At 39.0% G+C, this 72,089-nt stretch overlaps 2 protein-coding genes across 2 annotated transcripts; one reads left to right on the forward strand and one right to left on the reverse strand.

The window, feature by feature from the left end:
• The first annotated feature begins 215 nt into the window (after positions 1–215).
• Positions 216–19,486, forward strand: arhgef19 (Rho guanine nucleotide exchange factor (GEF) 19). Its single transcript, XM_086141490.1, has 16 exons — positions 216–500; positions 11,526–12,219; positions 12,305–12,796; positions 13,741–13,873; positions 13,957–14,042; positions 14,163–14,419; positions 14,534–14,694; positions 14,784–14,936; positions 15,246–15,375; positions 15,457–15,531; positions 15,649–15,738; positions 15,892–16,055; positions 16,686–16,844; positions 16,941–17,020; positions 17,108–17,212; positions 17,763–19,486. The coding sequence occupies exons 2-16, from the start codon at positions 11,547–11,549 to the stop codon at positions 17,915–17,917; spliced, it is 2,913 nt and encodes a 970-aa protein (XP_085997616.1). The 5' UTR covers positions 216–500; positions 11,526–11,546; the 3' UTR covers positions 17,918–19,486.
• An 89-nt stretch (positions 19,487–19,575) lies between these two features.
• Positions 19,576–27,770, reverse strand: LOC147214126 (putative pleckstrin homology domain-containing family N member 1). Its single transcript, XM_086141491.1, has 11 exons — positions 27,661–27,770; positions 25,387–25,492; positions 24,089–24,235; positions 23,715–23,801; positions 22,924–23,011; positions 22,705–22,841; positions 22,488–22,634; positions 21,494–21,580; positions 21,244–21,319; positions 21,059–21,135; positions 19,576–20,092 (listed from the first exon to the last, which is right to left on the reverse strand). The coding sequence occupies exons 1-11, from the start codon at positions 27,753–27,755 to the stop codon at positions 19,961–19,963; spliced, it is 1,179 nt and encodes a 392-aa protein (XP_085997617.1). The 5' UTR covers positions 27,756–27,770; the 3' UTR covers positions 19,576–19,960.
• Positions 27,771–72,089: the final 44,319 nt, after the last annotated feature.

Below are 72,089 nucleotides of genomic sequence, written 5' to 3' on the forward strand. Positions count from 1 at the left end.
CTCTCAAACCAGGTGCTGAAATGCAATAATAAATAACTATTAGAGCGAGAGGAAGGGCACGAAAAGAGGAGGAGAATGAGAGAAAATGAGACAGCACTTCCCAACAGTAGCAGAAAGAGAGAGAGCAAAAGAGCAAAAAAGAGGGAGGGAGTGAGTGGGGGGAACGGAGTGAGAGGGACAGAGGAGCAGAAGAGCGTAGAGATAGAGGATCTGCATTGAGGGTAGCTCTTTAAGCAACAAGTGGTGCCTTTTTGTCAACCTGTTTTTTTTCCGAAGAGGTGTGGGACAAGAAGAAGAAAAAGTAGGAAAAATGAAATAAGGACGACAGGAAAACATCTGCACTACGTTGAAAACAAGGAAGAGACGAAGAGAGGACAGAAACTGCAAGGAACTCAAGGCAGCAATGGATAAAAGAGAAGCTCAGCCTGACCCTGGGATGGATTCACACACTGCTGCTGGCCAGCATTCAGCACGCACACTAGGCTACTAATGCCATTGAGGTACATTACCTAAAATCATCAACAATAACTTTTCTAAAACCAATGAAACAGTGATATTTTTTCACTGTTCTGCCAACTTTTTCATGTGTTGCCCACACTACGGAAAGAACCTAAGCTGTGTGTGGGGTGCAAGTATTGCTGTGCAGCATCTCAAGGGTATTTTATTAATAGGACAGCATTCATGCTCTCCCATTAACAGTGGAAGTTATTTCTTAGACAACATGGAAAGGCAGGCTTTACTAGATTAAGAATTAATCATTTCATATTGAATTCAATGTTGCTATTGTTTTTCTGCAATACTCACCCTGAGCTGCTGATAGGCAAATAGCCAGCAAGGTAATCATCAGCTCCACTACAGATGTGTTCTGTGCACAAAGTTGCTGCTTGCATTATTAATGTATCTAGCCGCTCCTATGAGTTTCCTATGAGCTCCAGTGAGTTTGAAGCGTGATGGTTACAGTGCAGCAATGAGTTGTTGCAGAATGGGGCAGGTAAGTGCATGTCTGGAGTATGTTGGATAAACGGTTGTTAGAAACTGTACATGGCTGAAACTTGGCACTGCAGCTCACATAGACATTTTACCCAAAAATTCAAACGCATCTGCCTTAACAATTTAGGCAAAAACAGAGCTTTTCTTTGGCATAATGGTTGTGCAATATATGGGAAAACTACTTCTTATTTATACATATCAAAACTTCTTTAAAATCAGTGGCAGAAAATGTGGAGGAATGAACTAACACTGTGGATAACAACAAAACCCTGCTTATGCAGTGTCGTCAAAGTCACTTTCATCCTATTTACTGATTGAGACAGCAATGGATTCTTTCTACTATTCTGATGAATGATTTGTCATGACAGTTGACTACTTCTGCCTTATTTGTGTTGAAGCTGTCTGGAAGTGCATGTCTCAGCTAATGTTCCACCTTTCCTATAGATAGATGTGCATTCGAATTTAGAAAATTTAGTTTGGCATCAGCAAATGTCTAATTTCATCAAGCAGTGACTTAAATTTTCACCTCTAAGTACTGTCAGCATCTGCACACATGCATAATCTACTACATTTTAGAACTAGCGCCTCTGTGTGTGTGTGTGTGTGTGTGTTTGTTTGTGTGTGTGTGTGTGTGTGTGTGTGTGTGTGTGTGTGTGTGTGTGTGTGTGTGTGTGTGTGTGTGTGTGTGTGTGCCTGGCTACCTGCCTGATGGCCTGTGTGCCCATAGTCCAAACTCAACCTTCTTTCTCTTATCACTTGCTCCACCCTCAAGCATGCAAAGTATTTTCGTCACATAGAGTAGAATAAAATATTCCTTTAATCATCACACACACACACACGCACGCACACATGCACGCACGCACACACACACACACACACACACACACACACACACACACACACACACACACTCTCTCTCTCTGTTTTGTACTGACATGTTTGCTTAAAACTAGGTTAAAATCATTGAGTATCACTCTATGATCTCGATGACTGCCAAGACATTGGCAGTAAACAATGCTAAGTGGGGCAATGGAATTGGGGGAACAAGTCATTCAGGGAATTTCGAAAGTTGTTCTGTTGAATTGGTGGTTCTCACCTGTGAGCCTCTGAAGTTGAACATGAACTTGCCTTCACCCTAAAACGGACCATCTACTAATTTAATCCACATCAGTTGATAATACATTATTGGCAATAGGTTTTTGATACATGTTGAAAGACAATGTCCGGATGTACTGAATGTTCACATCAGAAAGAAGTCAGTTGCTTTTTGTGCAGCGATGCTCATGATCAAGTGTATTTGGATTCATATGCAAAGGTTATACAGATGTGAAAAACTGAGGCAATGTGTGTCATGGACTGCCCTGGCTGTTTGGCTGCACACCTGTCACCAGAACTGCAGCCCCTATTTTTTTCCCATGTGGTTTGGCAATTATGATGATTATGATGTTGTATGTATTTCAAAGTTGCAGCTATATGAGTTAATGTTCCTGGTGAGGAAGCGTTGCCTGCTAAATCAAATCTGAAAAGTTTTTTTGAAGCTCTTCTTTCAGGAATGAAAAAGACAGGTAATGCTTTCAAGCATGTTGCAGGCTTTCAAGCAGGCTCTTGTGCTTTTTTCATTTTATCATGTTATTTTTAATGGACCCATTCATCTTCAGTCTGCATGCTTATGACATGTTACTCCATCCTCAAGTGGGGCTGTTCCTTAATGGTCAGTGAGGTGTTTTCCACTTAAAACAGATCATGTTTCAAAACAACAAGAAGCCCAATGGATGACTTGTCCATACCTGTCCAGATAATAAAAGGGTTGAGTGGAGATTGTAGGGCTCAGCAGGGGAAAACTGAAGCTTGGGAATGAAAAAACAGCAAGGTAAAGCGTGAATAGGTGAAAGATGAAAAAAGCTAAAAGGAATAGATCAGCAATTTGATACAATGTAGTTCAGCTTTTTACAGCAGACATGGCAAAAGATCAGATTATTATCAAAAATCTCTGGTCGGAAATTAAAGTATAAGAGAGCCAGCCTCTTCCAGCATTATGAATGTGAGCTGTTAAACAAACATAAAGACAATAGATTAAAGAGTATACACACCAGGATGAATTGTATGTTTATATTTCTCATTAAGTGCCAAGCTTCTTGTGCTTTGATATGTTGTTAACTTATGAGAACAATAGCAGTGGTTGCAGCATTCAGCTCAAATTCTCCTATTCAGAATTTGACAGTTAAAACTGGTAACTATGTTGTTATTCAGTCAGTTGTGCAAAGCCAGTTATGGCAAATATAGATCAAACATGAGTAGAAACATAGTAAAATGAAAAAATAGATAGTGAGTACCAATATAGTGTATTTTTTTCTTACTCTCAGGCACGGATTACTTGCATCATTGCAGTGGTATTTGTCTTCAGCAACAAGATATAATTTAGATTACTTCTAAATAAACATTTTACTCTGAACATCAGTGTACCTTATTGGTTATCAAGACAACAATGGAACTCTTGAAAGCACTTCTGAAAGTATGAATACAAATACCAACTAATGAGTACACTCAGTTCATGCAGGTTGTCATTTTTTGATTTTTTAGTTCAAGAAGCAATATGCATGTCGGGTTGATGAATATGAGGATTTGCTACTTTCCAGTGGTTCATGAAATCTTTGGCAGGTCCCTGGATACATCTCTTACACTGAAGTAAGCAATATAAAGACATGGATTATTCAAAAAATAGAATAACACAAAATAAAAACAGATTAAAATAACATGGCAGAATGAACTACATAAATCTCTGTAAGCACCATTCCTGTTGTGCATTTTCATGATGGAGTCCATAGAAACTAAGCGTTTGTCCAAAGAAATGACTGCTGCATTTTCAGTGAAGTGTCACGTTTAACTGACTTCTTCAATGTGACCCTCCAAAACATCCCCAAATCAGCTCTTTTGTTTAAAATCTCACTGGATACAGACAGCCATCGTCTATCACAAGCCTCATGATTATTGGATTTTCTAGATTCAATATAAGTTGGATCCCTGGCCTTTCATCAGCTCTTGGCTGTTGACACTGTACTATAATTATATCAGGTTATTTTCATACGTTTGAGAAAAGCTTTTTTGTGTCTTTACCATTATAGCTGTGTGCGGAAGCCTATGTGAGCTTTGTGTTTGCCTGAAGTTGTTGCAGTTGAAGAGTAATGTAGGGGGAGGGCAGGTTAAAGGTCCAAAAGTATTGTTGTTTGCTCGTGAGATGGCCACCATTTTTTCAGGCTATCATAAAATGAGAGATTCCGGTTTGTGTCTTTCAGGAATTCCCCAGGAACGTTCAGGGGAAACCTATCTATCTTGTCACCTTCAACCAAAAACAGAAAGCATCTTTCTTTCTCACACACTTTCACATTCAGGTGTGCACATTTTATGTGTGTGACTGAACATCAGCTTGTCAGTATGCATCCTCATAATGCTGTGGAAAGTTGTGGGTGAGTTGCCTACAGCTGTTGTTAAGAATCAGGAGAACCTACAGCATGTGTAAACATTTGGGTAACAACCCCTCTTGGGTGATCACCTGTCTCTGTGAGGAATGAATGGGCCTCCCTTGAAACTGCCTGACCTGAATTCCCTCGACCATTGTCAACCATATAGGAGTTTAATCTTAAAAAAATGCAGGTTAGTTAACTTGACATCTGGTGTATTTTGTGCATTTGAAATCCAGGGGCCGGTTGAGAGATTTGAATAAAGCCTATTAAAATACTCAGAAGGCACTGTTGGATACTACATTTAGAATTTGTAAGTTATATGTTGTTGCTCCAAACCCTGAAACACAATATTAAAGACCATAGTCCACAGGCTGCCGACCAATATTGCCTTTTAAGAAGTGGTACTTATTGGCAAGTAATAAAATTGTCAATAGATGAAAGACATAGTAAATGAAGATGCATCTCTTTGTTTTGCTTTGTTTTGTTTTTTGTTTGGTTTGTTTTGTTTTGTTTTTGGTTTTGACTTGACCAAAGCTCAGTTCTTCGCTTCAAATGGACTACATTTTATCTTAGGACAACATAGAATTGTGGCACTCAAAGTTGTGTCTCAGGATTTGATAATACCTAACAGTACTTTGAAAACTACATCTGTAGTATGTTGCCCCAGGGTATTCCAATAACAAAAGCTTCTTCAAGGCAGATCATGTGATACTGTAACTTTTACTAAGCCAAACAATTTGATTATTAAATATCTCAAGTACTTTATGTGTTATTTCAGTAGCTTTTGGTAGTGTTTAATGCTAAACAAGTTTATTTTTTGCCCTGCATTTAACGGATAGCGCTAAAATGGCAAATATGAAAGTTAGAAAATTTTCAGTGTGTTATGAAATATGCGGAATTCCCACATTTTCAGTATCCAATACGGGTATCTAAATATATTATGTTTTTTGTTTGTAATCCCGACCATGCAGTCAATCATGATATATACTGCATCAATCTTGAATTCTCTTGTTTTTTTCAATGTCAAAGCATCAAATGGTTATTTATATGCTCATGGTAAATGTTTTTAAATACCGATTTAGATTTTATCGATTTTTTTTCTTTTTTTCTTTTTTTTTTTCTTTCTGTTGTTGCTGTAACTCTGATGACCGGTGTTACAAATAATTGGAAGAAACTGTTTCTTCAAAACACGAATAGAAAAGATGTACCTGTGGTGATGTCATGTCTTGTCCCAGCAGACAGTGACAGGCTCTTTAGTCTACTGCTTTGCAATTAGTGGTCTGATGTGACCAAGTTACTTTGAGCTCACATACACACATGAGCTGTTAACGCCACACTGTTAGAACACTCTAGTCTGACAAACCAAATCTCACCAAACTTACTTTTTGTTCAGAGGGAAGGGGCCAAATCCTTTTCCTGAAGAGGAAACCCTTTGCTATAATTCAAATATTTCAACAAATTAAATCAATTATTTGCATCAATGAATTTGGTCAATAATATTGATATGTGGAATAATTCCTTTTACTCTACTGTTTAAAGTGGAAACATTTGGATTTCAAAAGCTGAAAACATCAGCAAACTCGAAGAATCATCCATACTTGATCACAAATAAAATGCATTTAACAAATGTCTCAAGACAATGGGCAGGTAATTATTATTCTAAATCATAGGAGGGATTGTGAGATGCATATTTAAATCTGAAGCACCTTCCCAGACTTATCCAGGCTTGCTTAGACTGATCTTGCAAATCATCCTGAGAGAATGGCATAAGCACACTATGGTGACAAGTGCAACAAAAGAGAAAACACAAAATGTGGAGTGACCCTTGGACATTCACTAAAAAGTACACAAAAACTCACACACAAATGGCCCTCCAAACAATGCAGTGGCCATCAGTGGAGGCCATTCGTGGAGGTCTGCGGCACAGATCAGGTTACCTCCTGCTGGGGGGGAGCTGGATTGCTCAAAGTGCACAGCGGGTGATGGCAAAGTGTTTGACAAAACCATCCCATTTTTGTGTTGCAGTCTTTGAGCTGTTTGTAAATGCACCGAGGGTAAAAGCTAGTGTTGTTTGCAAACTTCTAAATAGAGCTTTGTAGCACAACTACTCTTGTGTCAAATTGAAAAATCTGAATCAACAGCTAATTACAGACTGACTTGAACGTTGTAAATGTAGGATTTCCTGATGTCTGACTACTTCATTCGAAGTGAAGAAGCCTCTTGGATGAGAGGTGAAACCTCCTCAAGGGAAGGAAATCAAGTGCACTTGCTGCAAGAATGAGATTCTGACAAGAATTCCGTTACATAACATCTATTGCCTTTCATCCTACCTGCTTGTTTTTTTTACTACACAACATAAACATAATTGAAATGTAAAATTCTACTTGCATAGACCACGAACATTCAATATTTTTGTTTTAACTTGTACCTTAAAAAAAGACAAAAATAACATTATTTACATGTTTAAACAATATTTTGCTCTGTCATGAAGCAAGGCCCACACAGTTACACTAATATTTATGTAATGCATGTCAGTGAGAGTATTGCTAAAAGTAATTTTAGATAGAAGCTATTCCAATTCAAAATCATACTTACATAGCTGCAGCGATGAAAGGCATGACTTTGCCATTCATTAACTGCTGTAAGCAGACAAGGTGTCTTATAGCAGCCCATTGAAATTACAGGGGGGATATACTGACACAAATTCAAAACAGGTACAAATAACATCCTAGTATGACAAGGGAAATTACATGTCTTTATTTCATATGGAGTGATTCATTAGCATTACTATGAGGACTATTTAGTAGTTATAATCAATTGCTTTCATGCTTTGATGAACTGTTGTGAAGTTTTGGTGTGAGGCTATTTTGGATTTTATACAGAGAGAATATCAATTCATAATGTCATTGGTGGGTTGTCTGTACCTTTTTTAAATTAGCATTGTTTACTAGGCAGATAATAGGCTATGCTGCAGTGATATTTTAGGTGAGAGATGATTGATAGAGATACAGGTTTTTCTTACAGAGAGATTACATTATAATCAGCCACTAATAACATAAAGGCACCAATAACTTCATGAAATTAATAACTTCATGTAATTAAACAGCTGAAGTCTGAATGTGCTGTTAGAGCTTTGTGGCTAAAGTATATTAGTGGATCGGTATGAGCAGTTCCCACACCCTCTTAGGTGTTGTGTGTTCTGAGCGGCCAGGCCCTAGTACACAGATAAAGGCTGCCATTGTCTACAGCAGGGAACAGGTAACCATTTCTGCCTGCCCTCAAGCACACATCTGTGTGTGTGTGTGTGTGTGTGTGTGTGTGTGTGTGTGTGTGTGTGTGTGTGTGTGTGTGTGTGTGTGTGTGTGTGTTTGCATGTCTACATCCATGCAACGTCTATGAGGGGAAATCAGAAAAAGAAAAGATCAATAGGGCTTCTCAACCTCACTTCTAGAATAGAAAAACAGCTTGTCAAGCTGAATATTCATAACGTATAGCACACTAGCACACACATACTCCATAAACAATCAAAAATAAAATATTTTTCAAAAACACAAACTATGAGCAATGACATATTTGCATGTCAAGAATTAGTCCACAAAGTTGCTCATATAAATTAGAATCATCTTCAATCGTCTTCACTTAGAGATTTATAGTAATTTAGTCTAATGAGTGAAAAGGAGAAATTTTTGTCAAATTTGATCCAAACAAAGGCCCACTGTGTGCAATATGGTTTTGAACAAAAAGATAAGAGATAAAAGTTTAATAATTAACATCTAGACAATCTGACTTTTGCACTGCCCCAAATTTGCACCACAGACATTTATCCAATTTGTGTAATGAAAAATAGAGAGTTCATAAAAGAGTTTATAAAACTGTCTTATTCAGACTGGAATCCATTGATTTTAAACTGGCATGAGTAGAACACAAGCAACAGAGAGAACTGGTGATTTGGGTTGATTTATGTAAATATCATAAAGCTTATGTGGGTACATTGTGTGACCGTACATATATACACACATATATATATGTTTATATACATGTATGCATATTCACATATACATATATATATATATGTATATACAGGACTGTATCAAAAAATTTGAATATTTTGATAAAGTTCTTAGATCTTCTGTAATGCAATTAGAAAAACAAAATTAATTTTTCATGATATTCTAATTTTTTGAGATAGGATTTTTGAGTTTTCTTAAGATGCAAGCCATAATCAGCAATATTAAAATAATAAAAGGCTTGCAATATTTCAGTCGATTCGTAATGAATCCAGAATGTATGACGTTTTTGTAATTGCATTCCAGAAGATAAAGAACTTCATCACAATATTCTAATTTTCTGAGTGTTCCGGTTTCCCCCCAGGAGCACAAACATAGGCAAGTAGATTTGCAGGGTGGTTTAATGCTTTCTCATTCGGGAGCGTTTCCACACGCGCAAGGGGCAAGACAACATGGACTCCTTCTTCCAACATCTTCAAACAAGACTGGACGATGACTGAAACCTTGGGTCTGCCTTATATACTCCAGCTTGATTAGCTGAATTCCCTTCTGGTGCGGCGTGGCCTCCAGGTGCGGAGGATAACCACAGTGATTACTGTGCAGCTGGCCCAGGGTTCCGAGGAGCCGTGACACTGAGACAGTCCTGTGTATATACACTGCTCAAAAAAATAAAGGGAACACTTAAAAAACACATCCGAGATCTAAATGAATGAAATATTCTTATGAAATACTTTGCTCTTTACACAGTTGAATGTGCTGACAACAAAATCACACAAAAATGATCAATGGAAATCAATTGTATCAACCCATGGAGGTCTGGATAAGAATCACACTCAAAATTAAAGTGTAAAAACAAACTCCAGGCTGATCCAACCTTGATGTAATGTCCTTAAAACAAGTCAAAATGAATCTGTGTTGCTTCCTGAATGGAAGCAACACAGAATGATTTCACAGAAGTGTGATTGACTTGGAGTTACATTGTGTTGTTCAAGTGTTCCCTTTATTTTTTTGAGCAGTATATATATAAAATGTTCTTTTCTTACCTCAGTTAACATTTTTGGAATGGAATTTTTGTTCCATATGCCTATTTGAAAGTATTTTTCAATGAATATGGTCTTGGCTTTTTGTATTATTTTCCACTTTAACTCTGAATCACATAGATTTTTAAGAATCTCATTTCTTAAAACTTCTACTTTGAATGTGATAAAACTCTGTCCCAGTGATAAAACTCTGTCCCAGTGACCTGACAACATGACATGTTGGTATGTCAGCAGACATTTTCAGCTAATTAAGCTACTATCGCAGATAGCCCAAAAAGTAGTGATCAGTGGAGTGACCCTTGTAGTTGTTGTCAAAATATGCATGACCTCTGAGATTTCTTTCTGTCTGTAAAACATATATTGGTCTGCAGAACTTAAACAGTTGATTGGATGCTGAACAACATGTACTATCAATCTCAGCACGGTGTGTGTGTGTGAGTATGTTTACTTATGTGTATGTGTATCTATATATATACACACACACACGCACAGGCATCACGCTCGCTCACACACACATGCATCTGTAGATGTTAAGTACAGGGGGTGTGACTTTGTGATGTGAGGTCTTTAATTAGAGCAGGAAGACATAGCTCAGAAGATACACCGCACCAAACTTTGTGAGTGCATGTGCTAATAGTTCCAAGCATCCAAGCATTAATTCCTGTAGTTTCAACTTGTGTGAATGTGTGTCAGTATGTTTGTGTGTTTGTGTGTGTGTGTCTGTGTGTGTGTGTGTGTGTGTGTGTGTGTGTGTGTGTGTGTGTGTGTACGTATGTGTACGTGTGTGTGTGGGTGTGTCTGTGTACACTGCTACAGGGCATTGATTAGTGCTTGAAGCTTGGTTGCTGTCTTGGTCACACAAGTCCAGGCTCTCAACCAGCTGTGCACACAGTAACATGCTCATGTTCATTAGTTGCCCATTCGATGATCTATACCAGGGGTCAGCAACCTTTACCACTCAAAGAGCTATTTGGACCTGTTTCCCCACAGTAGAGAAAACACAGGGAACCTCACAACCCTTTTGAAATTTAAAATGAATTAACTCGGCATATACCGTAATTTTTTTTGTTTTTATGCTATATATAAACAAAGTATGTGTTGCATTTTTTTTAATCAATGAACAACCACAGAGAAGACAGAATTAAATTTCTGCATGCAACAAAACATTTTGAACTCTGAAAAAAGACGTTGGATTAAAGGTTACATTTAAGCAAAATACTCAATGTCTATTTGAGTTCTTCTTGTTTTTATGGAAATAAAAAGCCTCACCTAAATTATCCACTGGCAGTGAACCAAAAATGCTGTCCTCTGTCTGTGTGCTGTCATTGTAAAACTGATGCGTGCGGTCGCTTATTAAGAGCAACAAAAATATTTAAATTAATTTAGATGCTACAAGATAGTCGTAATCTTCAAATTTAAAATTACATTTTAAAAATGAACAAACAAAAATAAAATACATTTTCATTTAATACTTGTTAATTATTTTCAAAAGCCACAGGGAGCTGCATGCAGGTCTGGAGCCGCGGGTTGACGACATCCAGTCTATACTGTCAATAGCTACACATGTGATATGCATGCACTAAATCATACCACATTATAGCACAAAATTGTATCAGTGTATAGCATTACACTGTAGTAATATTCTAAGTGAAAGCTATGATAATTACTGCTTTTTTTCCTTTTTATTTTGTGAACTCACTGTATAGGTGTATATCACATTACATTACATTACAGTCATTTGGCAGATGCTTTTATCCAAAGCGACTTATAAAAAGTGCAATTGAGTCACCAAAGATCTGAAGTACCAATAGTTGGAAGTCAGAAGTGACCACTTAACCAAATAGCCATCTCAGAACCATATACATACTTATCATACGATATACAGTACATATATATCAGGTTTGTATTGTCATGGCAGTCCTTGCCAATTTATTCTTCTGATTAAAAAAATCACACAATTTTGTGTTGACTCCTTCTTTGTAGTTTATTCATAATACAAAAGCTATGTGTTTTCTCTTCCGCCCCAGATCCCAAGTGTTAGTCCAGTCATGCTCCCTGGGTATGGATTCTCACCTTTTCCTGATTTCCAACCCCACCGCCGTGCTTTTTGCTGCAGAGGAGATAGTTCCAGCATGTGGATCTCTGGTTCAGGCAAGCCTATGGCTCTAAGTGAGGCACAGCAAGAAAGACCTCTCCTCCACCCATGTCATCATAAACATGTTGCTGTGTGCCAGCAAGAGACACTTGCCTTTTTTGAACTACAACCACCAATGAGTCCCAAACTAAATGGCCGTGGATCAACAGACGCACAATGTACATCACATTCCTTGGCTATCAACAGTTTCAGAAACAAACTCAATGAACTGCATGATGTGCAAAAAGGCTCTCATGGGACAAATTCTGAAAATGAAAAGAGGGTGAATATAAACTGTCATACGTCTGAGGATCACAGCCTGCCTGAAATCCAGAATAGGATAAAGACTTGTTTTCAGGACCAGATAGAAAAGCCACGAACCGTCACAACAATTTGTCGTCCCCTCCATGCTGCTCTTAGTCTTCCCCTACCATTCCCTCTGTCCTCTTTATACACAAATTCAGATTCCTGGGAATCTCAGCTGCCTTGCTCCCCTTCCTCACCTGAATGTCCTGAGTTTCATAATCCAGACTCCTCACAACCACAGAGGAGAACATCACAGGGGTCACTGAAAGAGAAGTCCATACGTGAGTGTTCATTTTAGGAAAACAAGAAAACAATCCCAAATGTTTTTTATTTTTTAGTCTCATAATGTAATTTTCTAATTTCCAGGTCGTAAGATGCAGGTTTATTCTCCAGATAGTCTAAGCGACGAATCACTCAGCAGTCCAGTCTTGGATGCGGACTATATTTTTCCGGGACCTTTCGCATCATTCCTTGAGGAGGATCTCAGTGGACTGTCCACACTAGAATCCATCAAAAGGTCCTCATCCTCAGATGTTACCGTAGATCTCCCAAGCCTCAGTCATAGCGATATTCCGAATTTACCTGCTGAACCACTGCAGATAATAGAAGACTCTGTACCAAGAGTGGGAGAAGAGAAAAGTCACATAGCCATGTCAATTGCCATTGGGGGCAATTATTTGCCAAACACCCGCCATGTAGACCAAGAGCGTCGTCGTTTCTCAGCCTCAGAATTAATATCTAGACTTCAGTTTTCTCAAAGGAAGAACTCCTTTTCCTTGAAGCTTGGCAAATCACTGTCTGCTCGGGTAACTTCAAGGGACAGACAGAGTTCCAGCAGCATTGACCCCAATCCTGACTGTGAGTAATGCTCGAGACCCACCATCTAAGTGGAATTTGTTTTTGAGATGTTTAGTGTTCTTTGGATCACAGAAGAAATAGAAAACCTTGTTACATTGATGGGATGAACCAGGGAAATTTCCAGCCTTTCTCAAATTCCATTATGTCCTCTTCATTCCATTCAGTGGCCCTGATAAAATAGGATGCATTTCCATGGTAATTCATGTATTTATTATGTCAATATTTAGTTTTACTGTCATCTCACTGGGGGGTGGGGGGTGGGGGGGACGATATTCGGAACTATTTGACTAGTATTACAAGGGCAGAAAGATGTATCATTGGACTAAAAATTCTGCATCAGAAATGTATTTATTCATAATCATGCACCCATCCAAGCATTTTCGTTTTTATTTCTGTTACAGAATATTAAATCGATTATCAATTGGTTTATTCTGCAAGCAGAACCTCACATTTTAAACTATAACTTTTGTCTGGGCTTTGTTTTGTTGTTTAAATATCTTTAAGGTTTTCAAAGGTATTAAAAGACAGCTGATTGCAGCTATTATGACAAAATGACCAATTGAAATATTCCATAGATGTCATGAAAAAGAGCCTTACATTCAGCAATGAAGTCCATTGCCATTTATTGACTGTCGCATTGAAGTAAATTGCCATTTAAAAGACGCCATTGAAACAGTGTTTTGCACCTGTATATTAGTGTTCCTCTGGCATTGAATATGTGGAAAAGTAATCAAAATAAGCTTTGATATGTAATGAAAGTTACATATCAAAAATTACATCAAAAACAGTTTCAAAGAATTCCATATTTGGATAGTAAATTGCTTAAATGGTTCAACCTTGAAAAGCAATAGCTGTAGAAGCTCTGGCATCTGGGCATCTGCAAGGTTCCACTACCTTGAGTTTGTTTCATCAGCTTTTGATGTAGAAGCTCTCTGTGTTTCTAGACAAGTCCAATTCAAAGCGTCGCAGCTCAGGAGGCTCATGTGAGACCACCCCCCACGGTCTTGTGGAACCTTCGCCTCCATTATCAAACTTTGAAGATGGAGTGTCTTTGCATCGGAGGAGCACATCATTTGGGTAAACTGGGAATTTGTACATTTAATGCAAAGACCCATTAACATAAGGAAACATTCTAATGTAATCTCATATTTTTGTCACAGAATGCAAAAGAAATCCATCAAAGACGATTTGGGTACACCTGAAACTGTTGCTTGCTCAAATCGCTTATCAAGGTTTTTGCCTAGTTGTAAGTTTCATTCAGATATTTTTTATTCCAGCGACTGCCTTCTACTTTGCTTCAAAAAAATCTACCCACAGCGTCAAGATTTTTTCCTGTTACCTTCTCCTCTTTTTACATTTTCAACAGCAATTCTCTATCAGGAATACAGTGATGTTGCCATAAACAGGGAAATTCAGAGGCAACAGGGGAAGGAGCTGGGAACTGAAGCAGAGGGACTGAGGGATCAGGGGTCAGATGGGACCCCGTCACCATCTAATCTGTCCCCGTCCAGCTCTTTTCGCTCCTCACGCGGCTCTGCTTTTGCATTGTGGCAGGACATTCCTGATGTTCGCACAAGTGGACAGCTGGACAACTTCAGCAATGAGGAAAGGAAGTTGCAAGAGGTGAACAGACTATACCTGATTCTATAGTTGTCTTTGCATCATAAACCAAGATGATGGAAGGTGGGATGCACTCCTGCTGTCTGGAAGTGACAAACTGTGACCTCTTTGATTCAGGCAAAGTTTGAGTTGGTGACATCAGAGGCATCATACATTCGTAGTTTAACTATTGCAGTGGATCACTTCATGCTATCTCAAGAGCTTGCGGAGTGTCTTGGTGCTCAGGATAAGCAGTGGCTTTTTTCAAAGCTGCCTGAAGTCAAAGATGTCAGTGAGAGGTGAATTAATGTCCCACACATCTTGCTTTCAACCGATTAGTCACACTGTTATCCTTCCTGAGTGAACTCTCCTTTGTCCTTGTTTACAGGTTTCTTCAGGACCTAGAGAGCAGGCTGGAGGAGGACATTCTGCGTTTTGACGTGTGTGATATTGTTCTCAAACACTTCCCAGCGCTGCGAAGAGTTTATTTACCCTATGTAACCAACCAGGCCTACCAAGAGCAGACATACCAGCGTTTGCTGTGAGTAACTGCTGTTATTGTGTGCTTATTAAATGAGCTGTAAGAGGTTTGCCCACCTATATTCATCTATTAATCAGTGCACATCATTACTCTGTGTACATTCATATTCAGTGTAAAAGGTTAAAACCGTCTTGTGCTGTATCTCCAAAATTTCCTTCAGGGGAGTCCATGTGTTATTTAACATCTGCAGGACTTAACGTGCAGATGGTGCATGTGTTGTGAGCTAAAATTTTCACAGGCTTGACACTGCTGGAATTTTCTCTCAATTTCACTGAAAGGAATTACAATGTTAATGCCTTATCTTCTCAGACACGAGAACCCTCGTTTCCCTGGCATCTTGGCACGTCTGGAGGAAGACCCCGTTTGCCAAAGACTTCCTCTGACCTCTTTTTTAATCCTCCCTTTCCAGAGGATCACACGGCTCAAAATGCTGGTAGAGGTACGTACTTAAACATTGGGGGCTGTGTAGTGTAAAAATAGTTTGACTATCCTATGCTTAACTAAAAGCACATTTTTTCAGAATATTTTAAAGAGAACAACGCCTGGTTCCCGTGACGAGGACACAGCAACAAAAGCGTTCAATGAGCTAAAAAAGGTTGTTGTCATTTCTCCTTGTCACTTCAGCTGGATGAATAACCTTAATGTCACTAGAGCACAATAACAAAAAACAATGTTAGCAAAAAACAATAACCACTATAACATGTCTGCCCAGATCATCAAAGAATGTAACTCCAGCGTGCAGTCAATGAAGAGGATGGAGGAACTCATCCACCTCAATAAGAAAATTCATTTTGAGGGCAAGGTAACTATAGTGTGTTGACATTGTTCACATTATTTTAGTAAGGTTTGGATAGGATAAACTACTTGAGACGAGTGGAGTGACAGGTGCTGTTACTGCCACTCATGCTTTTTGATTTCATGGTTCTTTTTAACAATTTATTCCATTTCTATTTAGATTTTTCCTCTGATCTCCCAGTCTCGCTGGTTGGTAAAACATGGCGAGCTGCTGGAGGTGGACACTCAGACTATGAGTTTTTCAGGATCAAAGTTCAAGTTACCTACAAAGCCGGTGTACCTTCATCTGTTCAATGACTGCCTCTTACTGTCCAGGAAAAAAGAGTAAGAATTATTTAGAGGACACAAGGAGAAACACCTACTCATAACCAAACTCTCACATTGAACGGCGAGACGATTACCTCCGAGATAGGAATCTCACCATTTCCCTGTAAATCAAATCTGGGATTACATATAATTTGGCACCTGTGAGAGGAATCGTCATTAAAATCCCCTCCAAGGCTAATGTTTAATCCATGAAGAGGGGAACAAAGAGCAGAACCTCAATATCAATCAAGTATAATTAGAAATTATGCCAAAAAAAGAGAGAAAATGTAAATCTTGATAATAGATCTTTAAGGAAAATAGACACCAATATTGAATGTATTTATTTCCACTACGGTCCTTTTGTATTTCTTTTTGTTTTTACCTGAAATATATTCCATCATTTCAAATTTTGAAATGTGGCTAGTTCTAATCTGAAAGATAAAATGTAAGGTGGGAAATATCACTGTTTACGCTGGACCTGTAATTGCAGTATTTTATCAATATTGTTTGAATTGTGGCTATTGTCAGCTTTAGAATTTCGCTCCACAGTATATTTTCAAGAAAATACATAAAAGACCTCCCTCCTTCTTCTTAGGCTGTAAATACACAAAAGAGAATTATTTCGAACATGTTGTTACTTTTTTTCAGTACTTGGAAGTTTATGGTGTTCGTTCATGCTAAGATAGGAGAACTGAAAGTGAAGGATCTCAGTCAGAAGTTGCAAGGAATCTCGGGCTTCATCTTTCACCTGCAACTTTGTGAAGGACAGCAACTCAAACACCAGATCTTGCTCAAATCACAGACAGAGTAGGTATCAGCAAACCACTGAACAGCATTTAACATCTGTAATAAATTGAATGTGTGTAGTTCTCTTAATTGCTCCTGTTTAATGTGTCCTTTAAGGAGCGGGAAGCAGAGATGGATCACAGCAATGTTTCCATCAAATCCTCTTGAAGATATTGAGCAAGCCACTGAGAATGATGGTTGGTTCAAAGCAGTGGAGTCATGTTGAGTTGGCTTCAATCTTTTCATACCTTTTGATAATCCTTTTCTTTGTCTTTTCATTTCAGACATCTCCCAAGTCCAGTGCATCAAAAGTTATCAGGCCCAAGAACATGATGAGTTAACAATGGAAAAAGCAGACATTCTTCATGCTAAGACTATCACAAGTGATGGTATGAATTGATATATATATATATATATATATATATATATATATATATATATATATATATATATATACCCCAAAAAGCTATATACATGCATACAGTATATTATATATATACATATATACACAGTGTATGTATATATATATATACATACACACATATATATGTATATGCATATATATGTATACATATATACATATATATACAGTATATATACTGTATATATATATATATGCATACTCTATGTATGTATGTGTATATATATGAATATATATACTGTATGTATGTATAGTTTTTTTATATGTATATAGTTGTGTATGTAGTACACAACTGTATGTATATACAGTTGTGTATGTATACTATATACATACAACTGTATGTATATAGTATGTATATAGTTTATTTGGGTCTTTTTTTCAGATTAACTGAATTTAAATGTTATATTTATGTGATAGAGTAAACAGTGCTGTTTTTGCAGCAACATGTTGATTTGATATGTTAACTATCCACGGTTTGGAAAAAACAGCTGATGATGAAGCGTGTTATATTTTGGCAGGCTGGGTCGAAGGCATCAGACTCGCTGATGGGGAACGGGGCTGGTTCCCCAAATCCTATGTGGAGGAAATCACAAGTCGCAGTGCCCGCCTCCGCAACCTACGGGAAAATATCCGCATCAAATGTGTCACACAGAAATTGCAGGGGGTGAACTAATTATCTGAGCAGCAACTTGGGGTATGTTTGTGGTGTATATCAATAACTAAATTTAGTTCAAGGTTCTCTATGTTTTATGTTATGATGGATGTACTTTAGTGAAGTCTGCATGTGCTAAAACAAGCCAATGTTTCTGAGCATTTGGATGGGTACAGAACTTGGTGCAAGTATTTTCTTGTTGCATGTAAGAATGCTGTTTTAAAATGAAAATACACTCTTGTAGATTTAACTCCTGCTGTTAAAAAGGTCCTTCCTACTCACAACATACTGCAATTTTTTTTTAGCTGGTTAGCTTTGCAGGTGGCAATTACTTTATACAATTCTGTGAATTATTTTAATCTAACATGAAATTCCATTGTAGTGTATTGTCACATATAACAGCACCAATTGATACTCTAAACTCTGAAACTTCACTACATATTAAAAAAACTTAATTATGATCTACACTCCAATACTTGTTTTGTTCCCAAATCTCCTCTTAAAACATCCCAAACCAGTGGTAAGTTTTGTCACTTCACATGTAATATCCCAATGTATTTCTTTGTCATGACACCGTTAGTGTTCAAAAACATCCATACAATTAGCAGTAGTAGTGTTAGTAGTAATAGTAGTAATAAGTTTTAGTTGTTAAGGATGTCAGTTGCTGTAAATGTGATGAGTGAAGCAGGACAAGTGGTAGAATGTTTAAAGGCAAAACAAAAATTCCCAATTGATTGAAATTGGTGCTGTAAAATATTTGGACGCCCATCAGAAAGAGGACAGAAACTGTGTATGAAATAATACACATTTGAAAGTACTCCCCAACAAATGCACTGTTGAATAAAATTCTTTAAAAGACTGCACCGATGAAGAAATAATGCTTCAGGGCATTCATTAATTTACTTTATATTTTCAATCAGGCTTTGTCATGAGACAAGTGACTGCATTGTCAGTTTTGGTCTTTTCATGGCATTATTTAAGTTAAGAAAAATTAAAAGGCTACTGGCATATAGTACACGTTAAAAAATAAGTAGTGATTAATGATAATCTATGAGAAGGTAAATTCTCCATCTGTGCAATTGAGGAACATATTTGCAATTACTCAGTTTTATTTTATAATAAAAAAAACATACACTGAGCACTGAGTTATTATAAACATGTATATTTATATATGTGTGTGTGTGTGTGTGTGTGTGTATATATATATATATATATATGTGTACATTATACATATGTATAATATTGACCTACTATACATCATCCAAATTTTGCCAAGAAGTGAAAGTGTTAAATCCCCAAATGACTGACAAGATGGCTGAGCTCAGACATGAACTTGTTGTTTAAGACCCACCATGATCAACATTCAAGGTATCTCTGGCAGAGGCACATGAAATATTTCTAACACTTTTTTCCTTTGCGGTTTTAGTTGTAATTTAAGTGGTTGCTGTGGCCGCATGTGTATTTATACTCCTCTTGGTGTTTTTCTCTAAGGAGAAACTGATGTATATGTACTTAACTATAAAATGCTACATGTATAAAAAGTAGTGCATTTATAATTGTAATTTATATAAACAACTTATGGAAACATGACTTTCTGTACCTGTACATTTTGCAGTTTATTATTCATAACTAATTCAACAATTTAAACATTGAGATGGATTGGGTTTTTTACAGTATCTGAATGCATTACTGGTCATTGGTTAAACACTTTTAAACAGTTAAAGAAATCTAGATACTTACATGTTTTATAAATATACTCTTTGTATTTAGTTTATTGCAAGAAAATAGTAAAGCAAAAAAAAAAATCAATTTCAGTCTAAACATGTACAGTTTCTTCAGCTCTATGTTGTATGCACCTAACAGGGTTATTATATTCCTCTTGTTTGTTCCAACATGACATACAGTGAACTTTTCTTCAATATAACCAGCCTACTCAAATATACCAACTTTGGTCTAAAAAGAACCATTTTCTGCTGTAGGTCAATTTTTATGCTCAAAAATGCACAAACTATCTATTAATTTCAGCAATGGAATAACTGATATTTCAATTAACATTTGTTTGACTCATCCATGTTCATTGATGTGATATTGCTCTGTCCTTGTCATTGGCTCCTGGGGCTCCTTGTGGCTCCTCTGCTGCTTTGGTAGGATGGATGGTGCTGCCTGACTCACAGTAATGTTGCTTTTTCTGTCTGGCTGCAGATGAGGAGGCAACATGTGTAAGATTGAAATATTGTTTGTAAATACAAAATGAATGACTCAAAGAAGATCCCTTTCTTGAGCCTTAATGATTATAACGTGCTGTGCTTTCAGCAGCATCTGTATTTCACAAATGCAAATTCCTTGGTCAAGTGTCTCAGAAGGACAATGTAGTAACTCATTTTAATTTATGATGAAAGGATGAACAATGTATGTGGCTACTTGGTATATTTGGCACCTTTGTGAGGAAAAATCAGACAAGTATGCTTTTGATCTCAGACAAGTCTGTGCATGCTGATGTTCATACCAAACCAAAACCAATGTTTCTTGGGAAGAAGGGAAATCACATCCTGACAAGTTATGGAAATACTCATGAGGGTATGTATTTGATAACAATTTAATGCAGTTTCAGTGGTGGTTCCTCTCTCATTATTATTATTATTTTTATCCCCCAATATCTGATTAGCCTTTGATGATTCTATTGTTACACAGTGGAAAAGTGGTTAACCAAAATATTCCATCAGAAACCACATAGAAGTTCCTGTACTTTTTGGGATTATACAGGATTTAAGCAGTAAATTCAGGGAAAAAACGCTTGCCTTCCCTATTCAAGGGATCATGTTTCAGTAAAAAAAGTCAACTATCTAAGTTGGTCCTCAAAAAAGACTCACATTTGAACCAGGTCTTTGGCTGTTTTTTTTTTTTTTTGATTCTGCCCTCCAGCGTTCATTTTTTTTGGACCAAACTGGTGGCAAAACGGACTGAACTTGACTGACAGTGAATCATCATTATATAGATTTACTTTAGTTTTCTAACAAAGCATGAATCTGAGAAGTTTAAACCTGTGTGACTTAGCACATAATCAGCTGGTAATAATGGAATTTCAAAAAGAAAAAATTGCAAATTAGCATTAGCAAATTGCAACATTCATACTGTGTATGTTCCTCTTTCTTAACTATGCACCTGTTGTAAGTGAAAGATCCACTTCTGATAATCTTCAAGGCACATACAGGAGACTTGCAGTGGCTCCAACAGTTCACCTTAAACATAACAGTGAATGAGAGAAGTATTTCAATTTATACTATGTTATATTTACACTGTAATTGTATATATGTATTTGGAAGTTTTTCTTCCAAATGTTGATGTACCTATCATCTCAAACTCAAGTTGCCCAGGCATGGCAGATCTCTCCACGGCTCTGATGCTTTGTCTGGCCAGCCTGCCCTGTTACAGTCAACAGGGTAGAAGAAAGTTTAGAAAGGAATCCATAGAATATAATTTGTCATTTTAATTTGGAGAGAAACTTAATTCATTGGCTCATTAAACTGCACCAAATGCTGAAAAATTGTCCGAAGGGTTGCTATTATGGTTATTTAATTCTGTGTTATTTTGCTGTACCTCATATTTTAAATACAGCTGTTTTGTGTCAACTGACAGCAGCAAGATATCTTGTGGGAAAAGAACCATCAGCCTTTCTTGGAGCACCTGCAAGTGCAGAGGAAATCATTTCAGCAGCACAGATATTGTCTTTTATAGATATGTGGTAGTTTTTAATGCATCAATATGCCACAAAATGTTCTTCAAGGATAGACAAGGAGAATGGCTTCATTTTACAGTTTTATAATCCTTCTTCATTAGAAGTGATTGTACACTTTTAGCTCATTACTATGTACAAACAGTTATTTAGCCTTGTTTTAGGGGTTAGATGATTATCTCTGTGGTAAGCACACTGTAATTCAGAAAAATATACTTCCATTTTGCTTCTGGGTGCTACAGCATCTGGCTCCAAACTGTTAAATCTCATTTACAACTGGTCAAATTGTCTGATGTGTGATGTGTCACTCTTTTAAATCACTACTAGATTAAATGATAACTAATAAATTAAGTCATAATAATATTGTTGCAACGACACCTTGGAATAATGAGGTAATCACAGAGAAATCACACCTGGTGCTGTTTATGTGCAATCCATTCAGTTTGTATTTGCTCAACAAACGCAGCCGCATGTTGGTCTTTCTAAATGTGTCCAACATTCATTCTCAACAACAAGGATTATTATTTATTTTAACTATATAAAAATGCAAATTAATACTTTTTATTATGCAGGGGATAATTGTGCTCAATACTCAAGCAGTTTTCTTTTGATTTTCTATTAATCATGTGAGTTAGCTGTTGGAACAGGTGAGTACCACATTCGCAATGTTGAATTTGAAAGAATGTCTTACAAATTCTGAGGTGCATTTGACTCTTATGTTTAAGACAAATATGGCTTATATTTCTCACTTTTAGAGCCCTTGTTTATCAACCAACATTGTGAGTTGACTGCATCAGCACACTTGGAAGGCTATCGTGTTTCTGTTCATTGCTTATATTGTATACTACTATTTGTTACCTGTCGTTGTGTGTTGATAATGTGGACTACAGATAGGTATCCCGGCCATCCCATTTGTGGGATTGGGGCTCCCTCCCACTGCCATATTGGAGCTCTCATCAAATACTTTTTCAGCTCTTCTTGCTTCCAGGGCTCATCACAAGGTAGCTGCAGAAGAAAGATATATTATCTAATTCTCAAACAGATAGATTGTTCACATACTTTTTAGGAACATTACCAGATAGGACAGAGCACAGTGGGAAGCACTCAGGGATTGAGTCATTGACTTGTATTCCCTGTCTTCTATGCACTTCTGCCATTTCAGTATCTCTGCAGTGTTTGGACAGATGAAAATCTTAGAGTCCATCAGAGGGCCTGGACAACAACAGGAGACAGCGGCCATTATTCTCAGTCCTTCAGGCACTGAATTCAAACTGGTCATTTCATCTTGACTCACTACTGATCTCAAACATGTGAGGAGAGCATGATGTGTCAAGCTCAAGAGAGACAGCCTGGAAAGAAAGTCCAGAAAGGGGGAGCATTCCCTGCAAAATATAAAACAACAGGAGTAAAATGAGAGAGGAAGAGAGGGAAAGAATGATGACTCTTCATTTCACTCAAGTGAGATGGAAGTAAAACTTGAAATTTTCCCACATCTCTGAATATGTGGGCTTCAATCAGGCCAAAACTCAGGAAAAAAGACATGGCCCTGCAGTAAGGATAATTATCTTTTTTTTTCTCATGGTGTGAATCGGGTAGGCTTTAATATGACTCACTCACAAATACTGCATTTTATCTTTTACTCTGGTTCATATCAGGTCACATACAAAGACTCCTGAGATTTTTTAACCTAACAAAGTCACTGTTATGACAACACCAGCAAAATGGATAGGTGAAAATTTCAAGGTCACTGTCGCTGAGCTTTGGTTTCAACAAACATCAGCAGGAATCATGTGACTTTAAGTATAGCAGCCTGGAACAGCAAGTCACCAAAGAATGCCAAAAATGATGTTATCAGGTTGATAATTATGACAATTATTTTTAACTCTTTATTATTTTATGCTAACCCTGTAATTTTACTCAAAGTAATTTGATTATTTTTTTTTACAAATTATAACGCATATTACATTTGTTTTCAAAACGTTTGCTTCACAGTGCTGTATGCAATGTTTTTATGACAACTTTAGAAAAGGGCTTTCATTCATCACTCTAGTGATCATGAGTGTTTTTTATGCTACGTGTAAATACCTCATACATAAAGTCTTGTTGTGTGTGGTCCACGGAGAGGAGCAGCAGGTGGAAAGAGAAAAACACCAGGAAGTAGTCATGTGTTTCCTGTGAACATAAATGAATGTATGATTAGGAACATGAAGCACAGATTTCTTTGATGTTTTGACAAATTTGTTCACTTTTCACATAGTTGTATGGAATAAATGGCCAAGACGGACAAGAAAAAAAAAACTTTGGGGTTATTTCTTGCATAATTTATGTGAATTTCTCACCAATTCTGTTATGCAATTGTCAGCAGATATTTAAAATAAATCAAATGAATTTGCTGACCAATATTGGTAGATGGACCAAGATAATGCTCAAGTTTCTATAAGGAGGGATTGTCATGTCACCTGTGTATAGCTGCTGTACAGAGCCACTGGGGAGGAGTAGACGATCTCTCCATATAAATGTGCAGGCTGGCCCTCCCAGCCTTTGATTGGCTGCTGGGAGTAAATCCTGTGGTGCAGCTCCTCTCTGCTTCTGCCCCACAGCACCACCTACAGACATACACTCTTATCAGCCCACATCGTGTTGATTACAACCAGTAGTCTGACATTGACAATAAAAGAATAATGACATTGTCGGCCTTTTGGAAAACTTTTTTTCTTCTGTGTCAATAAACCTTGCATGTCATTTATTATACCCTCCTTTAACCCCCCACCCCTGCCTACATACAGAGTCCTATGAAACCTGTGATGTTGTCCAGATTCAGATTTTGAAGGGAAAGAAAATGACCAGTGACTCATCCTCTGTTTATTTCCTGAAAAGTTTGAATCTCTGGAAGCAGAACAGCTTATGTTTGTCATGGAAAATATTAGTGTTTAGATGTCTTTGGAAGTTCTCAGTCATCCAGGTCATGGTGAATTCTTGTCAATATCTTCTTGTCATGGCAACTTGACTTTTTCAACTTCTTCAACTTCACAACAGAAGAATCCTTTCAGATGAGGGGTGAAACGTCTTCAGGTGAAGAAGTTTGAAGATTTTGACAAGAATTAGTGTGTATAATGATCATACGAGAGGTGTGATTTCAGTCATATTGTTAAAAAAAGGTTTAGCAAATGAAAGCCCTGTGTCTGTTTTCAGTTTGAGAAGTTGAGAATCAAAGTTGAGAATTAAAATATGTGGCTGCATCGCGGTTGACTGGTCAGTGTGCCCCTGCTGATGCCTCCAATTGCCTTGCAAGAATTAGAACTGGATTTGTAACAATAGAAGTGGTTACCTGGTTTGATGGTACAAGGATGTACTGTGTCATATTAGCAAGCTTAAGTGGTTAGTTTGAAATTTTGGACTGTGTTCTGCACAATATCCTTGGGTCTGACCCTGACACAACCTATCTGAGCATTGTAGCAGTTCAGATCCAGCCATTCCTGGAAACTGTCATTCAAAATATCACTGTGGTCTCATTCAGCAAAGAAATTTGTCCAGCCACCAACAAAAGTGGTTGACTTGGCCTCAAATTGTCAAAGGATCAAGGTATCAGTCCAATCAGTAATCAGTCCAGTCTTATAGGATCAACTGTGTATATATATTTGCTTGTGTGAGTGTGTGTGTGTGTGTGTGTGTGTGTGTGTGTGTGTGTGTGTGTGTGTGTGTGTGTGTGTGTGTGTGTCCGTGTGTGTGTGTGTCCGTGTGTCTGTGTATAACTGACCTCTTTCTGAAGGTGTTTTCCAAACAGGTTGTGTAATGGAGGCTGCTGTTCATCTCTGCTATTTTTTACTGCAAGCTGAAGCCTGGATTCACTCAGACTCCACACCCTGAAAATACACCAATAGTGATACTTTTATCACAGTGGTTAAAACCTACCTTGTGACAATAGCGAAAAGCTCTGGTCCAATATATGTTTGAAAACCGGCATGTAGCAGAATATTTTGTTTATAAATAGTTTCAAAGTAGGATTTTTCAAATTGTCTGAAGTTTGGTGGGTTTTCTGCTTCTGCAGTGCATGGATGTCTCTTAGTAGACCTTTAATATCTAATAATGAAATTGGTGATAAATAAAGAGATGTTATAATCTGCGTGACATATCAGTAGTGTCCGCCCCCCCACCCACTCTGCTGACAGTCCAGCAGCAGACAGACATAATCAGATTACAGTCAGATCAGACAGACACCCACCTGTTGCCTCCTTTACTATTATACATGTAAACAGTTTCATTGGACTTGGGGCAGGATGTGAAAGACCTAGAATTATCTGGAAATGTTACCGTGATAAAAGCATAAATATTAAGTTCCTCCAGCTCAATGTGTGATAAATGTTATATATGTTACTTTGCATTCGTTAAGCTGAAAGTATGTAAAGATGATCAATATGTTCACAGTTTACCATTTTCCAAAGTTTATTTTCATGTTCTCTTCCAAGAGGTGATTTATGAATGGATCGGCAGACAATATGAAGGTAGTTTGTAAGAGAAAAGAGGATATAGTGAATTGGGTCAGATGGAGAGGGTTAATATAGGGAGCAGCCGAAAGAAAAGAAGTCAGTGATTTTCATCAGGACTGTGAAAGACAATGCTCTCGCTTTTATATTTAAAGTTAAACACATACTCCATCATTCACCAAACAAACAAATAAAATCCTTATTTGGTGCTGCATCTATGATTAAGGATATAGTTCATCAACTAGAATAAAAAAAAACACATAACCGCCGAATACAGTGACAGACAAACACGAGAGCATGGTAGCAACTGTTGTAATTAGCTTTTACTAATCCCCCTCAGAATGAGAAGGGATTTGGCAAACCCACCTCCATCTTAAACCTGTTCAATCTTCTAATCACATCATTCAGCACCACTTAGCCCCAAAATTCATACTAAATAAGTGTAGAAGGGTGCAAACCATATTGACATATCCTCTTATTAAGGACCCCTTTCATGACAGTTGAAATGTTTACATTTTAACCTTAACAAAAATGCCGTTTATACTATGGAAACAAATGTCACTACCCCTGTCGGGTTTTCTAAAGGTTACATCAAAGATGCAAAACCTGTTGTGCAATATGACACATCCAATGCTGAAGAACTGGAAAAGTAATACTTTTGTTCGCGTTCTTTATATGTCAATGAACTCAACAGGAAATGAAGTCCAATGGTATCACTGATTTCCCAAACATCTCTGTCTGTAAATAGTCTATAGCCTTGAATAGAACTTCAGAATCAGAATCATTAATGCTTTATTGATCCTGAGGGAAACTGGGTGGTGTCAGATTCTCCATACAGAAAGAAATAAAACAAACAAATAGGAATACTGTAGCAGGAAAAAAATAATAAAGATAATAAAATGATTTTTTTTATGTATTGTTTCAGATAAATAAGTTACAAACAAATGGAACCAAATAAATAGTAAGATGGGAAGATGTGAGATAGTATGGTGTTATTTACCAGACCGAGTTATTCAATCCGATTCCCAAAGCTCACGCATTCAATCTACTGCTGAATGGGCTCATACATTGGTCAGCATGTCGTGGAGTTGGAGAGAGGTGTTGTTGGGAATTGTCCTAATGTTGAACAACATTCTCCTCTCCGACACCACCGTCAGAGAGGCCAGATCCAACCTCATAACCTTGCTGGCCTTACAGATCAGATGATTAAGTCTGTTTGTGTCAGCTACCCTCAGGCTTCTGCCACAGCAAACAAACATATACCTGTGTGTGTGTGTGTGTGTGTGTGTGTGTATGTGTGTATGTGTGTGTGTGTGTGTGTGCGTGTGCGTGTGTGTGCGTGTGTGTGCGTGTGTGTGTGGGGGGGTGCGTGCGTGCATGTGTGTGCGTTGATGTTATTACACCACAATCTTGATAAATTTCCTGATTTGTTTAACGTTGAGTTTTAGAAACAAGTTCATCATTAATAGTTATTAAAAGTTATTAAAAGTTATTAAACACTAAACGGTCTCTATTTTCTAAACTATGATGTCATACTTATATCTTACCCAAGATTATCTCCAGAGAGTTCCAGAAGCTCGATCTCATCAGGGCCGACTTCATCTACTCCAGTATGTCTCTGGGTCATACCACAACATCCCATGATGGACAAGTCCAAACCCACCACTCTGTCTCAGCTTCAGTTCCCACTGCATACAGAGAGCACCATCTGCACAATTAATCAGCCCCTCTTTCTGTGTTTCTCACTCAAACCAAAAAGAAAGCATACAAAGCATAGATGGTTGCATCCAAAAGAGGATATAATGCAGTGTGCCCACCCCCCGTCCCCCAGAGGGGGGACCTTTTGTTAAGCTTTAGTTTCCCCTATTTGCCAGCTTGAAGAGTGACTAGAGAGGAATTGAAGATAAACATGTCTAGGCACTGAGTGCTTTTTCCTTCCTGACTGCTTGTCAGCTGCCCACACTTTCTACATTGCAATCAGTAACCCCCCCCCACTTCCAAAAGATCTTCTGTCATAACTGAAAGATGACTGTGACAATGCAGATGATGTGATATCTATCTCTTCGATGTTAGTAAGGCAATGCAGGATGTTGTGAAATGTTGAATTATGCCTGCCTGTGTTGACATGCACCAAACTTGAATTTGAATTGCCAAGTGATATATTTATAAGTTTTCAAACCTAAAGGCTGAAGCCAAAATAATGAGCTACAAAAAAGGCATATTGGAGGCCTCTGTTGATCTTCCGAGTTAGAATTACAGTGACATGTGGGAGGACTTCTACATCATCACATTTGCATGTTTTTTTCAGAAGCTGCACTTTCTTCCACAGCTTCCAATAAAATAGACAACTATACCAACAGATAGATAAATTATCTACTACCATATTGACCTTTGCTTATTAATTTGAGCACCTGGTGTTAAAATAATAAGCACACATGGCTTTGTTCCATCTTCGGGCATGAACAAGGAATAATTGCACCAGTGCATCAGTGAAAACATAATGTATTACTGGAAAAAATTAACATAAGTTTTATTTTCTATGATATTTACTGACTGCTTGTCATAGTATCCCCCATTTTGTAGTTTCCCATTTCATATTATTTTATAATTTATTGTCTATGTTTCACTTAGTGGGTTACATAATTCACTGTGAGTTACCGATCCTTTGCCATGCCCTATTCACCCCCAGCCCTAACCCAATCAATACATACAAGGCATATGATATTTATTTAAGCAAATATTTTTGTTCAAGAGCACACAAACTAAGATCATTCAAGCCTAACAAACCATAATCTCAAGAGCCATAATTATCAAGCTAATTGGTCCCTGGGAGTAACAGTATGGCAGAAGCAATCACTGCGAAGGTGCCCAGCACTCAGTCCCTGGGCAGACTCATGGCAACCTGGAACTTATCAGTGTTGTAGGTGTCGAATCTCTCCACAGGTCAAACCGTGTTCTCCTTCAGCTGGCTGTACAGAGGGTTCTTCTTGTGTGTGTACTGGTGAAGGACAGCAGGGGGAGCATAAACACATGAAGCGCAGCCACAGAGGATGTCTTTTTTATCTAACATCTTTGGGCAAAACAGGGACAAGGAGGTTGGAGTATTTAAATGAGTAAACTATTCCTAATTTATGATTTAGATGTGAACATTTCTGCCGGTAAAGCTTGAGAAATATTGTTCTCACCAAAACGTTATCCCGCGAAGACAAGAAATTAATTAGAAATAAAAGTAATTTATGACTGTTTGCTTCCTCCAAAACGGCATCAGAACAGAAAGTATGCTTTTTTTCAAAACAATTGGCTCTGATTCACTATTAAAACCATATCTCTGTACAGCATTTGTTTATTGAATGTAGACTTGGAAATCTGGAAGTTAGGCACATCACATTCAAATATTAAACATGCCAAACAACTGAGCATTTATAAAAAATGTGTTTTTGTTATAGAGGCAGTTGGCTGTAATATAACTACAACCACCCTAACCATCTGGTGAAAACTGACCAGGCATAATGGTAAAAATGAGATATGTGTATCATATCCTATAGCAAATCCAGATTAGCAGATGTAGCATTGTCAGCTTCTTTGATAGAATATATAATGGAGTGGCTTTGTATAAAAATGACAAACAGACCGTGAGAATTTTGAATTCACAGTACAGTACTACAGCTCCCTGACTGATCAAGGGAGCAGATCATATGTGGTGGGATTGTAAAGATCACTGGTCAGTTCCTTATCTGTGGATACAAAAAAAAAAGTATTGGATGCAGTGCAGGCGATCAGGACGTAACAATGTACATCAAACTGTTTTTCCTCTGAATAAAATCGTGGTGAAATAGTGACCTCTGAATATGTCTCGGGGAGAAGTATAGAATTTGTGATGTGTGGAACCTAATTCATTATTGTATACCAAAACGAGTCAAAATGTATAGAAATTCAATTCCAACAGCTGACGATTGAATGCCGCTTCAAGAGTTTATTCATCAAAGTCTAACTGATCTCATTCATTTATTTTAAAATGTATTCAGGATACTGAATGTATTCTGTAGTAATCTTTCTCTGCATTAAACCATACTGGTGCTAAAATTTTCTGACTTCTGATCTCAGTCTAGAGTAAGCTTCTGCTCAGTCTAGTTTCCACTGTTACTTCTGCCCTCTGCTGATTCTTGACTATGGCAACAGCATGTTCCCCGAGGGATTTTATCAGGGCCTTATGGGAGGTGAAGTGTGTTATTTGTGTTATTTCCAATGTTCTCAACCTCTTGATAAAACAATTGCCTAGGAAACTGTTGTCTTGGCATTGGCATGTGCATCAGCTATTCCATTTGACTCCATTGTGTCAGACAAGTAAAGTCTGATTTATCTATGTTTAACTGTCTACTTTAATCTAAATTCTAAGCATGTGGAGCCAGTGGCGTAGGATCGAAATGGGAGATTTTACTGGAGGCCAGAATATACCGTCGACCTGGCCTCCTGTTCTTAATTGACATCCATGAAGCATGCAGTTGCAATAAAATCCTCAGACTTCTGCCTCCTGTTATGAACAGAGCAAGAATCAGTCGACATCAATACATATAACTTGAAACATCAAGTCGGGAAAATCATTAAGGGGCTTGTTTTTTTAACTTAACAATTGCTCTATGGGATTTAATTCAGTTTCAATATTATAACTTTACTTATGTATTCATTTGTATATTTATTTGCACCCGCCACTGTAAGATCATTGTCCTTGTCCTTGTCCTTCCTAAAGCTTCATTTTATAGAACTAAGGAGTAGTATAATTTTAAATGGGTGGAATAGAAACTGTTACAATGACCAAAAGACAACAGGCAGAACTAGAGGTTGCAGAGATGAAGATGTTGAGGTTCTCTTTGGGAGTGACCAGGATGGATGGGATCAGGAATGAGTCTATCAGAGGAACAGCACATGTTAGATGTTTTGGAGAGAAGGTCAGAGAAGCCAGACTGAGATGGTTCGGTCATGTACAGAGGAGAGAAGTGGAATGTCTCCACTATAGTTAGCAGAGACTAATCTTGATGAAAGAATAGTAAGCAAAAAAATACCAATATGTTGCATGTTTGAGTCATTTTGGGTTTTATTACTTTAACTTCAATTTATCGTACATTGTATGCCATATTACAACAATATTCTGCTTTTGTTCCCAAAAATAAATCGAATTACACTGCAGGGTTTTTTGCAACCTGCTCCAGACAAGCAGGATCTTTGAGCAGAGCCGGGAAGAAATCAACATACCTGATGATGTTATTGTTTTGTGTTCATGGTGCGGTAATTTGTGAATGCCAATCAATAACCACAAACAGAGCTTTTCTTGCTTTGTTAACATAAATGGTGTCATCACTCCATTTAATTTACCATTAAATCATGTATTTGCATTCATCACCAAGTTGATGTCCATTTTTACGTTAGATTTGGTTCTACCATGAACCTAAGCCTACTTTCCATGGTTCATTGATGTTTCGGAATCAGTCCTCCAAACTATATGTTTTTTTTTTGTGCCAAAGATAATCATTAATCATATTGTCTGCCAAATGCAGTGGCAGGTATTCAGTTGAGCAACATATTACTTGTCTACTCACATGGCAAATCCATTAATGACTTTCTGTCTGAGGAAACACCCAAGTCTCAACAAGGCTTGCAATTATGCATTATCTCCTCCCTTCCTCCAAACAGCCTGTTAATTGACGGGGACGGGTTCCTCCTGGATGTACCATTTGATGTATGTATACATATAATTATAGGTGTCGTAGGGTGATCGAAAGGTTAGGGTATGTCTTGCAAAATTGTAATTTAACTGCCAATTCATTGACAGTATTGTTACATATAGTCAGAGAAAGAAGTCTTTTTTTTCTTTTTCGGTTTTAAGAAAGAGATTAGAAAAAGCTTGAAAGGAAATTTGGGGACATCAAGGGTACAACATGATGCATGATCCTTATCATACGAAGGTGATAACACTCTTTTCGTGTTACCACACACTGGATATTTGGTAAGAGAGGTTACAAACCATAAATTGCCTGTTTAGATTTTAAAATGCAAAATTTACAACAGTAGCAGAGAGTTGCCTGGTTATACTCATGAGACCAACCATGGTAGTGGTTGAATCTGGCCTCCTGTGTTCTGCTTAACTGAGATTTGTGTGGAGCCAAAATAAGACATCCCTTGAACTGTCATTTGGTGGACAGTGTATGAAGTGCACTGTCTGTGGACAAAAAAAGAACAGACTTGTTTTGCAGCCCCTTAAATCTCTTGGTTCATCATCTGTCAAAGGCTGTGTATATGTTAAGAAAATCTGTTACTCCTATATTCATATTACATATATTCTTATGTGTTTTGTAAATCTTGATTCTAAACTGAAAGGGTCACTTTTTTTTTATTTTGGTTTATTCATTCATTCATCAATTACAGCGTATCCTGCACTTAGGGTCATGGTGATGGCAGAGCCTATCCAAGCTGTCACTGTATACAATTTTATTATTTCCATTTTTTTGTAACTGAAATTGGAACTGCATTAGGTCTTTCAAGTCTTTCCTTTCATTTTATTTATTCATGTGAATATTGTTTTAGTCATTAAATCTTTAATGCGTATGCCACATTATCTTTTTTAAATGAGCTGAGGAATGTGTTATACAATTAAAATGTTCTACTATTACTGTTAAGTTATAGATAATTAACATATTGTGTATAGTATGTCTGTGTTAATGCTTGTATGGCATACCATAAGGTCTATGTCTCTGGAGTCACAGATTCCTATGTCAACCTTAATGCCTCCTGCGCCATGACGTGCTTGGCAATTACAGGGATGCAACCTGCAGCAATGGTGTCCCTGCACAACCCATTATTTGGATGGATTCTCTTTGTCAAGGTGTTAGTAGGAGGAATGGAATTAAGTTACAGTGCACAGAGAGCCTTGGCTAGGTGGGGTCTCTCACTCACCTGCTACTCATGATTTTCTAACAGTATTACACCAGGAAAGCAGAGGGGCCTGAGATGGTATGGGGCAGCATTGCGTTCCCAAGGTCTATAACCTCTCAATAGACCTCAAATTACATCAAGACTGATGATGAACATAATAACATTCATCTGCACATTAGTATTAACAGTTTTGTAAAACTATGCATACATAGTGTCTTCACCGACATCTTATATAAGAAAGTATAATCATCAGAGGATATAAATCTCAATCACATTTTAAACTTAAAACTTAAATATTTGTCGTCACATTTTCCTATCTCTGCTACACTTAGCCAACTGCTCATGAGAGTTGTTTCGGTGGAAACCTATTGGCACAAGTTTTTGTGATAGCATTCACATATCAATTTTTTGAAGAAGAAATTCAAGTCTAGTTGCCGAGACAAGATTTGGACAAGAATATAAATTTTAAGTTATTAATCTGGGAATCTGGGCCTTGTTTTTCCACCTAGCATTAACCCATTGCTTGTCATCTTTTGGGGAAAGGCCTCCTTGCATATAGATCTTGTGCAAACAAAAAACAAAACAAAACAAAAAAGTAAGAATGGTAAGAATGGTTGCATCAAAACTTGAGAACGAACCGGCTCATGTATGCACCCCATACTGGAGACATCTAATGCTCAATGAAATGAAATGTTTCCTCATTGTACTTTTTACACATTTTTACTTGTAATAACAGGATCATTTACATTCAAAAAACAGGAGACAGGTTTGTGTATTAAGAGTTAAAGGCCATATATTTACAGTGCCTGCAGCAATGGAAAAACTATGAAAAGTTGGCTGTTGTTGTTCCAATTATTCATTAATTAAAGTGCATTTGAATCTTGTACAGACCTCACTTTAAAGGGAAGCTACCATAGGTTCTTACCGTCACCTTGGTTACAAATTTTCACTGAACAGGTAGCCAAACGTTAAATGATCTCTTGTTTTATAGAATGTTTAACTCGAAAATAAACCAAAATTTGTTCTATTAACAGCTTCGCGTTTGGCATGTTAACATGATCATTTAGGGAAGAAATCAAATCTGTTCTTTTGTCAGCAGTGCATCAAGTGTTTAATAACACCCCCACAGGACTCCCTCAGGTGTCCTGGGGGGTTATGAATATAATATATATAATTACTGCACAGATAATAGTGGTAAGTAGAGGTGGAGGTAGTGCAAAATGGTGATGGCGTGGTGAGGTAGTGAAAAATAGAGTGTTTGGGGATGCTTTTGAGCAGCATAAGCACTATGCTACATACAGAGGAGTTTATGTCTTTGTATTGAAGAGACTGACAGATAATGGAGTAAAGGACCTGCATTCCTTCTTGCAACAAGGATGTAACAATCTTTGGCTGAAAGAGCTGCTTTGATACCCCACAATGTCATGCAGAGGGTGAGAGGGGTTGTGCATGATGGATATTAGGTTGGCTAACATCATCCACTCGCTCACCACCTCGATCGAGTCCAGAGGGCACTTCAGAACCGAGCTGGTCTGTCTGACCAACTTGTTTATCTTTTCCTGTCTCTCTCAGAGCTTCCAGAGGACCAGCAGACCACTGCAGAAAGCACAGCAGATGCCACCGCAGTGTCAAGGTTAAGGACATCTTCAAAGTATTCCTCCTATCCGAGAGAGATAGATAGATAGATAGATAGATAGATAGATAGATAGATAGATAGATAGATAGATAGATAGATAGATAGATAATGTTGATGATGAACATTTTCAACATTTTCAAAAATATATTGGGTCATGTATTCTGTTATCTGTCACAATATTGTAATCCAAGAAGTGGGATTTATTGGATACCTCTGTCCCTCAGTCCACTCATGTGAGCTCCAATTCCTGGTTCGATCTGGGACCGCTTTTACCACTTTTGACACTTTTTTAGCCATTCTCTGTACATAAAAAACATGTTTCAACAAGCTTGGTTGTCTGTCATCACACTTACAGGTTTGTCCCAACAGTTTGGCTTCTTTTTGCAGATCCACCTCTGAGTCAAATATACATGTGGCTCATTGAGATTTTCTCTTCCTCCACAGACAGCAATGGGTATGAATCTCATCTGACTGCATCAAGCATGCACAGACCAGTGCAGGAATCCTTTTCAGGGTCTCTGCTAGTCAGGAATGTGATTTGGCATTGTGACATAACCAAAAAGGGAAGTATCTAAAACAGGACTGCAACAACCATAGTTATTATTTGAAGATTATACAAGATGTTACAGTGTGTCAATATTGCACATCACTAAATAAACAAATATGGAATACTGGGAAAAATATATGCTTTACCATGAGCCATTACTATCACTGTGATAATAAACTGATTGTTTCTGAATTGATGGCAAAAGTATGATGTTCATTTTTTCTTTAATGTTTGAAGATAGTATAGGAAATTTTTAGGGCTAAATCACTTACCCTTTGAAATATTTTGATATATATATATTCATGTATTGATCCTGCACCTCCCTTAAAAATGTCAAAAATATATTGCCATATCTTTTGCATGACAAACAAAAGAAGGCAGAGGAATGTTTCTTTCAGTAAATACACAAAGTTAATTCTTTTAACACTTGAATTCCCAGCTCCTCCCAGTGTGTCGAAGTGTTATTGAGCAAGACACTGAACCCCTAACTGCTCCCCTGGCACTGGTCGACGGCAGCCCACAGCTCATGGTTCATCCATGATGGGTTCATTGCAGAGAAACAATTTCCCCACAGGGATTAATAAAGGATAAATTATTATCATGATAATGATAATAATAATAATAATAATTATTATTATCATTATTGTTATTATTACTGCGTTAAAAACTAAATAATAAGTGTTTACTCGAAGTAATAATAATAATAATAACAATAATAATAATAATAATAATATAATTAATATTATTATTATTATTATTATTATTAGCATTATCATTTTATATTATTATCACTATTATTACTCGAAGTAATAATAATGATAATAATAATAATTATTATTATCATTACTATTATTATTACTTCGAGTAAACACTTATTATTTAGTTTTTTACCCAGTTTTCAACAGCTGGACAAAATGTGTATTTAAGTTGTATTAAGTCTATGGAATGGAAATTAAATAGAAGCATAACTTTAAATGACACACAAACTGACCAAACATACTCTTGTACTGAGGGATGCGCTTCTTCAGTGTTACTTAATTTATGACAATATATCAAGTTCCAAGGTTATACTGTAAGTTTGATTGAGATTTATTATAAATGTCCCTTTGGAGATTTGTTTTGATGCGAAATTGAGACATAAGAGGTAAATCCAGAGTAGCAAGTAAAATATAAAAAATACTGTTTGGTAGACAAGGCAAAGTAAAATAGCCATGTTTTCTCACGGTATCAAAGTATTGAGAAATATCAAATCTGCCTCAACTAAGAGATGCTTGAAACTATTTTCATGGAGTATTTTTACTTGCTTGAACTGCAGAAAAAAGAAAATGAAACTGTACTTTGTGCAAAGAATAAGATACTGAGACACCAAGGCGAGACACACCTTGAGGAAGGACTTGTACGCATAGTGCGACTTGTCCATTCAGTACCCTGAAATATATGGCGCTATTTAATTTGCCAAACCAGCTTGACCTGACAGAACTATTTCAAAGCAGCAATTTCATTTTGAGGCTCTAGATCTTGGCTCTGCTTCTGAATGGCTTCGGCTCTGCACACAGATTAATGATTAAATTGGCTTTTGTCACCCTTTTCACAGGTTTTGTGTTTGTGTAAGCTGTTCTGTTACACCATGGCTCATCAACCATCAGTTCATGATGATTTCAAAAAATATTTCTAGAACAAAGGAAAGTTCCAGCCTTGACTTTTTCTAAATGACTGTTTGGTCTTTTCAACCAGATTTTTCCAAAACTAAGCACATTTTGTGAATTTCTGAAAGACATCTAATGTTGATCATCTTAATAATTTTATTTTCAATTATCCGAAGGACAAATTGTTTAATTTGACTTTACAACATTTACATAGAGATCCCATCGTACGAATATAAAATTCGTTTAGGCCTTTGCCCAAATGAAGCCTGTTTCAGCTGCCTGGTAGATGAACCTTGATGTAGAAATATATGAATGCCAGCCTGCCCAGCCTGAGGACAGTCATGCTGAACAGTTAAATGTTACGGTTGTTTGTGTTGCAACTGATAAAATCAGAGCTGCATTTATCCAGTCAGTGGAACCCCAGAGCTAACAGGCTTAATTAAACACTATGTGTGTTCAATGATAACGTGACACCAACCCCTTAAAGTCTGCACATGAAACCAGGAACCGTGTGGAATGAAAGCATGGGTTTCAAAGTGCAAATGCAGCCTAGTGTCAGTTTGGATACCTGGTTCCAACAGTGAAACCACACCTTGTGTGTCTTAGTTTATCAAGTTAGCCTACTGCGTTGTGATTGGGCACAATAAGGGCTTAGCTGATGGGGGACCTCATGGGTAAACTGAGGCATTTAAAAAGAAGCTCTGTTCACCAGTAACCCGATCCACATCTGACTGGGACTCAGCATTCCGGTCTTGCTGAGGGAAGAGTTCTGAATGACCAGAGAAAATGTGACAAAGGAATAGCAAACAAGGGATTTGAATGATATCCAAAGTAAAAACAGGTTTTGAAAATGTGCTTTCAGATATTTTAAAAGAACAAAATGAAGACAAAGGAAATTTCATATTTAAGCTATTTTATTCAGTCTTTTGTTGCATCACAGTCAACAAATATATAAAAAATGATATATTAGTTGCATTACATTATAGTAGTAATAAATAATAGTAATATGCTGTAATATACTGGACCTAAAATATTCCAATACAGTGGGGGGGAGGACATGGAATTTTTAAAAGAAAAAAAAATGATAATCTATGAATAGTCTTTACATCAAAGTAATATTCCCCCTTAATTCCTCCAACTTACAACAGCATTTGTGGCAAGTTCCTTAACTGCTGCTTAGCAAGAAACTCTAACAAAAGGTACAAAGAAGACACAACGTAAAAACATCTTCCACCGCAAGAATTATAGTTCCACAGTAATAATCACTTCACCTCAACAGCTGCTGCTGCAATAATGCTGATATGCCACTCAGTTGTCTGTATCGGATGTATAAGAGGGAGAGAGGGGAAGTTAAAGAGCAGAAGTTAATGCCATTTAATGGACGGCATTACCAGACAGTATTAGACATTAATAATTACATCTAACCATGTCTGGTAAGACACCTATCAACTGGCTGGAAGGATGACCCCTGAGCTTTAACCAGGGCAGAGAGGAAGCAGGGGTTGGGGAAAAAGAGAAAAGAGAGGCTCAATTAGGCCAAATGGAGCAGTTTCTCATTTTGATCCATAGATTTGTTCATTTTCATTAGCCAAATACACAAAGGAAGGACTGTGACTGAACAGACCAAGGAGAGAGGCAAAGCATGCTTAGTAAACTCTGTCTGCTCCAATGTTTCTATATAATTAAATGATTACACAAATATGTAACTGCAATACATAGAAAAAAAGAACCCTATTTCATGTGTTCCATGTCATGGATAACGGAGCTGGGTTGGCAAATAAAGGCGTGTTTCAATATTTGCAGCGTATTTCTCCCTCCTTATACAAACACAGGATTTCTTCTTGCTCTATGATGATTATTTACCTTTACTGACACCTGTTTTATACTTTGACCATAAAATATACATTTTGTTTCTGACAGTGATACAAACCTATTCATTTCATCTCAATTACATTTAATCTGCTTACATGAAAAGCAATGGAACTCAACAATCGTTGTCAACAAACTATGAGTAAAACGCACAACACTGTAACACTTTTACAAGCCCATTACAAACCGAAAAAGTGAGCCTGGAGAGGGCCACAGCAGCTGTAACCCACTGTTTACAAGTAAAATCCTCACAAGTGAGCTCGTATGTCAGTTACAGGATGTGCCACGCAGGTAAAGGTAGAGGACCAATCACTGCCACACAACACATAAACCGACGCTGTTCAGGGGGAGGGACAAAGAAATATAGCCCTGCTGGACCGGTGGAGCCATTAACAGACTGCTATTCTTTAACTTGGGTGGGGTTGACATGAAAGTCCTTAAAAAACATACAGGGAAGTGGGTAAAAGAGAATGATTAAAACTAAAATGTTTTCAAGAAAATCAGTGTAGGAACATGATTACAGACAAGATCTGCTTTCCAATTCCCCTCAAGAGTTCCTCAAACTATTTCAAAGTCTGTCAATATCTGTGCACCTCTTATTTTTTTTTTCTTAATATACCTGTATTATCCACATCTTTGGTTCATTTGTGGTTTAGTAAAAATCTGTTCATTTTATATTCTAATTTTCAAAGACAACCAAAAGGGGTCATAGCAATTTAAATAGTCTTCTCAACTTTGTGTGCCTGTGTGTGTGTATGTGTGTGTGTGTGTGTGTGTGTGTGTGTGTGTGTGTGTGTGTGTGTGTGTGTGTGCGTGTGTGTGTGCGCACTTGTGCGTGTGTGTGTGCGCTTGTGCGTGTGTGTTGTATGTGTGTGTGTGTGTGCGTTAAAGGGAACAGTTTATGGCACACAAAGGGAATGACCTACCGCGGGGTTCCAGTCGCCCAGAAAACATCGTTACCAGACAGTGTTAGAACAACGGCAGTACAATCCAGCACTGTCAGGTAAGATGGATCCTGAGAGACATGTCTCCAGTCTGTCGTCTTGGCCAAGAGCTTGTCACTACTGAAACTAGTGAATGGCTGTAGTCGGCAGATGTTGTAGTCGGCAGATGACTATCATCATCATTACCAGGCAGTATTAGAGAAAGTAATGAAGTCCAATGCTGCCTCGTAAGATGGAGATAAGCATCCAAACACATAAATGTCCTTATTTAACCAAATACCACTTGCTGATACAATGATGCGACACAGTGAGAAATGTTTGTCAGATATTGTATGTAAATTACTCAATGAATGAATGAATTTGGTAATGGAATTTGTAGATGGGGGTGATGTACCGCAACTTTCATACCCTTTTATTAGAATTTTAGAAACTGCCAGCCTTTGTTAAGTAAGGGCTAAAATGTGCCAAATGCTTACAATGATATCAATCATCTAAATGAACAGATTAATGTAAGTGCAGTAAATACGAATTAAGGAGTCCAGATTTGGAGCTCTTCTCTCTATAGTTTAATTACCAAGCTCTTGTTGTGGTTGGGTCCTTCAGCTTAAACTGGTTGTCACAGAAGACTGGGCCAGAGTTGTTGTTAATGATTGCCCAAACCTGTTCCGACTAGTCGAAATCTATTGCATGGCAAAGATGGGAGGGCCCCCTCTCACACAATATACCTCGGTTACCAATTTCAAACATATCTTGTGCATGGACCAAAAAATTACACTGAATCAAAAGACTGTCAGCATCTCGAGTTTTTCATTTCCTTATACTTAACGGATAGAAGGCAACTGTAACACGTAGTTTTGTGACCTTTTAACACGATGCCTGCTTCCACCAGTGTTTCATAGACGATTGTCTGTGTTTTCTATTGCTAGACCTCTGAGGCTCTTGTCACTGTGTTTGCTGAGTGAGGAAAGGCTGATGGAATGCTGCTTGGCTTGACTGGAGCCATTGCTGTGTATGCAGAAGGTCACTGAAACTATTCTTAATAACTATTCTGAATGATGTTGGTCATTTACAGGTACATCCCCTGAAATCTGCACCTCATATAACCTTTTTGAGAAGCCATTAGTTTTTAAATTCAGTGGTTACTAGGTTTTGTAACCATACTCCAAGTGATAGCATAATTAGACATTTGCATTTGCGTTATGCTGTGCATTTGCTATGTAATGCAGTAATGCTGTAATGCAGTTACAGTCGGCCAAATTGCGGCTTTTCCATTTTTTGTCAAATTAAAATGTGAGTCTTCACTTCTTTTTTGTCGAGAGAAAATGTCTTATTTTTTAGGCATGCATATCAAAAGTAGAGCAGAGAGGGAGAAAGAAAAATGAGTGCAAGGAAGGGAGGAAAGGTCAGGGAAAGAAGGTGGAGAAGGAAATGGAGAATGCACCTGTAATCTTACCGTCATGAAAGGTACCCCAAGGAATGAATGTAACAAAACCAAAGTAGGGGAGTTGGTTTGGAGGGAGGGGGCTGAAAAAGAAAGAGAAAAGATCTTGAATTTCCAGCTCGCTGCATTAGAACGCTCCGTCTTGCTCCCAGTCAGTCAGGCCCCATGAAATGAGAAAGCCAAGCAGACCTGCTCTCCCAGACTCTATTTAGTTAATCATCAGCATTATAAACCAGTGCTGCAGGCCCTCTAAGGAAGAAGAGAGGGAGAGAGAGAGAGAAGAAAGAATGAAAAAAGATTAGAACAGAAAATTTGAGCTGTTAGAAACAAGCTGTCATTCAAACAGTACCTGATCAGTCCTGTGTAACCTTTCGAGATATTAACCCTGTGTCCAAAGAATTTCCTCACACTTTGTCCACCAATTTTCCCCAAACTTCCTCTTGTGTTGCAAGTCATGGTTCTATCATGCAGTTTCTCATTTTGTTGTGCATGCCGCCTCGAGCAGTGGGAGTCCAGACGCTTACAGCTGCCCACGCTTTTTGCCTGTTCAAAGTGAGGCGTGATCAGGTAACTCTGCCCTCTGTATTGGAATGTGACTCTTCTCTGAAGTGAGCAACCCAATAGGTAAACTGGCCTGGCCCTTAATCAATAGTTGCTGTCTTTGAGAGAAAATAATAGTTGGGAAACCTAAAACTTTATTTAAGCCCGGGCCATATCTCTAGAGCTCCGTCCAAGGCTGACAGACTACTGCAGCAACTTGATAACCCTAAAATTAAGGCTATTCAAATGATATGAGTTTGCATCCAGATAACTGCTGGTGGTTGTTTACAACAAATAATTGTGGTAGTCACTCCTTGGTGTTCTTTACCATTGGGTTACCTTTCCTGTTTTATTTTGCAAACCAGGTTAATCTTTTTTAAGGTATAAAATTAAAGATATATTGAATAAGAATAAGAATAAGAATAATATGTTGCAAATTTAAATTAGAAAATGCTTGACATTGAAATATATAAATTTATACATATATATTTATATTGTATAACGTCATATAATTGAAATCTATTTGTGCTATTAAGTGCAGATGTTTCTAATTACATCTTAAAGAGGACGGCAAAATGATCAATTAATCAGATAGCTATGGCTGTCTGACCAAAATATCTATCCATATTTTTCAATTGCAGCATATGGTGCAACATAAGCTCATTATGAAGGCCCACAGTATAGGTCCTTTAAATTGAGCCGCTGCTTGAACAAAACCCCTCACCCCTAGTGCTGAGAAAACTTACTGCTTCCATTCAGCCCACTGACAGAAAGTTAAACAAACAAATTAGTCTGCCATTTCATATGACCCACTAATCGTTAAAACTCACTTTCTTATGAAATACTGCCCCGTACTTACTGCCCTGTTTCCTTCAGACTTACAGTGATAGACGCTCATGTGACCTGCAGCTATTCAGGTGTTTGAAAGAAATGAACAATGTCTCTTCTTCAACCAATCACAACCTTCCACCTCGCACTGCAGTCTTTGTTGTACTGTATGTGGTCGACATTTTCCCTCCATTTTCTCCTCTTCTCCCGGGATATTCAGAGTACTTTTCTAATTAAAATAGACTTGAGTGCCCAAGAAAGTTATCGTTTTAGACACTCTCTGTTGGAACTGCATGACTCTGAATGGGTTCAATGAGTTCTGTCTCAACTTGCAAGCAAACGAACCTTTGAGGCAAGGAGAGGAGGAGCAGACATTTTACATTCAAAACAGACATACCCATTTTCTACAGTGTCCAATCTACATGCCTGATACAAACCTCGTCAAATCAAGTCCATAGTTTGAAAATATCAAAAAATGAAAAGGTGCCGAACGATGGCAAGAAACTGAAAAGTTGACCGGAGTTTTACGTTTCAACAGGTTAAATATAAAAAGTATCCAGCGAACTCCCTACTCATATGACAGTATCGAAGCCATTGGCTATTACTATTAGGTTATCATTAAGCTGTTTCATACCGTTATTTCATGGGCATATCCTTGGAAAGGATATTCTAAGACAAGGAGTCCGTCTCAGTCTTCATATCCTCTGACAATTCTGGCAGTTTGCCTTTACCTGCCCCAACTGGTCTATCCAGTTTAGGAATGAACGTTGGCTCTATTGTTTCCTCTTTCTTTCTTTCTGGTCAAATGGAGCTGGAATTTGATACACTCAATTTTCGCTCCCCATCGAAACTACCTAGACCCTCTTCTATCAAAATCACAGAGGGCTTCTCAAGATGGCCTAATTTGTTTCAGACGCGCTTCCCGATATTAGACAGAAGCAGAAATGTTCCGAAAGATTGAACTAAGCTGTCACTGAGTTACAGGTTATGTCACAAGACTCAAAAGAGGAAAAGTGAAGACAAAGAAGGGATCACATTTGTGAATTTACCCAGTCGCTCCTTGAAGTCGCCAAGTCAAAAACCTAAAACAAGAGGCATCATTGTGCGAGGGCTCTCGCCGCTTCCGTGGCTGGTCATCTTCTTTCCAGATCTTGCTGAAGGGCAACCAACCACAGGAGTGTTGGTTAGAAAAAAGATAAACGGCGTCCTATACAGGTTGAAGCAACCATAGAGTCAGAGGAAGCGACAAACCCTCGGAACAAAACCAACCAGCCTGAGTTGCGTCTGTGATCTTCTTGCTACTCAAGCAGAACTTCTTTTTTCCAGGAGCTCCAGTCGACGTTGTTTGGCCGTTAAGCTGCTAAATAAGACAGAGGCAGAATATGTAAAGGGCTTGGTTTACATGTAGCCTGTTCCCCTCCCTCCTCTTTCCCCCACAGGTGTAATTTTCAGGTTGCAGCCAATCTCCCTTGCCTCTAGCACTCACAGGTGTGTCCCCTGTACTTTCTTTAGCCAATGGTGTTTAAGACAAGACCCCCACCCTCAAACCCTACTCGACACTTCACCTCCTCACCACACCGGTTTGCCCACTTCCTCCCTCCGCATCAACCCCAAGGTACCTTGTTGTGTGTGTGTGTGTGTGTGTTTTTTATGATGTCAGCTCCAGCTTCTGTGGGAACAACTTCTTCTGTTCCTATTACAACAAATACAACACACACAACTATCATCCTCAACTGAGAAACACACCCATCCTGTCTAAGCATGGGAAAATACAGCATGAGGCATGACTAACGATAGGGGGAAAGAAGTATTTTAATCTGAATTTGTGAGGTTTTATATCTTTTATATTTTTAAAACCTCTGCCTTTACCTCAGATGAATCAGTCTATTAAGATCTGAAATACCTGCCCTTTGCTCCCATGCCTTGTCTTGACTTCTCTTTGTGTCCACACACTTTTTTTGCCCTAACAATAACCCAGGTTAGTTCCTCCCAGAATGACAGGTGAACAAAGTACAGGTGAGTAAAACTTGAGAAACAGACACGAGCTTTTTGAGGTCAGCTTGAGTAGTGGGAGGTGGGGGACCATTGACAAAAGAACTGGTGGGGCTCTTTCTCCCCAGGGGCAAACTGAGGCTATACCGGACCAGGGTTTGGCTAGATGCTGGGCAAGGCAGCCACTTTCGGTCTCGAGGTGTAATTGTTGGGATTAGTCTCCTAACAATGAGCACAATACCAGAACCATATCTTGTTTCAGTATGGGCGTGACACAGGCTGCAGCAGAATTACACACGAAACGATGGAAGCAAGTGCCTGTTTGCAAGCCTTAGAACAATAGTGCGAAATGCTGATGAATATTAAGTCCTATGGCCTGGTTCACTTTTCTCTGTTAGACTGCAGGCTAGGAATGTCCGGAAATATGAATATGTTTTGAAACAAACAAACAATATGTGAAACGAATGTGAACACCTCGATTCCCACAAGTTTTATTTCAACAAATAATCATTATTGAGTATTGCTATAGGACTACTCTGGCTATCCAACTTTCTGTAGCAAGACAGAGTTCACCTAAGTCCTGGATTAAAACATTTTTGCTCTAATTGTATTATAGGTAAATTGTCTTTTTTCATCTTTCATCAAGTCAAGCCTGAGTGAGGCTCATTCTCTTCAAAGGGGGCAGTTAAAAATTGCCTTGCTCTGAAAGGTTGGCTTTGTTTAGGGGTTTTCATTTGAATACCAAATGAGGTTTGGATTGAAGTGCAGGAGTCTGACCTGAACTTATTTGGATACTGATAGCTATCTGGCTGCTTGGTCACGCATGGTAGGACATGAGGACATCAATCAGCAGACTGACCTGGCTATCTCAGATGAACAACAAACACAAACGCACAGATGCAAATACGGTATATTTCATTGCATACATATGTTCCGTAAAAACTGCAAAAAAAGCTCATTAGGGTATGCATCTTAAAAAAAGATGCATTCCTATTTTTTGAAGCTTAAAAGTACGCCTTTTATTGCGGTCTCTGGTTTTCAATCATAAATTAAGTATCATATCTCCTATTACAAATCTTACGTGGCTTTGCATACTAGATGATATACCAGAATATGCTTCTTGGGGAATGGAAGTTCAGATGGATCACAACTTTTGCCAATCCAAAACTTTTCTTAATTAACTGAAAATCTGCAGACAGCAAAGACCGTGGCCATTAATCTTGACAGCATATGTTTATGTTGTAGGCTACAGGCCTTGTCTTAGCTTGTCAGCTGTCAGAAGTGCCTGCTGATTTGTTTTTCTCCACATGCAATTTAAGAACATTTCCATGTAATCCTTTCACTATTCTGCATTCAGTAACCAAGGTAACAGGTGAAGTGGGCAACTTCACCTATTGTCATGACAAGGCTTGTCATTTTGTGACTACCAGTCAAACAAGCGGTGACCTTGTAGTCTAAAACTCAGCACAAGTTATTTTTCCCCAGCACAAGATATGTGTCATGAGACATCCAAGCAGGTTGGAATGGGTGTAGAAAAGTGTCAGGGGTTCTGTGTGATAGAAGACTATCGGCCAGAATAAAAGGAAAGGTGTACAAGACAGTGGTGAGACCAGTGATAATGTATGGACTAGAAACTGTTACAATGACCAAAAGACAACAGGCAGAACTAGAGGTTGCAGGGATGAAGATGTTGAGGTTCTCTTTGGCAGTGACCAGGATGGATAGGATCAGGAATGAGTCTATCAGAGGAACAGCACATGTTAGATGTTTTGGAGAGAAGGTCAGAGAAGCCAGACTGAGATGGTTCGGTCACGTACAGAGGAGGAATAGAGAATATATTGGTAGACGGATGCTGGAATTGGAGCTGCCAGGCAAGAGGTCTCGAGGAAGACCAAAGAGGAGATTTATGGAGGTAGTGAGAGAGGATATGAAGGTAGTTGGTGTGAGAGAGGAGGATACAGAGAATAGGGTTAGATGGAGAAAGTTGACTCGCTGTGGCGACCCCTGACGGGAAAAGCTGAAAGAAGAAGAGAAGAAGAAGACATAAAACAGTAAAACATGATGTGCTACATACCATGAGCATCAGGAAATAAATTATATGATACAAAAATGATTTTGTCACATTTTAGCATTTGTCTGTCATCACAATGATCAAGTTTTCCAAACTAGATTTAACTCATGTCACCATAGCATTTCCTGATAAAGTAAACAAAAAGGATGGAAAGTATTCCATCAACTGCATAAATCAATTTAAACAACAGCCTGCATCCACCCTCTTATGTGATCATATGCTTTAAAGAGCCTTCTCACTTTTTTTTTATTTAACACAAATAGGATACCACAAAACACAACCTTTACTAAAGATTACTCATGTTAAGCCAGTACTCACTTATGGACTAACCAATACAATCAATTTTCTCATTTACATAAAAAATAGTAATTGACAATATGTGAAATGCTTCATTGATGGCAATTTTATAATTTACATAAAAAATAGTAATTCACAATATGTGAAATGCTTCATTGATGGTAATTGATCTCATTCATCATTGAAAAGTTGTGTCATACTAAAAACCCAGGCAAATGTGATGATAAAGCAATGCTTGATCTCTAAGGATGGTGTGAGAGAAGCCAGGCAAGCTTGAAAGACTAAAGACTGCAATAGGATTAACAACTGTCAAGACCGGAAAAACATGTTGTCATACTGCACCCCAAAAACAGAGGTCAGCCATTATAGTGGACCCCATGATTTAGTATCAGAAACATTTCTGCCTTTAAGACATCCTGTGAAGCTTGAGTTTTTTGTAATGTATATTTATGTTATGATCATATCACCTTCTGAAAGATTCAATTACTTGCAACAAGTGCTTCACACATTTTTCTTTCTGTGGTCCTTCACTCACACTTTTACATTTTTACATACATGTAAGTGAAAATGATCCATAATGAAGAGTATAGTATTGACTTACACATTTGTTTATTTGGATAATATAATACTCTCCAACAGAATATGTTGGAGAGTATTCAAATCAGGGTCTGTCAAGGACAAAGCAACAAATTTACACTGTGAATAAACAAACCACTATAGAGTTGAATGAAAATACTTTTAAAAATCGTATGACTTCTTCCTTCTTAAGATATTTTTAGAAATATGGGGAAAAATATCATGATTTGTGAAAAAAAAATTAAGACATTACAATGCTGACTGTAGTTTCAGCAGGTAAGAGATCAGGTATATCACTTAATCAGGTATAATTTACACTTAATCAGGTATAAGTGTAAATTCAAACTGAAAGTCATCAACGCATGCTCTGTGCTGAAGGATTAGCGGCTGTCAGAGCAGGGGGAGTGAGTCAGTAACTTTATACATTTAGCTACAACTTCAGCTTATCACCAACTGCTATAAACTCTTAACACTCAACAGTCACTGCTTTACTACAGAGTGGATCAAATGTGGCTAGAACTTTCCCTAAAAAGGGTGGTGGGTGAACAGGTGGGAAACCATTGATGATTAAGCATTTTAAAGTAACTGAGGTTGAGAATCCAAGTATCGAGTACACCAGCTCCCCTTTACACAGACTAAGTCCTCAGGTATCACAAGTACAAATGGCAGATTCGATTAAACAACTTTGTGTGTACCTGGATTTAGAAAAAGAACCATTCAGGAAAAAATAGCGAGCCGAGGATTTGACAGCATACCAATAAAACTACTGCGGTGATGCCAATGTTGCTTGACAACCCTGAGTAATAGTGACAGCACTTTGTTTAGTTGATCTTGTAGCATTAATTTGTCTTCCTAATTGATCTGAGGCATTATTCTGAGTTATAAGAAGTTCATAACAGATTAATGATTTATAACAAAATTTCCGTTGTTTAATTAAGGTCACACACAGACTAGGATTCACAGATAGGCAGCCTTCTTCTTTTATTTATTTTTTTCCAAAATAGAGGTCTTACTACTCATTTCGCTGCACATGTTTTTTATCCACCTGTCTCCTTGTCCTGCCCTTCTGCTCAAGTGACTATGGGATAATTACAGTGATTTACATTGTCTTTGACTAAATTGGAGGACTTAGCCCAGGTGTGATGTTAAAAGGGCCTTCATTATACTTATCAGTGCTCATGTACTGATTTCTGCAATGTCTCTTGCCAATTAGCCCCGTCTGCCTCAACACAGAGAGCAAGTGGGCAAGCGCCACTTGCTGTGTCCTCAAAATGCTGATGAAGAAAGTAGAATACGTTTATATCATGTTATGAGAATACTTAAAATTGATTAACTGACTATTTGTAAGGTTGAGATGACAAACAAGCCTGATTACTTGTGATAGAGACAAAGAATCGCCAAGGGACCAAGGTCCATACAAATGGTCTAGCAGCCACAGCCGTGCTCTGACTTGCCACCTACCATCAGCAGTGAGTAATTGGCCCCAAAGGATTTAGTGCAAAATAATGTGTGTGGATGGCATTTCCGTATCCCATAATCTCCAATGGGGCAGTTGTCAGAGAGAAGCTGAGTGAGGCACACTAATTACTGCAGCATCATCTTCAACAAAAACACCTGTTTAGCTCATTTACAAGTTCAGTCTGCTGCTGGAAAAAGAGGATCAGTGATCTAATTCCATCCAGACTGGTGCACATTTATTAAGTTCTCATTTCATAAAAGACACACCAATACAAAATTAACTGGCAAGCCATTGTTAAATAAATTTTAATCTGTATGAAAATTTTTAAATCAATTGAAATTGACACAGCTGCCAAATTTCTATATTAGATTGAGGGATATTATTTTTGGAGATATCCCTCAATCCATGTTTTTTAAGGATAGAATAAAAACAGAATATTTGGGTTGTCTAAGTTCACAAACTCCACTTTGTGAACTTAAACAAATTAAGGTGCCAAAACAGAGATCCTTTTTTTTCCCCTCACAACACAATGGCAGTGAGCCCAGGTCTACTTTCACTGTGGAGACATTGCAAGTTGTCAAGGAAATAAGTACAAATAATGACCTCAAGGTCATCATTCATTGTGATTTTATTTAAACAGCATGTCAACCTTGCCTTTCTCATGGCCAAATGTGGCATTGTCAAGCTTTAAAGGGGTTTTGTGTGTTCAGTTGTGGGCATTTTGCAATGCAATGATAGCATCCCATCTCCAAACACACCTGTTTCTTCCAAGGGACCTTTTATTTGGTCTCATATAATTGGCTCACCAGATAATGTGTTTACGAATGCATTATGACAATGGGAATATCTAGATTTTCAGAGGAAGTGGGCTATTCTTCCATTTATTTGTATATTGAATTCATCTACGCATGAAATGTTAAATGGATTGGATGGATGGATTCAACCAACAGTGTGCTCTCAGTGTCCATTACATCAGCCTCTTGTGTCTGGGATATAAGTCATGTTGTTAACCAAAGCCACTGGAGTGAAACAGATGTCTGAGGATTGAGGCAGTGCAGTAATACTTGTGTTCCATAACTGAAACCCCTTCAATACATGCTCTTCAGACCTAATATTAGTTTTAAGAAGTAAATAGAATGGAAGGTGAAAAAAAGCTTTCACTCGTGACACAAAAACATTTAAAATTGAGGATGCTTCTGGTCATTTTCAGGGAAATGGTCAAAAGAAATAAAAACTCCCTGGCTCTAAATCATGAAATACATGTTCTTTTAAAAGAATCATGAAATATGTATGATGCTGCACATGTTTATGGTTTATTTTCCATCAAGCACTCACACTTCTGTCGTTCTGTGTTGTACATGCTACAGCAGTAGCCTAAATGTCTAGTTCACAATCAATAGGATTGATAAAATATATATTCATAGACGATACCATCAGAAAGGAGTTTTGGGTATTTGAATGTACAATAGGTGGTGAATGTAGACCAAAGATCCATTATCAAATCATAAATCAAAAGTCCTTAAAATGTTCTTGGACTTTATTCCAGTGACCTATCAAAGAGAACTGAATATTATTTAAGATTACTGCTCATGTCTTGTATTAGCTCCTCTTTCGTAGTTATGATTAGTGTTGAGGACAATAGACCTGCAGACAGTCAGCATGCACATGCGGTTCTAGTCTGAGAACATTTTGACTCTCTTTCATTCTCTTAACCAGTGTGGACCAGACACGATGCTGATTAAATTATCCATACTTCAAACCATTTTAATCAAATATGGACACTTGCACAGTCCACAGCACACATATTTTTGATGTACCCAGAATTCCCAAAGAAGCTGGTTAAACAATCGGCCATCTGACTAGCACAACCTGTTCTTCTCCCTCTAATACCTCGCTGCTTTTATTCATTTTTTTATTGGTTCTCTCCAATCTCAAACAAACAGTTTGAATAATACCTGTCTTATTTGTTATATGACTTGAAAATGAATAGGTATAGGGGAGTGGTTTATGTTTTATGAGAGTGACGTTACCACTGTCCCTGTCTTGGGTTGTGGCAAGGCCTGAGTTGAAAACTTTGCAAGACATGGTATTCATGGTATTGTCATTATTTAGCTGTGTAAAGTATAAAATGTACATTTGTGCGTAAAGGACCCAGATGAAAGAGGATGATTAATCATGGGGAATTCCTACATTATATGTTGCCCAAACTGGAGGAGCTGGACTTGGGTCAGGTGGGGCCCTTATTAAGTGGACCTGTGGCTCAGCAGCCACAACAAGCCCAGAGTGAACAAGGTCAAATACTGCAAAGAGAATAGATGTAAATGTAACAGATGTGAGCCCAGCAAAACTGGGCAATTATGTATGAAGTTGGTTATTGTGCGTTGTAAACTGTATGGCCTTCAATCTGAAAATGCATTTTTGTTTTTGGACTATTTGATGTATAGTCCTGACCAAGACAATACATTATCACAGGTTACAGCGAGTGTTTCACGGGGTGCATCTGCAGGATGACAGCAGGCACTGCTAATAATATTGGATTTGTTTGTTATGCAGAGGCCCTCCAGGGATGCGAGGTTCATGTGAAGACACAGCCATGAGGCAGCCCGCTGGGACTAGTTACTAAGGCAGACCCTCACCTGCGCTGCAGCTCCCCGCTTCCTCTGTGTGCAGCAGCATCATGATAGACACAAACCTGTGAATTTTATCTGAACTCTTGGATTAGTGTTTTTTATTGTATAATTATGGAGGCAAAAGCAGATGATAATAGGCTCAAATAATAACTAAAGGCCGTTTTGTTGGAATCGAAGTATACTGGAGATCAACATTTATTTTTCAGGATTTTTGAAGCCACTGGACACATTTTTCCGCAAACAAACGTCAAGCAAATGGTGATGCAAATGTTTTACAAATGCTTTTTTAGCATCTTTCATTATTTTGATTTGCTACTTTAAACTCAGCTCTGTTTTGAGTTTCTATTTGCAAAAAGTTAACATATAGCACCACAGTTTTCCTTCCTCATAGAATTTGAATGTTACTGGTTTATGTCTCTGTGGGACTTAGGCATATAAAACCATCATGAAAGTGTTGCTTCCAATCACTGTAAAAATTCACGAATGTGATACATGAAGAGAATTCATTGGAGTAATTAACATCCCACACATATATACATAATGTTCTTGCTCAGCCTCCCAGTACCAAGGACCCAAGTTCCAACAATCCAACAAGGTGACCTTTCTGTGTGGAATTTACATTAATTTACATGTCTTTGTACGGGTTCTCCGGTTTCTGGTTTCAGTCCAGAATGCAACAGGTTACTTGAAAAATAAGGGAAAATTGCCCCCGAATGAGTGAATGAATGGTTGTCTGTCTTTGTATGTGGCCCTGCGATTGACTGGCAACCAGTCCAGGGTGTACTCCGCCTCTTGCCCGATGACAGCTGGGATGACAGCAGGGTAAGGTAGAGGATGGATGGGTGGATGATATATATATATATATATATGTGTGTGTGTGTGTGTGTATATTTTTTTTGTGTGTGTGTGTGTGTGTGTGTGTGTGTGTGTGTGTGTGTGTGTGTGTGTGTGTGTGTGTATATGAAATATTCTATTTCTTTGTTGTATGAGTCTGTTGTTGCCAGTCCATGCTGTTGTGTATTTGGGCAGCAGGCTGAGGGTAGTGGATGCTAACAGACTGAACAGGTTGATCTGCTAGGCAGTGCCGTTGTTGGAATGAAGCAAGACCCTCTGAAGCTGGACCCTCTTTCCAGTGTCAGGTAAGAAAGTGTTTCATCGTGGAAAGTTTGACCAACCCCATGATGTGCTGGTCAAGCACAAGAGTTCTTTCAGCACCAGACTGATACCACAAAGCACCACACCACAAGTAATCATTCCTGACTCATTCCATCAATCTGTACAACTCCTTTCTCTGGGTGTCAGTTGACTAACTTGGCACCCATTATATGCAATATTTCCATCTTTGCAATAACCCGTATCCATTGCTAATATTATGCAATAACCCAGAACTATATACTCACTGGCATATAGATATAGATATAGATATAGATATAGATATAGATATAGATATAGATATAGATATAGATATAGATATAGATATAGATACACCTGTCCTGTACCCATTTTATATATGTATATGTATATGTATATTTTTATTTTCTACAATTAAGTTTATATATTTATGGTATTGATGCTTACATTTTCTTGTCCTGTACCCTTTACATGGGAGCTGCTGCTGTAACAACAAAGCAATTCCCTCTTGTGGGATCAATAAAATAATTCTGTTTATTATGTTTATGGATAACAAATTTGTTATTTAAAATCCCTCTCTCAGAATTGACTCTTCACCCAGTATTGTTTTGTCTGTAGTTTTCTGGTTAACATCTTCCTGGTACTGTCTTAATAACTATCTGTCCCAAAGACATGTAGATTAAAAAGGCCTAGAAAAATAAATAAACTGGAAATTAGCCAACAACAACCACAATAATAATAATTATACACCTAAAAATACCTGAATATTTTCAGGAGACATGAAAAGCAAGTGATCTGTTTGTGCTTGTGGAAAAAGACAACATAAAGCCACATATGTGACCTGTTCATAATTAAAAAGAGTACCAACAAAGGGTGTAATTGTGTTATTGAACTAACATCATAAGATTATGCTTAACTCATAATTGAAATAACCATAAAGGTGAAAACAATGATCAATGAATAACATTGAGATAGAAAATAATGTCACACTGATTAATGTATACACTAATGTTAATACAGTGGACAAACATGTGCTTGTCAATACAAACAACTCAAATTCAGATCTTTTTTTTTTTAATTTGGCAGGTAGAACTTAGTATATATAGTATATCCAGTGTGAGCAAAAAATTTTATGGGGTGATCATTTTAGAGCAAATATACTGATAACAACTGATATGAATTAACTGAATTCATTGTAAAATGAAAAAAAAAAAGTGTTAACTAACATTGCTGGTGGTCAGCACAACTCAATGGAATATGAAAGTGAGGCTCGACAGTCAATTGCTCTGGGAAAACCCTACATCAGCAAAGACCTAGAATGACCTGATAATGAATTTATAGGCGTCACTATGCAGGTAAATGATCTGCAGATTTAAGTCTTCTGTATAAAAGTATATCAAAGTCCACTGTCTACAACTAATCTAAGCTTCAAACCTGCCAAGCTACACATTAACACGCATCAGACTCGCCTGAGCTGGGCCACAATTTTACAACCTTTCAAACACGCCCTGTGGATTTGTTTCAGCTCTGTCAACATTGCAGTCTCCAGACATCCATCGAGTCTATGAAAGAGAAGGAGCAAGATGGGACTCAGTCCCATGAGACCCATGGGGGAGCGGGAGCCATGGAGACCAGCTGCTCTTCAGTTGATGGGAAAGGAAGCATTTAGGATGCAGGTAAAAGTTACGTTATGACAAGCAGAATGTGCACTCGAGACACCTCTGTCACAAAATGTTTTATGACCAGTATATTGCAGATATCGGTGTGTTTACATAGCCTAATCTTTGGTCTTTCAAAAGAGACTGGTGTCAAAAAACATCCTGGGGGTTGGCTATACAGGATACAACTCAGCAGAGAAATAGCAATTGCAATCTTACTGTTTATTCCCAATATAGCTTTAACTACAGGCGTAATTAAATAAGTTTTAGCACTGAATGATAAAACAAAATTTAAGCCACACACCACTTTCCCATGAGTCAAACCATTCAGCTCGTCTCCTATGTTTCCCATCGTTTTAGAGGGTAAAGACACCCAGTAAATATGGGAATACTTCAAACTTGAACTCCAGCTGTCCTACCTCTTGATGAACAAGATCTCTGCCTTGGAAGATCAAGCAATCCCTCCATTTCCTCACAACAAAGCAGATGCACAGTCAAGACATCTTTACTCCTATCTCCCATCCTCTATAAAAGCTCAGAATTATATTCTCTTGCTCACCCTGCACTATGAGACACACTATTTAAACACAAGCAGGGAAAAACCAAGGCAAGGATGTTGGCAGCTGTGTGTTGGGAGGAATGCACTGGTGTTATCACTCACTGAGTTATGCAAGACTACTTTGGTGGAAACCTTTGCCTGGTACAGAATTGGGCCTCTGCCTCCTTATTCGCAGGCGTAACACACACACAGACACATAGTCAAATAGATCCTGCCCTAAGGATTCTCTAATTACCCTCTGTGAATGTGAGGTAGTTGAGCACTCAGAGGGCTGATCACCAGGGTTATCAGCCACACACCACCAAGACTCCTCATTCTTCCTGTGCGCTGACTATATTTAGCTTTCATCTGAAAATCTTTTTCGTCAGAGGGCAAAAGGATCTGAAGGAAAAGATTTTATTAACTGGCACTTTTAAGTTTGATTAATTCTGTTAATCACAATCAAATGATGAAAGAAAGAAAGAATTTCCCTTTATTCAGATGCTGGGATTTGACAGGAATATATTTAGCGAGAACACATACAGATACTCAGTATAGCTCAGTGGCGGGGATCAACTCAGAATAATAACATAACAATGATAACATTAATCTTAATCAATGCTTTTAAACCATCACTGGGCACTTATTCCCTTGGTCAAAGGCCTTATTTTTCCAGGTCAGCCAAATGGCTAGTTTGGCAGAGCTAGAAACAAAGTTCAGCATAACTGATACCCTCTTGGTATCCTTCGAATACTTTGGATCAAAAATAAATAAATGGCAAAATCAACCCTCAGACCAACAAACAAACCCTCAAGAGAATCAACAGTGGCAGCAATCTGGGGCATTCATAAGCAAATAAGGCAATGTTTCAGGGCGTGAACAAAACAAACTGTATCCTGTCACCCCAGGTTCAAAATGTGCCCTGTATGCGTTTGTGGCTATGGTGCCATGCACAGTCCTCCACAGGAGGTCACCTGTGGTGGCTTCTAGTTTGCCAGCTTCTAGTTTGCCAGCTCCTCCTCAGAGAGGTGTCTGGTCCAAAGAAATTTCGCCACTTGGATTCTTTCACTTGTAATAGGGGTGTAAATTAATAACCTTGACACGAGTTAAATATAGGTCTTTTTGTCTTTGGCCTAAAACTCCTTCAAGCTTGAGGTTTCGAAGGTCAGTAGCTGGCCATCTGTGTCCTCCCGCTCCTCAACCCATGGCAAGATTGTCAGCGAGGGGAACCTGTAGTCAATGTTCTCATTCCATTACTCGTGGAAGGAATGATATGACACAAAGCACTTCAGGTAGGGAGGGAAAGCGTCACAGATATCCTTAGTGACCCTGGTGATCAACCTTAACAGGGATGATTCGTCTAGAATCCCTCAGTGCATTCTGGGAAAAAGGAGTAAGTTGCAAGGGTGACCCAGCATTGTAAAATCCACCCTGCTGAGGCTGAGACCCAGGTCTATGGAACATAAGGACTGAGACCCAGAACGATGGGAATCAGGTCTGGTTGAGAACCTCTGGCTGCATCAAAAAAGCTGTCGTCCAACCCTCCTCTAACAAGCCTCTCAGTGGGGTTAGTGCAATAAGTTTGTGCCAAAGGGTTGCTGTATTTAAATTATTGATAACTAACATCTTTCCGCTATGGGACAGCTGGGGCATTAACCACCTCCACTTTAACACCTGTGCACAAACCTTTTCTTTTACTCCTTCCAAGTTATTTCCGCGGATCGCCTTCCAATTCCGGCTTCCATATAGGAGGCATCTTCATATTCCATCCTGAATGGAATATTCCATCCTTCATATTCCATCCCTCCAGGGTCTGTGATGGCGACAGCAAATTATGAAAACCTGCCTCCTCAGGGACTTAACATGCTTTAACCTAGGATCCTTGCACCCCAGGCTTACTATTGTAAGTCACTGGCGAGCTTGTCAAACCTTTAAGTTCATTTTTCAACTGTCCATTTGGAATAAACAGCGGCACACCAGAGACGATGATCCGCTTCAAGGGTGCAGACAGGGGGGACACTTTCACAAAGTTATCCCCAATATCCACAGTGCTAGTAATCAGCTGGCTGTCTTCAGGAAGGCAACCACAGCTCAGTTTATTCTGGACGAGTATGTCTGATTTTCATGTCCCACCTGCTCACTGGCGACAAGCAGTATTCCATCAACAACACTGTACTGTCACTGTACTGTCTGTTAGCTGGCACCACAGGATAGGTGCATGTGTGCCCCTCCCGGCCCAAACATTTGAATAGAGCAATCGGTCATTCAATAATGCAAACAAAACAAATACATACAGAAAAACAACTAAAAAACAAGGTATATACATACGAGTAAAAAAGTTTCCCAAATAGCCCAAAAAAGCACTTTCAATCTCCTCCTCCCTCACACACACCCTCTCCAGAAGAAAGAAAGAAAGAGTTTGAGTTTAATAAATCCCTTATACTTATTAGTGGTGGCTAGGTGATTGACTTTGAGATTAACTTAAATGAGAACATCAGCCCACCATTGTTATCAACTGAACACAAAACGTCTCCTACCGCCCAAGTAGAAATAAACTACCCCAGGTTGTCTGTTAAAAAAAAGAAATCAAGTTCCCCTTTTAAGCGAGTCTCAAGTGATGAGACAATTTGACCCATTGGGTCAATGGGTGAAATGGGTCAAATTGACCCTTAACATAATAAGAGGGTTAAAACTTTGACTGAATTCTCATTCCCCTGGTCACAAGACTTATTTTTCTGAGTCAGCACAGTGGCTTATTTGGCAGAAAGTTGAACAAAACTGATACCCTCTTGTCATCTTTTGAATACATGGGACAAAAAAATATAAAAGTATTTATATATAAAGCAAAGTTGCTCCTTGAGTTGCCACCTTATCGTGGTGGAGAGGTTTGCACCTCCCAGTGATCTTAGGAGATATGATGTCAGGGGCTTTATGCCCCGTGAACCATCACCCAAGGCAAACAGGAACCACAAGACCACCCATGATGACTGAAGAATTTGGGACTCGGCTGGGCACAGCCTGAAGGGATGGCATGGGTCCCTCTTCCCCTGGGTTCGCAACCCATGGGAAGGACCAAGGGATTGGGTGCAGTGAAGCTGGGCGATGGCAGAAACAGGGGACATTGGTGGTCTGACCCTCAGCTACACAAGCTGACTCTTGGGACATGGAATGTCACCTCTCTGGTGGGGAAGGAGCCCAAGCTGGTGGGCAAGGCTGAGAAATTCTGACTAGATATAGCTGGACTCACTTCAACGCACAGCATGGGGTCTGGAGCGAGGCCTCTTGAGAGGGTTGGACTCTTTTTTTACTCCGGAGTTCCCCCCGGTGAGAGGCTCTGGGCAGGTGTGGGCATATCGACTGCTCTGATGGTGGGGGACGATGCCGGTCAGACCTGGCAGACCGAAATGTAGCCTGGGGGTCTTCTGGGAATGTCTGGCGGAGTACCCTGTCCGGAGTTTCAGCTCCCCCCTCTGGCAGAACTATAACCACATCCCATGAGAGGCAGGGGGGCATGGAGTCGGAATAGGCCATGTTCTGTGCATCCATTGTTGAAGCAGCAGACTGGAGCTGCAGCCTCAAGGCAGTCAGTACCTGTTCGGGCAACAACCCTCAAATCCGCTGGTGGAACCCAACGGTCAGAAATGCTGTCAATCTGAAGAAGAAGCCCTTCTGGCCTGTTGGGCTCCGGAGGCAGCTGATAGGTACTGGCACGCCAAGGAACATGTGGCCTCAGTGTTCAAGGACACCATGGGGAAGGACTTCTGGTGGGCTTTGAGGAGATTCTGGTCCACCGCTCCAGCGGCTAGGAGTGCTCCGTCAACACTGTGTACAGTGGGTGTGGACTCAATTCAAGATGTTGTATATCGGTGTGGGAAATACTTCCTCAATCCTGTAGAAACGCCTTCCAATGAGGAAGGCCTGAGGACTCCGGAGGGGACACACCTATAACCAGAGCTGAAGTTTGGAACGATGATCCTCGCACCTGTCCACTAGGGCTTTAAGGCCATCCTTGGGGTGGTGGTGGTGGTCGTGGGAGTGTACAATGATCTGTAGCTCTGGTGGTATGAAACCTGTAAATTCTGGCTGTGTTTTATGGTTGGCTATATCCAAAAGTGTATGCCTGCTGTAAGATGGTGGAGGCATTCACGCACTGTAGAAAAACTTGTCCATAGAGTGGAGGAGTCCACTCTAATTGAGAAAAAAGCCCACATGCAGCTGCAGAGCGAGCAAACACATCTACCACGGAGGGGGCCATGTTGATAGAGTAAACACAACTAGGATATGAAATTATCTGAAAACCCAAAGGCTATAAGTGCCGAAAACAAGTATGTGTAGTCCACACTATCAAAGGCTTTGTCCTGGTCTCGGGAGATTATGCCTGTTTTCACATTGTAACTCATAAATCAAAAATGTCCCTCATTAGAAATATGTTATCCATTATATTCCTGTCCATGACACATAAGGATTGATCTGTGTGTATGATGCAACCAAGAAAACCCGTCAGTCTGTTGGAAAGTGCCCTGGACAGTATTTTGTAGTCCACACACAGTTAGGACAAAGGCCTCTAGTTTTCTAGTATAGCTAAGCACCCCTTGACAGGGGCTGGGTGTGGCTGAGAAGCAGATGGTGGCACATCTGCTTCCGAACATCGTTTGGAGCAGTATTTAGAGTAACAAGACAGGTGTTCTTGCTGCCAGATCGTCACCATTCAGGGACAGACTGGTTCACCTGCTCCATGACTTTCAGCGACCCAGAGTAGGAAGATCCATTCAGGACAACATGTTCCCTGGAGCGTACTGTCTGGTCGATCCTCACCTACCTTCAACATTAAATCCCAGTCCATTCAACTTCCTGTTTTTCCTCTGTCTGTTTTTGGGTCCAGATGTACTCATGCCTGGCATGCGTTACCTTATCCTTTCATCTTTAGGATTTTTGCCGGCTTGCTAAGACCATGAACAAATCTGAATTTATCAGTGTGGCCAATGTTAATTATATTACTATTAATTATCTGTAACTTTAATTTTCTTGTCAAAGGTGTCATCTAAAAAGTCTGTCCTCAAGGTAGTAAAGGTCATTCACTTCCTTATTGCTTCCACGAAATTGTGTCTTACTCAGAGACACACTCCATATCATCAACTTCATTTAAGTAGCTGCCTGAGTAGCTTCATCAGTTGTGCGCCCAGAAACACCAGGAAGCTTTCCTGCTGTTTCAAAGGAGGACACGGTCTTGTTTTTAGCAACATTTCACTCCACACTGGAAACAGGGGGTTGCAGTGCATGCTCATTATTGGCTTTATTGGCAGGTGTAGACCGCCAGAGCTTGTCATGGCGCTTCCAAAAATATAAACTCCCTAGGACATGCTTCAGTCTAGGGCCCCTGCATCCCAAGCTCACAGTTTTAAAGTTGATGGTTAACTTTCCAAACCTCCTAAGTTTGTTTGGAATGAACAACGGTACACCGGAGATGATGATCCAGTTGGAGGGTATAGACAAAGGACACCTGTACAAAGGTATCACTGATGGCCATGCTGTAGCAATCAACTGCAGGACTGCTTCGGTTTTCAGGCAAGCTTCCATGGCTTTATTTATTCTGGATGCATATGACAGGTTTTTACATCACACCTGCTAGCTGTATGCAAACAGTATTCCTTCGACCGTCACTGTGCAGTCTGGTTGCACGATCCGCACTGCCTGCTGGAGAGACAGGGTGCCTTGGAGGGTGCCATGATTCCAGTTAGCCTGTGATGCCAGCAAGGTGCCTTGGCACACCTCCGGGCTCAATCTAATCAATTGATCAGTCACAAATGCAAAAAAAAATGTGGCCCAAATCACCCAAAAGAGCACTTTCAATCTCTTCCACCCTCTCACACACCCATAGGAATATTCTTTTAGGGGGGCAGGTTCATAGCATTTATTTGTTTATCTTCTTCTTCTTCCTTTTTCTTTATTTATCTTTATTTTATTTCTTATTTAATCTGATTATGTGTTTTCTTGTTATCCAACAGCTTATTTTGCAAGATCCTGAGTGCCCTCATGCATTCCCAGTTTCCATCATATTTGTTAAGGCACCTGTGTTCATCCCTCCAACTGTATTTTAGAAGATTTACTGCACATGTTACATTTTTGCCCTATTCACACTTGTCAAAATTACAAGAACATTTGATTAAGGTGAATACACCTTTAAATAAAAGTTTAAATGAAACCTTTAAAGGAAACCTTTTGTTTACAAATCAAACTTTAAACATCATCAGCAGTGGAGCATTTTATTATCATAATTGTTCACTTCTACTCTGCTCCTTCTGCTTACTCTTAATTTTAGCTCTGAAACATTCATAACAAATGAGACCCCTGATTTTGAAGACAACCTAGAGACAAGCTACAGCCTCAGGCAAACAAGCTAAAAAGAGAGACGGTGAGGTAAGGAAGAGTAGTATCGGATGAGCACATGAAAGAGAGAGGTCACAGGATTTAAGGCTTTTTCTCTTTAGGAGTTCAAAGGAGACAGCTGTCAACTGTGACAAGTCTTGTTTAATTTATGCAGGGGGAATATACCAGGCCAACACACAAACAGTGTTATTAATTATTTTGCTTTATTTTTTTCACCAAGGAATCAGTTCCAAATAGCTCTCATCTACATAACTGTAGCATCATTCATGTTTTATTGATTGGGGAGGTGTATAACATTCTGCAAATAGTGGCCAACTGTGTTCTCAAATTATGTTGCCTCAGTTTTTCCTCTTCTCAGATGCACTCTACGGTTTACTATACAGTCTGATATGCTGATGCTTGACAAGGATCATTCATTTATATGAAGAGTGGAACAAAAACTACATGAGAAATTACCTAGACGAAGCCTGAGCTAAAAAAGTTTTCGAGTGTAGATATATTTATTATCAATGATAATGATAAATGTCTCGATAAAACAACAGAGAAATGTACAAGATGTGATGTAACATTCACCTCGAATATAAACAGTAATGTTTAACCAAATAATTAAAATCAGCTCAAACATAAATCAATTATCCAACTGATAAATACATTGAATAAAAAAGTACTCCAAAATTTTTTAAATCTTTAAGGTTTGGTTATATTACTCTTGTGTGATCTGTTTGTGTTGACGAATTTCTAAAATATTTTCTTCTTTTCCTTTTGGCTTTTCCCTTCAGGGGTTGCTTCCGCACATCAACCTTCTCCATCTAACCCAATTCTTTGTATCCTCCTCTCTCACACCAATTACATTCATATCCTCTCACACTACATTCATAAATCTTCTCTTTGGCCTTCCTCTAGACCTCCAGCCTGGCTGCTCCAATTCCAGCATCTGACTACCATAATACTATCTATCACTCCTCTGCACATGACCCAACCATCTCAGTCTAGCTTCTCTGACCTTCTCTCCAAAACATCTAACATGTGCTGTCCCTCTGGTGGACTCATTCCTGATCCCATCCATCCTCGTCACTCCCGAAGAGAACCCCAACATCTTCATCCTTGTGATCTCCAGCTCTACCTCCCGTCCTTTAGTCAATATCACTGTTTCTAAACCATACAGCATCGCTGATCTCCCCACTGTCTTGTACACCTTTCCTCTCATTCTGCCTAGAATTACATAGTACCCCTGACACTTTTCTCCACTCATTCTAACCTGCTTGAACCCGTCTCTTCACCTTTTTTCCACACTTCATTTCCCTGGAGTACTTCAAGTTCTCTAATTTCCTCGGTTCCGCTCCCTGTAGCCTCACCATTCCACCCAGGTTCCTCTCATTCAGACACACACATATACTCTGTCTTTCTGCGACTAACTTTCATTCCTCTCTTTTCCAGCTCATACCTCCACCTCTCTAGATTTTCCTCAACCTGTTCTCTGCTCTCACTACATCACCTCTGCAAAAAAGAAAGCTGATCAAAGCTGATCCCTGATGAAGTCCCGCCTCCACCTTGAACTTATTTGTTACACCCACAGCACACTTCACCACTGTCTCACAGCTAGCTATGTTCTGCACCAGTCCAACATACTTCTTGCCTCTCCAGACTTCCTCATCCATTGCCAGAGTTCCTCTTTCGGCACCCTATCATATGCTTTTCTCTGGGTTTACAAAAACGCAATGGCAGTTCCCTCCGGCCTTTTCTGTACTTCTCTATTAGCATTCTCAAAGCAAATACTGCATCTGTGGTATTCTTTCAATGCATGAAGCCATTCTGCTGCTCACAAATGCTGACTTCTGCTCTCAGTTTAGTTTCCACTTCTCTTTCTCATAACTTCATTGTATGGCTCATCAACTTTATGCCTCAAATGTTACCGCAATTCTGTACATCCCCCTTAGTCTTAAAAATGGGCACCATCACACTTGTCTCCACTCCTCAGATATCTTTTCACTCTTTAAGATCCTGCTGAATAATCTAGCCAGAAACTCCACTGCTGCCCCTATAAGACATTTCCATATCTCCACAGGTATATCATCAGGACCTTTCCACTCTTCATCCTCTTCAATGCCTTCCTAACTTCACTTTTACTAATTTCTGTTACTTCGTGGTATAAAATAGTCACCTCCTCTACCCTTCCTCTCTTTCATTTTCCTCATTCATCAGCTCTTCAAAGTACTCTTTCCATCTTCCCATCAATCTTCTAGCATCTGTCAATACATTTCCCTCTCTATCCTTAATCACTCGGACCCGTGTACATCCTTTCTATCTTTATCTCTCTGTTTTGCCAACCTGTATAGATCAGTCACTCCCTCCTTACTGTCCAACTGAGCATACATGCTATCATACCCCCTTTACTTTGCACTTGCGATCTCTATCTTTACCATCCGCTGTATCCCCCTGTACTCCTGTCCGTTCTCTTCAGTCCCCTCAGTGTCCCACTTCTTTTCTAATCGCTTTCTCTGTATATACTCCTGAACTCCCTTATTCTACCATCAAATCTCCTTATCTACTTTACTTCTAGATGACACACCAAGTACTCTCCTGCTTGTTTCCCTGATCACATTAGCCGCAGTTGTCCAATCTGGAGGCTCTCCCTGACCACCCAGAATTTACCAACTCCTCCCTGAAAAACAAACAACACTCCTCCCTTTTCAGCTTCCACCACATTGACCTCTGGTGAATTTCTAAAATATCAACATAATAAAATGAAACAAGATTTTGGAGCCACATGTGGAGGAATTACAGGTGGGTAATTTGGGTGTCATTAGCAAAAGCAAGTGAGTTAAAACAAAGGATCATCAGAAAATCACTGTATCGGTCTTTGCCCTAAGCTCCTATTTGCTGCTGTCTGTCCTGTGACATCACTGCTGCAATTCTTCAGTTGGAATTTACATCCTAGTCAAATCAAGCTGGCAATGTGATGGTGTTTGCCTGCAATTTAAAAAAAAAAAACAGCCGTTTGAGCTGTAGTGGATTCAGTGATGCTCTCTTTCTGAATCTCTTTCCATGCCGAAGGTGGAAGTATTTTCACTCTTGGACTTTGGTATCAAGGCCTTTATTGATCAATTTGATACATGTAAACCATGAATATGTCTGAAGTCAAAATTATATCAAATGAAAATGCTATGAAGACAAATTCCGTCTAGAGTGGAGTGGTGGAATGAATGATGATGAGCTACACTCCCCAGCTGCCAACCATTTTCCTATGTAAATTATTTGACTTTCACTGAACGAATACTTCACCAGCTGTTCTATTGTGCACGGGACTCTTCCTGATAGCCTTTGAAAAAGTCAAACCAAGATGCAAAACTGGCTTGAGCAACAGACCTCACCTTTTGTTCACTAGAAGACATTTATTCAATTCTATTTTTCAATTATTTTGAAGATCAGGAATGTCGTTCCTTTAAATTCCACATGCCATCTGGGCATCATTAAGGTCTAGTTAACAAGCTTTTCAATCTGCTATTGTCAGTCCTGCTGCCTCTGGCCTGCATTCTCCTATAGGAAATGTAATGACTACCTTCTTAGCAAATTTGTGGTAACAGAGGCACTCAGAGCTCAGGCGACAGAAGGCCAATGACAATGAGTTCAGGGTGGAGAAAGGGAGGGGTGTAGGTTGTGGCAGTGATGAGCAATTGAAGTGTTCAGCAGTTAGACGTGGGTTGGGTTGCGCTTGTCAAAAGATCATGAGGTCAAAGCTGACTGATGTTCCCACACGAGAACAGCACGGGAGAAAGAAAGATGTGCTTGTAGAGTCAAATTATTTTATACTGTAGAAAAACAATGTCTCTTCATAATGGCAAGTCAACTGTGAACAAAACAATAAAGAGCAAAATGAGACCATGCTCACACACCCAGAGTTGAGCTGAGGTGGGCTGATATTGCATCATTGCATCCTAGCAACCAGGTGCCTCCAGCCAATCTGGGAGGATGGAGAGAACAGGGAGAGCTAGAGAAAAACATCCCAGCAGCCTCATTATTTTATCTATTCCAGTCGTATATCATCCATTTTTGAACGTATCGTTTCTCCTGCGAAACTCTTACAGCGTTGTAATGTGAAGCAAAGCGCCCCAAAGCTGAGCACCATCAGTCATTAACCACGGTGGACAAAGAAGTGTTTCTGAGCAGCTGCAAAGTTCTGGAAAAGTTCAGATAAACAGACTGTGTTGCCCAAATGTATTATTATCCCTTTATAATATTAATGTAATGTTATATGTATTCAAAATGGTTCTTATCAGCAAATGTGTTTAAGCCTGAAAAATATAATATTTCGATCAACACGGATAAATTCAATTTCAATTTCAATTTAGTTGATTTTGACAAAGGCATCACGTGAGCAGAGTCTTCTACCATATACAACAATGAGACAACATTGATCGTATTGAGGAAGCAAGGCATCTCTGACATGATGGAACTCTTCAAATATAAGGACATTGATCCAGAAACATGTTACACACTGTACAAATATTAACACAGTGTATTTGACAAGCAAATCAATAGAGAGGTTACAAATACATTGACCATGCAGACACATTTCTGTCATTGCTTTATATTTGAACCATAGCAGCACAACACAAAGGTGATAAAAAAATAGATGATGGACCATTTTCTGAGAAATGTTGATGATGAATTGAGGTTCATGCTAAAAATAGAAAATAATTTCCCACCTTTTTTAACAAATTCTTTCCTTATTAGTGATTTTATGTTTTGTTGAAACATGTTATCCATCTTCCTCCAACTGAAGAATCACTTTTTGTAGAACAAACTATATCAGCAAACCCTGAGCAGCCATTCTGGTAATTTGTTTTTTCTTCACATATGTATGTGGAATGCAAAACCACAGAAGCAGCAGCAGCAGCCTGTTGATGGGAAAACAGCTGCTTAGTGACAATGTAAACAAAGGAACCTCTTCCTGAATGGGAGTTCCTTCCTGCTGTCGATGAGTCGATGCCTCAACCGTAACTGGCCACAGAAAAGAACCAACGTCTCACTGTGCTATAACCTTTATTACTGTTTAATGTTTGGCTGACAGTTTAAGAGTAAATTTGAAAAAACCCAGTGCAGATTCATTCAGACTTGCAATACTGGTGATGAGCTATAATGTTCTCAAATTCTCTGTGCTGAATCCTATTGAACTTTGAGGGCTTTAACTTGATCAACAATCCACTATTCATTGGTCCTCTACTGACAGCTGTTTTGTGGCTAATTAAAGGTCACAAAATTACTCCAGGTAAAGCTGTCTGACCATTAAGAGGTACTTTTTACTTTTAGTGAAACGCAGAATCGGTAACATTTATTGTGAAGAATTTTCAAGATTGTGTTCATGGCTTTTTGTGTTTGATTTACCTGAAAACTTTAAATAAATACCCTTCGGAAAGATTATAAATGAAAATCTAAAGAGCTTCAACAAAATAGTTTTAAAAAAAACTATCCAAAATAGATTGTAATTTTTGTCATTTGCAATTGAACTGACTTTCCGTTTTTTTGTTTGAAAATATAATTTTCATTGAAAATGTTATTTTGGTTAATATTCTAAAATTAAAAATGCTTTAGTGAGGTCACTTTCATTTTTCTGAATATATTTATTTATCTAGTAGTTGACTCAGAACTGGGGGGGAAATTAGATGAGCAAAATTAGATTATTGAAAAAAAAAAGTCTTAAAGATGAATAAGACTGAAATATCCGTAATTTTCTTTGAGGAGGATCTGAAGGAACATGAGATCCCTCTCTTCTCCAAGCAGAGGACAGTAGAACTGCAGGGATGTCAGGAAAGACAAAAATGAAAGAGTTTAGGACCAAAAGAAAGCCCTTGGGCCAAAAACACAAGCTTTACTAGCCTTTCTGCAATGTAGGAAATGGCAGCACTTCCCTCTCCCCGTTCAGGTGCTTGCATTGGGTCTCAGGATTTACACAGAGATTAGTCTAAACTCCCACTTTAATATAAAAAAGTCTTTCTAAAATAAGTTGTATATATATTTTGACTTGACCTGTAATCAACTTGATCAACACAGCGGTCCCAACCTTTTTTGTACCAGGGACCAGTTTTATGCATGAAAATGCATGAAAATGTTTCTGCGGACTGGTTAGTGGTGCAGGGGTCCAAATAATAAGAACTACTGTCAGTTCATAGAATTTATTATTCAGTCTGAATACAACGATTATTCTTTATATTAGGCAATTGCAATATAAAGTGCAGCAGTCAGGCAACGTCAGGAACAGTCATTTTTCAAAATAATACCCTAAGTGCCCCTTGGGGACGAATAAAGTTTTTTGGAGATCTGGAAGGTCTAATAAAAAACGATAACTTGTACCAAGAAAGACTTTCTTTGCAGACTAGTACCAAATGATCTCCGGACCAGTACCGGTCCAGGGACCAGGGGTTGGGGACCACTGCTGTAACACACCGCAATCACTGCAAGTATGTGACATCAGACAGAGACAAGAGAACAAAGAAAAGGATAAAGGCGTGGATAGATGGAAACCTGAGAACACAGTGAGGGCGCCACCTGTGGGAAAAAAACTAACTTGAATTGAAAAACTTCTCCTTTTGGCTTTTCTCCTCAGGGGTCACCACAGCGAATCAACTTTCTCCATCTAACCCCACTCTCTGTATCTTCCTCTCTCGCACCAGCTCCCTTCATATCTTCTCTCGCTACGTCCATAAATCTTCTCTTTGGTCTTCCTCGAGACCTCCTGCCTGGCAGCTCTAATTCCAGCATCTGCCTACCAATATATTCACGATCCCTCCTCTGTTTGTGACCAAACCATCTCAGTCTGGCGTCTCTGATTCTCTCCAAGACATCTAACATGTGCTGTTCCTCTGATAGACTCTTTCCTGATCCTATCCACCCTGGTCACTCCCAAAGAGAACCTCACCATCTTCATCTCTGCAACCTCTAGCTATGCCTCCTGTCTTTTCAGCATTGTAACTGAAAACTGCATTCCTTTAATCATAGGATATACTGTATATCTACTCCTGAAGCAACTTGCTTACAAATTTTGAGAAAATTCTAAAAATACATTTCTAAATATGCTATTTTTATTATTATATTTTTGATTGGCATTTTAAGGGCATCTCCAAAATTGTGTCCAGGGCTACCAAACTATAAAATAGTGCAATATAACACACTAATAAAAAATGTTTTTATTAATTCACCTACTATGTATTATTATACAGCCACATTACACTGTTTCATCCGTGTGCTGTGCCCCTTTGTGGCTTTGGAAAATAAATATTGAGTATCTAATTATATTTTTTTGTATGTTGGATTTTTCATGAATATGATTCTAAATTGGAAGATAATGTTAATCTTGTAACATTCAAATAAAACGTGTTTGAAAGTCAAATTTTGCATAACAATTGCTGATGTGCGACACCCTGCACATTGGGGCACCTTGCAGCCCTTATTTACAGGTCAGTAATGGGAAGTTCAGCTCTTATCAAAGAGCCAGCTCTTTTGATTTTGCTCCTCAAGAAGAGCCAGCTCTTTTGGCTTCCGAACAGCTCTCAATTTAGGATCTTTTGCCTCCTCTCTTTTTGTCATTGGAACTGTTTCTAGGCCATACAGCTTGGCTGATCTCACCACTGTCTTCTACACCTTTCCTTTCACTCTAGCTGATAGTCTTCTATCGCATAGTACCCCTGACACTTCTCTCCACCCATTCCAACCTGCTTGAAGCTGTCTCTTCACTTCTTATCCACACTCTCTATTGCTCTGGACTGTTGATCCCAAGTACCTGAATCGTCTAACTTCTTGATCTCCAATCCCTGTAGCCTCACCGTTCCACCCGGGTTTCTCTCATTCACACACACATACTCTATCTTGCTGCAACTAACTTTCATTCCTCTCCTTTCCAGCGCATACCCTCACCGCTCAACCTGTTCTCTGCTCTCACTACAGATCGCAATATCATCTGCAAACATCATGGTCCATGGAAATTCCTGTCTCACCTTATCTGTCAGCCTGTCACCACCACTGCAAACAAGAAGGGGCTGATCCCTCCACCTTGAACTTCTCTGCTACTCCCACAGCACATCGCACCGCTCTCTCACAGCTAGCATACATGTCCTGCACCAATCTGACATACTTCTCAGCCACTCCAGATTTCCTCATATAATACTAAAGTTCCTCTCTTGGCACCCTATCATATGCTTTTTCTCGGTCTACAGAAGTGCAACGCTGTTTCCTCTGACCTTCTCTGTACTTCTCTGTTAGCATTCTCAAAGCAAATACTGCATCTGTAGTATTCTTTCAATGCATGAAGGCATTCTGCTGCTCACAAATGCTGACTTCTGCTCTCAGTTTAGTTTCCACTACTCTTTCTCATAACTTCATTGTATGGCTCATCAACTTTATGCCTCAAAAGTTACCCCAATTCTGTACATCCCCCTTATTCTTAAAAATGGGCACCATTACGTCCCCATTCCTCAGACATCTTCTCACTCTGTAAGATCCTGTCAAATAATCCAAAGAAAACTACCGCTGCCTCTCCTAGACACTTCCACACCTCCACAGGTATATCATCAGGATCAACTACCTTTCCACTCTTCATCCTCTTCAATGCCTTCCTAACTTCACATTTACTAATCTCTGCTACTTTGAGGTCTACAATAGTCATCCCTTCCACCCCCACTTCTCTTTCATTTTCCTCATTCATCAGCCATTCAAAGTACTCTTTCCATCTTCCCATTACACTTCTAGCATCTGTCAATACATTTCCGTCTCTATCCTTAATCACCTGGACCTGTTGTACATCCTTTTCATCCTAATCTCTCTGTTCACCAACCTGTATAGATAATTCTCTCATTCCCTATTGTCCAACTGAGCATATAAGTCATCGTACGCCCTTTGTGTTGCCTTTGCCACCTCTGCCTTTGTAGAGGTAGTTACCGTTGTATCTCCCTTTACTCCTGTCTGTTCTCGTCAGTCCTCTTAGTGTCCCATTTCTTCTTTGCTATCCGCTTTCTCTGTATATGCTCCTGCACTTCCTCATTCCACCACCAAGTCTCCTTAACTACTTTTCTTCCAGATGACACACCGAGTACTCTCCTACCTGTCTCCCTGATAACATTAGCTGTAATTCCAATCATCTGGAAGCTCTCTGTGACCACCCAGAGCCTTCCCTTACTCCTCCCTGAAAGCCATACAACTCTCCTCACTTTTCAGCTTCGACCACATTGTCCTCTCCTCTGCCTTTGTCCTCTTGATCTTCCTTGTCACCAGAGTCATCCTACAAACAACCATCCTATGTTGTCTGGTTACACTCTCACTTGCTCACCTCTCAACTACTTTGCAGTCTCTGATCTCCCTCAGGTTACCTTGTTTATACAATATGTAGTCTACCTGTGGGCTCCTACCTCTGCATTTATGTTACCCTATGTTCCTTTTTTTTCTGGAAAAAAGTGTTCATTAGAGCCATTTGCATCCTTTTTGCAAAATCTACCACCATCTGTCCCACTGTGTTCCGTTCCTGTATACCAAATCTGTCCATCACTTCTTCATCCCCTCTATTGCCTGCACCAACATGCCCATTGAAGTCTGCTCCAATTACCACTCTCTCATCTCTGGGGATATTCTGCATCACTTCATCTAGCTCATTCCAGAACTTCTCCTCCTCAAACTCACATCCCAAATGTGGGACATAGGCACTAACAACATTGACAATCACTCCTTCAATTTCCAATTTTCAGACTCATAAGTCGATCTGACATTCTTTTCACCTCCAGAACATTCCTAACAAACTCCTCCTTCAAGATAACTCCTCCCTTCTTGTCACTACCATGACAGTACAACTTAAAGCCAGCTCCTAAGCTTCTAGCCTTGCTACTTTTCCACCAGGTCTCCTGGACACATGGTATATCCACTTTCCCTCTCTGCATTATGTCAACCAACTCTCCAACCAACCTTTTCCTGTCATAGTCCCAATATTCAAAGTCCCTACTCTCAGCCCCAGACTCTGGCTTTTCCTCTTCTCTCTCTGCTTCCATACACGCCTTCCTTCTCTCCTTTACTGACCTACAGTAGCCTAGTTTCCATTGGTTCCCTGTGGGTCATCTGTACCAATGGCAGTCATTGTTAACCTGGGCCTCAACCGATCCAGTTTGATCTGGTTATCAAACCGGAGAAACCGGCCTGTGCCCCCCCCGAGGCTGGCTCAGGGAGACACCTGCCCATGCTGCCCCGAGGCTGCATTTATTAACAGTATTACTAAATATTACTACTCTCCGTCTGCATTACCCTGACCATTGCAAAGGTCAGATGGTCCAACCCATGTGTCAACCAAACAAAATGGGGGTGAGAAATGCTGAGGGAAGCAAGGTTTGTTTCTGCGGCTGATCCATAGGCCATCCTGCAGGTGGGCACCAATCGATCTCCAAAGGAAGGATTACTGCAGGAGCGAAAGTTTGCATTTCTGTAGGAGATAGTGGTCAAGAGGTCGAGTGAGACAGTTTGAGAGCAAGAGCAACTGTTGCAAAGTTGAGAGGGGTCCGTTTGGCTGCTGCATCTGCTCACGCATTGCCGGTAGAGACAAAATCAGTGTTAACAGTATATGCACAACATTTGCAGACAGCCACTTGGGATGGCAGAAGAATCATGTCTGGCAATGGGACAACCTCATCATTATGAAGAATAGATTTCCCATCAGACCTTAGAAATTTGCTGTGTTTCCACAAAGCACCAAAATTATGGACAATGCTGAATGCATAGTGAGAATCTCTGTAAATGGTAATAGTGTTCCCTGTCGGCATGACTTCAACCAATTCAGTGGCCTGGGCCAAGAAATGGGCAGGAAGAGAACCAGGGAGAAGGGTGTAGAA

The sequence above is a fragment of the Fistularia commersonii genome, chromosome 34, assembly GCF_037954325.1.
Source record: "Fistularia commersonii isolate RoL2024-O1a breed Wild chromosome 34, RoL_Fcom_v1.0, whole genome shotgun sequence".
NCBI lineage: Eukaryota > Metazoa > Chordata > Actinopteri > Syngnathiformes > Fistulariidae > Fistularia > Fistularia commersonii.

Excerpts from the sequence above, each read along its gene's own strand:
- arhgef19 (XM_086141490.1), top strand. The coding sequence starts at position 11,547 with ATGCTCCCTGGGTATGGATTCTCACCTTTTCCTGATTTCCAACCCCAC. Across the intron at positions 12,220-12,304 it reads ACTGAAAGAGAAGTCCATAC|GTCGTAAGATGCAGGTTTAT; the intron begins GTGAGTGTTCAT and ends TCTAATTTCCAG. Across the intron at positions 17,021-17,107 it reads GCAAGCCACTGAGAATGATG|ACATCTCCCAAGTCCAGTGC; the intron begins GTTGGTTCAAAG and ends TTTTCATTTCAG.
- LOC147214126 (XM_086141491.1), bottom strand. The coding sequence starts at position 27,755 with ATGGGATGTTGTGGTATGACCCAGAGACATACTGGAGTAGATGAAGTC. Across the intron at positions 21,581-22,487 it reads TTATCAACACACAACGACAG|GTGCTCCAAGAAAGGCTGAT; the intron begins GTAACAAATAGT and ends CTGCACTTGCAG. Across the intron at positions 21,136-21,243 it reads ACTTGAGTTTGAGATGATAG|GTGAACTGTTGGAGCCACTG; the intron begins GTACATCAACAT and ends GTTATGTTTAAG.